The sequence below is a fragment of the Falco cherrug genome, assembly GCF_023634085.1.
Source record: "Falco cherrug isolate bFalChe1 chromosome W unlocalized genomic scaffold, bFalChe1.pri SUPER_W_unloc_1, whole genome shotgun sequence".
NCBI classification, from domain to species: Eukaryota; Metazoa; Chordata; class Aves; order Falconiformes; family Falconidae; genus Falco; species Falco cherrug.
This window is the reverse complement of record NW_026599288.1, coordinates 12,735,204-12,803,728: the sequence shown is the minus strand read 5'-3', so window position 1 is coordinate 12,803,728 and position 68,525 is coordinate 12,735,204. Positions and strand designations below refer to the sequence as shown.

At 41.1% G+C, this 68,525-nt stretch overlaps 2 protein-coding genes and 1 pseudogene across 2 annotated transcripts; 2 read left to right on the top strand and 1 right to left on the bottom strand.

Moving 5' to 3' along the window:
• Positions 1–11,671: 11,671 nt before the first annotated feature.
• On the bottom strand, positions 11,672–22,486 carry LOC129734898 (cytoskeleton-associated protein 2-like). The gene is given in 10 exon segments (XM_055700267.1): positions 11,672–11,913; positions 12,777–13,108; positions 13,689–13,750; positions 14,472–14,544; positions 15,056–15,223; positions 15,747–15,933; positions 16,984–17,801; positions 19,264–19,342; positions 21,740–21,828; positions 22,424–22,486. Coding segments are annotated over 10 exon segments (2,040 nt in total). The 3' UTR covers positions 11,672–11,744.
• Positions 22,487–23,121: 635 nt separating this feature from the next.
• On the top strand, positions 23,122–46,248 carry LOC102057264 (vacuolar protein-sorting-associated protein 36). The gene is given in 17 exon segments (XM_055700266.1): positions 23,122–23,139; positions 24,281–24,418; positions 25,651–25,719; positions 29,138–29,208; positions 31,104–31,218; positions 32,684–32,719; positions 32,722–32,775; positions 35,250–35,336; positions 38,625–38,657; positions 38,768–38,845; positions 39,251–39,385; positions 40,239–40,304; positions 40,862–40,926; positions 41,388–41,472; positions 43,962–44,009; positions 44,011–44,039; positions 44,123–46,248. Coding segments are annotated over 17 exon segments (1,221 nt in total). The 3' UTR covers positions 44,217–46,248.
• An 11,126-nt stretch (positions 46,249–57,374) lies between these two features.
• The window catches only part of LOC129734897 (thrombospondin type-1 domain-containing protein 1-like), a 17,217-nt pseudogene continuing 6,066 nt past the window's right edge, over positions 57,375–68,525 (top strand).

The window sequence follows — 68,525 nt, the reverse complement described above, 5'->3', positions numbered from 1 at the left end:
CCTTAGACAGTCTTGAACCTGATCATCTCCTACAGTGGGCAGTTCTTCGTTCTCCCAGTTCCTGCCTTTACCTTCTGCGATTTGGGCAGTATGGCTGGAGCACTTGCCAGTGAAGACTGAGGCAAAAACGTAATTGAGTACCCCAGCCTTCTCCATGTCCTGGGTAACCAGGTCTCCTGTTTCCTTCCAGAAAGGGCCCATGTTTTCCCTAGTTTTCCTTTTATTACTAATGTATCTACAGAAGCTTTTCTTGTTGCCCCTGATGTCCCCGGCCAGTTGTAATTCTATTAGGGCTTTAGTCTTCCTAACCACTGCTACTGTGATTTTGCTGAAAATGAGGCCTTCAGAAAGTTCAACTTGAAGTATCATACAGCGTATCTCTGCATTTTTAAATTTTGAATGCTAATGTTATCGATTTGTTAATAAGTTAAGATTGATTGACTTTGATTGATTAATTGATTTTATAAAATCATTTTATAAAATTGAAATATAGAAGGATAAGAAATATTTTAATGAAACTTATAGTTGCACAGTAAAAGCTGCTATGAGATCTTCTGTACACCCTGTACCAAGGCCAGAAGAAGGGGCTAGAACCATTGTTAAAACTTAGGTAATAAATTTAGGGTTTGAAAGGTTTCTTTGTATCTGACCAGTCTTCTGTATGTAGAAAGTGTATTGAGATGTCAGAATATGAGATTAATGGAAACTGGGGAGAGTCGACTGGAACAGCTTGTAGTTACCTGCCAAGAAACCGTGAACTTTAGTAAAAGGTAATTCCGGCAGGGGGAGATCGCGACCACCGACTCATATACCACCTACCCAAATCGTACCCCAGACCCATTTCTGGACCTTTCTAACCTTTACTGCGCAGAATCGGATATGGGAGGAGAATATGTTAATGATTTACGGGAAATATTATGATTACACATGAATATTTAATGAATATGTATGAATAAGTTTTATATATGGTGTCTGATTTTGAGACCTGGTGTGCGTTGATCGTGAGAGGACTCGCTCACGCACCCGGCCGTTAATAAAGAAGTGTCTGCTTATCTACATCACATTGGTGTCGATAAGTTCTTCATTCCGAGATTCCAGTAACACTAAAGCTCTACGAAAATTTAAATTCTAGACCTACAACTCAGCATCTTCTTTTTGCTACCTTCACTTCTGCAAGTGGTTTCATAATGCTAAACAAAACTCACAGGCAAATAATATAAACAATAAGCTTCAAGCTTCCAGTGACAATTCTCACCTAAAACAGCACAAGAAGGATCAAACCGGAAAAAGTTACCAGTGTTTATGTGCAAAAACCTCAAGGACTGGCTGAAAGAATAGGGATACAGGCAGGAATAGGAATATAATATTTCAGTTGGAAGGGACCTGCAACTGATAGAAAGCTTAGAAATAACTAGATTAATAGGATATGGAAAACTTAGAATAATTAAAATTCTCATTATATGTATAAAGAGGAGCTTCACAGTGTGACTTTGCAAATTAGGCAAGGAGCTTCAGAGTACAACTTTGCAAATTAGGCCCGGTCCTGGGGCCCTTTGTACTAATAAGGTGGACCTGGGATGCTCTGTGTGCCAAAAAGAAGACACCGGTATGCGAACATCTGTGCCTTTAGATAGGAAAACTGGATCTATCCTGTTTTATGGTTTGGAAGAAACTCAAGACACGACTGAGTCTGCGTGAAAAGTGAAGGTGAAAAGTTCACAGCAAGGGAGACTGCTAAGCCTTCATCCCCAACGACCCCCACAACCACCAGCAAGGAGATAGAGCGCAAGCGCAAATGGGAGGAAACTTATGTTAATGACTTCTTGGTAGACTAATTATCCTAACCCAACCTATTCTCGGGCATCTGTTGAATATGTATGAATGTATACTTTAAATCACACATGCACAAAGAAGTCAGGGCAGCAGGTGCTTTTTGAATTATCCACCCTGATGCCCGCCAGTGAATTAAACATACCTGCTTTATAATCTATCCTGAGTTACAAAGTTTAATTCCACACGTCAATTTGGCAATCCAGATGGGACGCCTCTTTGCCTGATTGCATAGTTGGTTGAGGGGGACGGTCCTAGGCGTGCCCTGGGGGATTCTTGGAGGAACTTCCCTGCTCCTCCGGCTGCTGCAGGGGTAGACAAGGACCATCAGCAAGCAGCAAGCAGCGGATAAGGTATGTGAATTTAAAATACCTGCAGGGGGGCAGGGGAAGAACCTGTAAGCCTTGTGGAGATGTCCCACGTGAGGTGAGGAGTAATAACGCTCACCAAGACCCTGTAAGACGTGAGGAGGTATCCCACGCAGGGTGAGGAAGCAACATTGCTCGCCCCTTGGTTTTGTTGGGCCCAACAGAAAAAGAACCACGCGGGGTGAGGGAGCACCCAAGATCCTGTAAGTTGTGGTGGAATAGTAACTTGTGCACTCCTTGCTGGGATAGCTGGAGTGCTGTGTGGGATAGCTCTAAGTGTTCGGTACTGTGTGTATTTTAACATCAGTGAGAATGTGTCTTAATATCATAAATCCAAAACCAAACTGAACAGTGAAAGCGCTTTTGTGTGAGAGTGTGTGATAGCGTGATTGAGATGTGCAATTAAGCACAAAGTGATTGTGGAGTTCTGATCCGTGATTCTGTTCTCCTGCGAGGGAAACAGCCAGAGACGAACGAAGCGAGAGGTCGTTGTCTAGTGTTATAAATGCAATCTGTCTTTCTTGTTGTTTAATGTATGGTAGGGAATCAAACAGGAATTTAAGACTTAAATACCAGACACAGAACATGGACTTAGATGCTTAGGGTGTGGAAAGGTTTTATATAGCTGCTCCTATGCTTGTTATCTGCCTGTTGTCACACTCCCCCTTAACCCCATCGGGATCAGACTGATATTATAACTTTACTCTGTGGGTGAGAATCACTGTTACCTGATTTATGGGACATTCCCAAGGATTAGTGAAATAAGCAAGTGTTAGGGACTGTTTTTGTGGAAATTATAAGAAGGAAGTCTAGAATATAAGTCTAATAATGGGTGCCAAATCAAGTAAAGAGTGTCCGGAAGCCAGCCCTTTGGGTTGCATATTAAAACACTGGAAAAAGACAGGGGTAGAGCATGGAGGCTCAATGAGTAAAAGGATATTGATAAAATACTGTAATCAGTGGTGGCCCCTCTATAAATTAGAGGATGAAGTGGCTGATAAATGGTACTTTAAACTATAATACCCTTTTTGCAATTAGCATTATTTTTAAGGAGGGAGTGAAAATGCGAAGGGTATTCATATGCCAACCTATTCTTTACTCTCCGTAATCACCCAGAGTACCAGAAAGTTTGTGGCATGAAACCCCACAGGACCCCATGGTGTTAGCATTAGAAAAGGAAAACCTAAAAGGAAGAAAAGGTAAATTGAAGAGGCGTTGTTCCTCATGTAGTATCGGACAGAGATGTACGAACCCAGACAAGACTCAAAAGGCACAGAATAAAAGTTTACCTGAATATGAGAGGCCACCCCCTGTAACAGCACGGGAAAGCCAGGAAACCTCCGGGGAGTCAGACTCTGATAGTGCCCCTGAAATGCCTGTGGCTTCCCGTACTCGGGCCAGGAAAGAGTTAAAACCTGAATCTAAACCCATCCAGGCACTGGAAGTGGTTGGGAGGTGGTTGGGAGGTGCTGTAATAAGGGTACCCTTTACCTCGCTGGATTTAGAGTCCTGGGAAAAAAAGGCAAGGGGCTATAGAACGGATCCTGTAGGGGTGGCAAAACATTTCCAGTACTTAGTCAGACAACATAACCCTGATTGGAAGGATATTCAATTAATGTTACATCATGTAACTGAAACCGAGAAACAATTGATACTGAAGAAGGCCCACGAGCTGGCTGAGGAACAACTTAAAGGGTCAGGGGAAGATACAAAAGATCATTTTCCCCTACAAGACCCCAGCTGGGATCCCAATAGAGCTGCACAGACGCAACTATTGGAACAATATCGAGATTGGGTAGCACAAGGAATATAGAGAGCTATCCCCAAAATAATAAAATGGTCAACATTATACATAACTAGACAGGGGCCAAACAAATCTCCATCAGAGTTCTTGGAAAAACTTCGGGACACGATGAGGCGAAAAATTCTTTTAGATCCTGAATCAGAGGTGGTAATTCAGCAGTTAAGTCTTGCTTTTTATAGGCCAATTGGCCAGAGACATATGGAAAAAACTACAGAAACTGGGCATGCCCGAGGGGCAAAACTTAGAAAAACTTCTCAACGAGGCTTGGAAAGTATTTAATAATAGGGAAAAGGAAGAAAAGAAAAAAAAGACTGTAAAGCCATGGAGAAGGAAGGAAGAAGGGAGAGGAGAACTTTGATAGCAGCCTTACAAGGGGGGTCCTGACAAGAGAGAAAACAGTGATGACCCTGGAAGGTGGAGACTCTTGGAGACCCCCGTTGGGGATGAATCAGTGTGCATGGTGTAAACAAACAGGACACTGGAAGAGGGATTGTCCTCAAAGGAGACAAGGAGGCAGGAAAATCATGAACACCCCTAGAACCCAGGCCCCTGTGGCAGGAGACTGTGATGATTGACGGAAACCTGAGGAATCTACCCTGGCGGATCCACTGGTTATATTAAAGCTAGGGAAACAACAATGGGGGTTAGAATTTTTAGTGGATACTGGGGCGACGTTTTCGGTCTTAAACCAGGCTTTAACACCTATTGATAATGGTTTTGTGATGGTAAAGGGAGCTACCGGTCAAAATGAAAAGGCATATTTCCTCCAGCCCCTGAAATTCAAATTAGGTAAACAATTAGGAATACACAAATTCCTCTATATGCCAAATTCACCAAAGCCCTTATTGGGATGAGATTTATTGGAAAAACTGGGAGCAGAAATAAAATTTGTAAAGGAAGGAATAGAATTTAAGGTAGGGAATGACCAGCTAACTGAGCTTTTAAGTTTAGCTTTGATAAGTCCCTCTGAAAAGAGAGAATTACCAAAGGAGATTCAGGACCAAGTATTTCCAGGGGTATGGGCCACTGAAATACCTGGCAAAGCAAGAACAGTTTTACCAATAACAGTCAAAATGAAACCAGGAACCAGACTGGTAAGGGTGAAACAATATCCCTTGAGGATGGAAGGCAGAAAAGGAATTTGCCCGATCATAGAACAATTTTTAAGGTATGGACTGCTGGCGGAGTGTGAATCTGAATATAGCACTCCTATATTACCAGTGAAAAAGACAGATGGAAAATACAGGATAGTCCAGGATCTTAGGGCCATTAACAAAATAACTGAGGATTTATACCCTGTGGTGGCCAACTTGTATACTTTGTTAACCAAATTAAAACACGAATTGGCCTGGTTTACCAGCTTGGACTTAAAGGATGCTTTTTTCTGCCTACCCTTGAGCCCAGAAAGCCAGTTGTTATTTGCCTTGGAGTGGGAAAATCCAGATTCTGGGAGGAAAACGCAGCTAATGGACTGTACTTCCACAAGGTTTGAAGAATAGCCCCACTCTTTTTGGCAACCAGCTAGCAAAGGATCTAGAGCAATGGGAATCACCATCTGGAAATGAAACTGTGTTGCAATATGTGGATGACCTTCTCATAGCCACTGAAACAAAAGAACAGAATATAACATGGACAGTGAGTTTACTGAACTTTCTTGGACTAAGCGGTTATTGAGTCTCTCCGCAGAAAGCTCAAATAGCCTAACAGAAGGTGACTTATCTAGGATATGAAATCACAGCTGGTGAATGGACCATGGGAAAAGCAAGGAAAGAAGCCATCTGCCAGACTCACAAGCCACAAACGGTTAAGGAACTTAGAACCTTCTTGGGAATGACAGGTTGGTGTCATTTGTGGATCTACAGCTGTTGCAGATTATTTTAAGATTTTACTGAATCTTTCTATATTTTGTGTTTATGCAACAGTTAGTTATAAGAGCCTTTTGATTTTAAGGAGTTAACCTCCATGTTAGACTTATGTTAGCACTTATTAACCAATGACGTATGAATCACTGTGCTGCTTGTTATTCGAGACTGTTACTTGAAGTCCCTATGCTATAGATCATCATACCCTTATAAGGTCCTTATTCTCTAGACCATAACCAGAGCACCCTGGTTCTATTGTGTATAGGATGAGTTATTGGACAGCTTGGCAAGGCCGATATCCAGCCGTCCAACTTGGCAACAAAACTTACTTTTAAGGTGTCCTGAAGTGAACTACCTTCATTATAATACTAAAAATCACGCCCACAGGTCAAGAAGACCCTTGCCCAGGTGAAGACCCTTCCCCTGCACAAGCGTAGTAACAGAAAAGGATGACACAGCAAATATTACAATTATATGCAAATTGCTAACCAATTATTTTAACTGGGAGTGTACGACCTTGTAATTTTGTGTATAAATGTAACAGTAAAATCTACACAGGTGTGCTTGATTTGTGGAGATGTCACCGAGCACCCAGCGCTGCAATAAAGGAGTGCCTGCTGCTTAACACTGCATTGGTGTTAAGAGGTTTGATTCCCGATTTCGGTGACACAACTACAGACTCTTGATAAGACCGCTTTATGAACTTATTAAAACAAACTCAAGGGATCTCACTTGGAATGGAGAAGCCGAGCAGGCTTTCCACAATTTAAAACGAGAACTCATGCAGGCACCTGCCTTAGGGTTACCAGACCCTACAAAACCCTTTTGGCTGTTCTCCCATGAAAAGCAGGGCATTGCATTGGGAATTTTAACCCAGAACCTCGGGCCAGATCGAAGAGCAGTGGCATAATTCTCTAAACAATTGGATGAAGTAAGCAAAGGCTGGCCTAGCTGCCTAAGAGCAGTAGCTGTAGTAGTGACCAACATCCAAGAGGCCCATAAATTCACCATGGGCCAGAAGATGACTGTACTAGTGTCACATACTGTTTCTGCCGTATTAGAGGCAAAAGGGGACATTGGCTATCCCCACAAAGATTCCTCAAATACCAAGCCATTATGGTGGAACAAGATGACATTCAAATAATGGTTGCTAATATCGTTAATCCAGCATTTTTCCTCAGTGGAGCAATAGGGGAGTCTGTGACCCATGATTGCCTGGAGACCATCGAAGCAGTGTATTCCAGTTGGCCAGATCTAAAAGAGCAAGCGTTGGAGGATGCCGAAGATACGTAGTATACAGATGGCAGTAGCTTTGTCCACCAAGGTCAACGTAAGGCCAGGTATGCTGTAACCACTACTGACCAGGTAATAGAAGCCAAGGCTCTCCCTCCTAACACTTCAGCTCAAAAGGCAGAAGTCATAGCTCTAACTTGAGCTTTGCAGTTAGCAAAAGGGAAGATCAACATTTGGACTGATTCTAAGTATGCATTTGGGGTGGTCCATGTTCATGGAGCGGTATGGAAGGAAAGAGGACTTTCATCCACCCAAGGAAAACATATAAAACATGCTGAAGAGATCCTTAAATTGTTAGATGCAATCCAACTACTGGAAAAGGTAGTAATTTCACACTGCAGGGCTCATCAGAAGGGGACTACAGATCAGGAAGTAGGTAATTCCATGGCAGACCGCGAAGCCAGAAAAGTGGCTGAAGAAGGCCTAGTGGAATTGCAGTCTTTAATCCCAGATGGTAAAATTCAAACTGATCAAACCCCTAAATATTCAAAAGAAGATCAAAAACTGATTAGAGACTTAAGGGGAATAGCAGAGAAAAATGGTTGGGTTAAAACACCACAAGGGAAAGTAATAGTGCCTAGCACATTACTCTGGGCTATAATAATGGCTGAGCATAGAAAGACTCACTGGGGAGCTGAAGCCTTGTATAAACACCTGAGAAAATACATTGTTGCCCATAATGTGTATACAACAATCAGACAAGTGACACAACAGTGTGACATTTGTTTGCAAAATAACCCTCAAATAACCCAAAAGGTTGAAGTAGGGCAAATAGGGAAAGGTAATCTCCCTGGGCAGTGGTGGCAGATTGATTTTTTGGAACTCCCAAGGAAAAGGGGATTTTGATATCTGTTGGTATGAACTGATACCTTTTCAGGACAGCCAGAAGCATTCCTTGCTGAACAAACAAAGCCAGGGAAGTGACTAAGACCTTATTACATGAAATTATACCAAGATTTGGGATTCCAGCAATAATATCCTCAGACAGAGGCCCTCATTTTGTAGCCAAAGTCACACAAGTTAGTAGACTTCTGGGAATAGATTGGCAATTACACACTCCTTTTAGGCCACAGGCGAGCAGTCAAGTGGAAAAAATGAACCACCTTCTTAAATTACAAATTTTAAAATTGGGTCAGGAAGCTGGATTAACCTGGCCTCAGTCACTATCCCTAGCCTTGTGGCGAGTCAGGACAAAACTAAGAACTAAAGAGGAATTGAGCCCCTTTGAAATGCTATGTGGAAGACCTTATATTAGGTGTCCTCAAACTATGGCCCGCGGGCCGGATACGGCCCCCCAGGGTCCTCAATCCGGCCCCCCATATTTACAGAACCCCCCCGCCCCCCCCCCCACCGGGGGTTGGGGGGGGAAACCAAGCAGCCGCAGATGACTGCCTTCCACTTAATCCACGCACCGGCCCCCTGTTTAAAAATTTGAGGACCCCTGCCTTATATGGTCCAAGCAGGAATATCAACACAAGTAGGTACTGAAGTATTAACTGATTATGTGCTAAGTTTACAGAAACAACCTAGGAAAATAGAGAAACTGGTCTTGGGAACTTGTGCTCGGGGTCTGGATAGACCAATACATTACATAAAGCCACGTGATTATGTATATGTTAGATCTCTTTCAGACTCACCTTTGGAACCAAAATGGAATGGACCATTCCAGGTCTTACTGACAACACACACAGCTGTTAAAATACAGGAACAGCCGTCATGGATACATTGTTCCAGGGTGAAGAAAGCCTCTAAACAACTGGGAGCTAATGGAAACTGGACCTTTAAAACTCCGACTGAGACAAAGACATTCTTGATCAAGACAGGTTTTACATAACAAGAACCGACAACCGATGGGGTGTGGGGGGGCGGGGATGGGGTCAGGATGACAGGACATCTAGATTCTTAGAATGTTCAATAACAGGTTTGGACCGTTAGTGCTTTTTTGTATCCTCCCTCTTGCCTACAACCAAGAGCCTGATAACTGGCCTTGGAATCATGCTCAAAAAACCCACACTGGAATAATGGGAAGTATAGATCCAAAGACAAAACTAGCTATGGTAATTTTTTCTGGAAATGAGGTGTACCAAAGGAATCAGTGGGACCGGAATGATGAGGACAGAGTTGCCCGATTGTGGGGAAAATTAGGTGATAAAAGTAGGGTGTCAAATATATAATAAAAGGGATAACACCAAAATTTCAGGAGACACTCTGATTAATATCAGAAAGGTAGATAAAGAATTTACCCTTCTAAATACGGCCACATGCTTTAATTCACGGGAATGTTGGCATACTTTTACCTTCATGCTTTAATTCACGGGAATGTTGGCATACTTTTACCTTAACCGAGCCCGTCTTTATAGTATGCCTAGGACAGGAATCACCAAGAACGGCTCTGACTTATAAGATTAAAATAACAATCATGCCAACCACCGTTTCTCCCACCACCACAATTCCATCGACCCCATTAATGCTTAATCCTAAAAATTTTTGAAATTGGACCCTATGTGATCAGAAAAACAGGACAACAGATGTTCAACCCAGAATGGTCTCTCAGACATGTTGAATTGTTAATACAAACCAATGTCTCTGAAATTCAACCAGCTTGTTCTCCTTTCCTGAAAACATCCTTCGAGGGATGGACAACCTGGCTGAGAAAACAGGTGCCCTTTAAAAGGTGAACACAAAGAGACCCAACTGGTGTGTTAGGAACAGGATTAGGTATTTTAAATGGAATTGACTCAGAAATATTAATAAGATGGTTGCTGCAACTAATGATTTGGAAAAACTACAACAACCTTTACAGCCTTCTCTACTAGCTTTAGGAACCAGTCAATAGTTATCAGAAGTGTTACCCAAGTGGAAGAAGGTGAATGAACAGGATCATGAATTGATAATAGATGCACTTGGTAAAGTCCAAGATAACATTTCTTTAGCCCTTAGGTGCATATAGGCCCAATTATGGATGCAATCAGTGGCTGCCTCAATTATAAGAGAAGGTGAAGAAGGCACTTTTCCTACCAAAATTTGGAAAATTGTTTGGGATAGTGCCACTGACTTTGAAAAAGAACTCCAGTATTGGTGGACTCTAACGAATTTTACATATGGCCCCATCACTGATAGACACGACTTTTGTGCTGAGCATTCGTAACACTTCAATACAGGAAGTCCACCCCATCACTGCATTAGGATTGAACCTCAATGGAACTGTACTCTATCCTTTTGAACACAGAACACTGGCACGGATAGTAGATGAGAAATGGCAAACTGTAAATTTAGAATCCTGCATTATGAAAGAACAAAAGGGATTTATTTGTGAAAGTAGTACAATTGACACTCAAGACATTTGTCTCGATACTGAACAAAATATCTGTCATCTTGAAATCAATTCAGACGCTGATCAGAAAACAACACATATATACTGGCCAAGGTTATGTGTGTTTGAGAACTGCTTGTAGCTCTAACAATAGACAAGACAGTTGTGAATAATCACAACCATTCTTATTTCTGCATTTGTAATTTTGTTAAGATAGTTGGGTGTGACTTTTCTTATTTAGCACCAATCATATCTCACCAGTTGATACAGTCCAAATATACAATGTTTCACAGATTGACACCTGCACCTATTGGAATGAATCTTATATTGGTAAAACAATTAGTGAAACATCAAGACTTCAAAATTTTGAAGGAAGTCCAAGAAAATGGACAAAACCCCCTGATAACTGTCCACCATGACATAAAGGAAATTCACAGGATCCTGAAAAGTATAAAGAAAGATGCAGAACATAACTGGTGGGATGCACTTTTTGGATAGTCACCTACTACTACTGGTATCCCAAATAAGTTATGTCACCCCATTGTTGTTCTTTCGATATTAGTTCTAGTCGGTTTTGTTTTATCTACAATATTGTATGTTTGGAATTGGAAAATGTTAAAACGATTGACATATTTGACATCTATACTTGGTGCACGTGAGAACGCATTAAGAGGTAATCAGAGCGAGGGAGACTGCTAAGCCTTCATCCCCAACGACCCCCACAACCACCAGCAAGGAGATAGTGTGCAAGTGCAAATGGGAGGAAACTTATGTTAATGACTTCTCGGTAGACTAATTATCCTAACCCAACCTATTCTCGGGCATCTATTCAATATGTATGAATGTATACTTTAAATCACACATGCACAAAGAAGTCAGGGCAGCAGGTGCTTTTTGAATTATCCACCCTGATGCCCGCCAGTGAATTAAACATACCTGCTTTATAATTTATCCTGAGTTACAAAGTTTAATTCTGCACGTCACAACGACCATCTAGTCCAACTGCCTGACCATTTTAGGGCTGACCAAAAGTTAAAACATTAAGGGTACTGTCCAAATGCCTCTTAGATGCTGACAGGCTTGGTGCACCAAGAAAGCCTGTTCTAGTGTTTGAACGCCCTCTCAGCAAAGAAATGCTTCCTAACGCCCAGCCTAAACCTCCCCTGTCACAGCTTTGAACTATTCCCATGTAATGTAATGCTACATTTTACTTTTCTACTTCAGCACTTATTTCTTTGAGTGCATTACTGTCTGTGGATAAATGCAGTGCCTTCTTATTCCAATTCTCCTAGCTGTTCAAATGAAGACACACATGGATCTTGATCCTTAACAGTATCCAACAGCTTGTGCATCTTCTCCCGAATGTGTTTAGAACATCGCAAAGGGGTTACAATTTTCAGGTCTTTAGCACTGGAGTCATGTGCCTTATGGTGCATCTTCACCCTTAGTATATAAAAAAAATATATATATAAAAAAAATAATCACTAAACATAGGCACACCATCATACAAGTTACCTCTGTAGCATCTAGCAGAAACAGTAAGTCGTGATTCCCGTTCAACTCTCCCCCATCCTCATAGCCAAAGGAAACTGAAAACAGGTCCTTTCATACAGTTAAAACTAGATATACATTTCTTCTTGGACAAAATACTTCAATTTGAAGAATGTATTAAAAAGAGGAAGATTTCCCCCCATTCCACCTGGGGAGTGTTCTTCCTGCTATGAGGCATAGCAGACAGCTGCCAAGAGTCCAGCTTCATCAGATGCCAAAGCTAAGCACAACTTTAAATCTGCTATCTTAAAAGACACTTCGTGGCAAAAAAAGAATTTAAGTGTTATCTGTTTTGTCCCGAGATTACTAACCAGAATTTTGCCTCAGGAAACAATTAAGATAATCTTTACAGGACAGTTACATCTTGTTTGCTTCTGTGTTGTAGGACATACAACCACATCTACATTTGAAAAGGGGATGGCTGGAGACACCTACTTTGTCTAGCTCAGTGTAGCACTGCTACTGCCACATGGGCTGTGGGAAGGGATCCTAAATCTGGAATCTATGTCTCTGCCTCAAAGAGATTAGATTACTCTGGAGTAAGGCATTCAAAAAGCAAAACAGTTTGAGTAAATAGAGGACTTTATTTAAAAAGACTTCCTTCTGAAGGAACAGGAAGCAATACTAAAAAGTTAAGTTCTTGAGAGCTTTTAACAAGGTTTTCACAAATGCAGTGCCTCCTTGTTTCAACAGGACACAAACATTAGTGTTGCCCCTGACACTGCAAACTTTCCAGTTACCTGAAGTGATCTTACCTTCCCAAGCATGGTGTGGTAGATTGATTGTACCTCATGAAATAAGATGTGCCATTCTCTTTCTCAGGAGAATTAACTGATGGGGTAAAAGATGTAGCCCAATCTTCATTCTGCTCTTCTGTTCCACATTTTCCTTTCTTTTTTGTACTTTCTTTAGTCATCTGCTTTTTATTCTTTTTTGGCAAAATGTCTCCTCTTGGTTTCAAGTCTGAATCCATTTCTTTGTTTTTGATCACTTCACTGCTAGCCTCTGCCTTAGTGTCATCACTCTCTGCTTTTTGGTCATCAGAGCAGAGGATCCTTAGAGGCCTCCTGAACCTGCTCTGATGCTCCTGATGATATGGAGAAATAGTGTGAAATGGGGACAATGGACACCGACTGTGATTGTATATGTCTACTCAGGAATGTGGGTATGGTGACTAGTCATGGGTGCGGTGTCTGGTCACATAGGCACACAGCTCTGAGGAGACAACTACAGTTTTGAGGAGATGCCTGCCCCTCTTCCTCTAACAAAGGGGAGACGCCTGCCCTTCTTCCTCTAACAAAGGGGCTATTTAAAAGAGAATGAGAAAAGGATGAGAGACATTCAAATGCTATCTAGAGGGAGGGAGTGCTAAGTCTCCTTGCTGGAGAAGATTGGATGGTCACAAGGACATGAATCACCCACAAACCTGCAAGACCACCACATTCCAGGAAACGGACTGATAAGCTAATTAACATACGAAGCGGGGTTTAGGTAACGAATATGTATAGGCGTTAATTGAATATTCATTTGTTTTATTGTATAAATGTGAGATGGATCGTCACTTCGGGCATGCACACTTGTGGAGGAGCGATCCCCCGTGCATCTGCGTGCAATAAACATACCTACTTTATAACTTTTGAGTTATAGAGTCTAATTCCGCACGTCACTGAACCTAAACTTCCACTGACTTCCACTACCTCACGTAAACCAGATTCTACCACAGCTCCCCCTAAAATTGAAATATTAAAAAAAGTACAGCTGTGATTAGTTACAGCAAAATATAAATTAATGTTTGAGAGATCTGAAATCTTAAAACTTTACATGAGAAAGTTAAGCATGTACTGAGTCTGAGCCACAGCAATTTAAGTTACTAATAATTTTAGTGGCCTTCAAGAACCTGAAACCTGAGAACTCAGGGTAAGTACATCCCAAGAAGTCATTCTCTTCATTCCCATGCACAGCAGCTCTGAGCAAGTATTTCATTCAGTTGGGATTAAATACTTGGCAGATTATGTTATATTGAACAGGAGTGTATATGGCTACTTTGCTTCCAAAATTGGAAGATTTACCACCTTTAATTGACACTATGCCATAACACAACCATGCATCTTCTGGTAAAGGAGTTTATGTGTCAAAGAGGCAACTGATTTTTAGCTAGCAAGAATGCTTATTTACTCTTTGACTGTCAGGCTAAAATAGCTGGACAACATTGCTTTGATAGAGCTGAAGTAGAAAGTCCGAACACGCAAGCATCTCCAGTACTCATTTTAACATGCCCACAGTTGAAATAGATTGAAGACAACCTTGTAAACCAAAGACAACCGAGTAAAAAATGATCACAGAGAAGTTTCCATGAAACAGAATTTTACAGGCATAAATGGTTTAAACAGTCAGCTTGCATTGCCTGTCAAATCAGATATTTAGCTAGAATAGAGTATGCTTGGACTTACCATCCTCAGGCTCAAAGAGGCTTCCAGTAATTTTTATAATATTTATTAGTGTGTGTCGTAGTTCATCTTTAGGCTGGAAAAAAGGTTGCATTGTTTTAGAAAAACAATTCCAAAATTAATCATCATTTCAGCTTATTTGGTATAACATTTACAGGGAAAGTGGTACAGAACACATGATGCTTATTTAATGCTGTTCAGACACAAGTCAGGACACAAGTGAATCCTGTATTTGATGCGCTAAGGCTGTATTTATTTGATGTCCTGAAACCTTGCTGATATCAAAGTACAGGAATTAATTTTACATTTATTGATGAACTTAAGTTCTGTTTTGGGTTTCTAGTGACACTAGAATTCTCAGTCCTTAATTTCCTCTAGGCAGAGCATCATATGCTATTTTGATGATCCTAAATCTTTCTTCTTGAAAGTAGTTTCTACAGTGGTTACAGAGCAAACCAAATCCAACTTTTTAATGTTCACATAGGTTACATGGCTCTCCTACTATAAAAGTATTTATTAAAATCAGATATACCATACTTTCATGCCTTTATATTTATTAATCTTAAACTTCAAGACAAGCTGCTTACCACTGCCCCTGCCAAAATGGCCTCCTCATAGACAGCAATGACCTTTTCAAGAGGGCCCATCTGTTCAAGACGTATACAGCAGATCCAATATTTCACAAGCTTTTTAGCCCCAGGAGTGCTCTGTGCCATATCTTCCAACATGGCATGTACTTCATCACTTTGACATCCCTAAAGTCAACACAAGTGCAGAGATTTAAATGCAGTGAACAGTGAGGTGCTATATTTTAGCTGGTTTTGAACTAAAAAGCAAGTATTTTTTCTTTCTTTAGTAGAATTGTCATTCACCTATTCTTCCAAATGGAAATTATTTCTACAGTCTTGTAAGTAGAAGGGATAGTAGAATGCATAGACATCTTCAAAACTACTTAAACCAGACTTTGTCAGAACTCTAGGCAAGTTTCCGCAAATGCAAACTTATTTTAGATTAATTATTTCATACTACCCTCATTACATTAGAACTTTTCTACTTTATTATGTTACCATTATTGCCTAATCTTATTGGGTAGTTCAGTAAATTGGCGACTCTTCAGTGAGAACTAATTCCTTCAGGTGTCAGCAAAAAGCTACAATATTGCCTAACTTGGGGAGCAATTAGTGCCCTGCATCTGGTTCACAAGTCCAGCATGCCTATAGGACTTGCATGTTGTAGGGATCTATATCATTAGAACTTGCTAGGCAAGGGACTGAATACTTGTTCAGTTAATTTCAGACATTCTGCAAGAGTCCTGTTGACCTTTTCATTATGGAATACGTTCTCTAAAGATTCACCAGAAGAGAACCCTTGTTCTTTACTTTTAGACTTGGGTCCCAGCTGCATATGTATAGGAGGTCTCTTCAACACTTTTCCTCTAGATGCCCTCCATTCATCCAGACAAGCTCTGCATTTAAAAATATTAGCTGACATGACAGATATTTTTTACATTGACTGACACTAACTAGGGTAAGTCATACAAATACTTTCCAGATTGTCCTTGAGTCCTATCCCTTTAATTCTAAAAAGGATACAGCTGCCATTTAGACCTGCATGGATATTTCAGAACCATGCATATCACTTATGCTGTAGGTATCTATCAGGTCAGAATGCTTTCATAGAAACATAGAATCATTTAGGTTGGAAAAGACCTTTGAGATCATGCAGTCCAACCATTAACCCAGGACTGCCAAGTTCACCACTAAACCACGTCACCAAGCACCGCATCTATGTGGGTTTTTTTAAACACTTCTAGGGTTGGTGATTCTACCACCTCCCTGGGCAGCCTGTTCCAATGCTTGACCACCCTTTCACTTTAATCTCTCCCTTTTCAGCAGCACCAAGAGACTTCAGCTACAGACTTTTTTTTTTCCAAGAAGGGGTAGAAAATGCTTCTGATTTATTCATATGTACCACCTCTTCCCTAATCCCACTTCAAACCAGAAAACTAAAAGCTATCTCTAAAGACACAAAGCATGGAGAGCAGGCCAGAACCACCATATAATGTCATTGACAAGTGCTCTCCTTCAGTCCATAAACACGGTCAATTCTATATACATTCTGTATCAGTTTTGTTTTGTGGTGGGGTTTTTTTTGGTTTTTTTTTTTTTTTTTAGCAGTGGCATGCATGTGCAATTCACTTCAAGAATTATCTGTCATGCTTAAGGCTGTCACAACACTTAGCCTAATAATCAGAAAATATATATTGCTTGTGGTCCCTATTTATAACTGCACAGGACAAGCCGTAAACCTGAGGAGCTGCTGTAATTAATACTGAGAAATCATGATTCAGACTAAGTCTACAGTTTCAGTCTACTGCCCTTGGGCATCAAGTTAAAACACTCAGATGTCATTTTTCAGCACATCTACAGCAAGAAATAGATCAAAATAGACATTATTGGAAAAAAGGTCTAAATACCTCCCAAGATCAAGCTACAATAGTCAGTAATTCAGTTACCTTCTCTCTTCTCCTGAGATTTTTGGTAGAAGAGATATTCTATTGCCATTAGTTTTCAAATTCTGTCCTGACTTTGTACCAAGAACAACAGAAACTGGTTTTGCTGGAGCTTCTGGTCTTGCATCTTCACAAGAACTTGTGCATTTCTTCACTCTTAGTATCCTGTGGTCAGAATTGTTAGAAGCAGCCTTCAGTGGCTGTGCAACCCTTCCACGAATCATATTTTCTGTTACTTTCTTGGGTGCTACAACAGATGTCAGTTGCCATTCCTTCAGAGTGGACTGGGAGTTAATAGCAGCTTTGTTAGATGGTTTGCTCTGAAATGGGAGGACATAACCTGCTTTTACAGAATTAGGGTTGTTTGTGACTTCGATGGTCTTCAAGACTACGTTACGGCTGCTGATCAGCAAAGATGTTGCTGCTGGTTTGGTGGCAGGAGGAAGAAACTTCTTGTCTGGCAAAGAGCTCTTTTCCCCCTCACTTTTTGGTGTTTTTTGGAAGGAGTTTACCTTGGATTGGATAACTTTGCCATGATACACACCAAGCACTGGTTTCTTTGGTAGGCCGATACCTGAATTTGGGTTTTCTTCAACTGACTGCTTCTCTTTTATGCTTTTCATTTGCAAGACAGGCTTGTTAAGTGACACGTGCTGAGATTTTATTTCAGTAACTTCATCCTTAGAAGCATGATCTTCATTATAGTTTGCTCCCGAGATGGAATTTGTCAGTGTGGTTGTGGAAGAGTTTAAAATAACACTTTTTTCACTCAGACCACTTGATTGGTCCCATGACAGTTTATTAGCATTCCCTTTGCTTTCCTGAAGTCAAAAGCATATCCACAAACATATTAGAAGGACATTCATGCTGCATGTTACTTTTTCCACAAAGAAGGTTTCACTTATTTACAGGACTGAAGTGATTAACAGTAAATGGCACTTAAAGGTAACTACAAAACACAAAAGGGGTGTGTGTGTGTGTGTATACACAGAGTATTTGTCAGCTCTCATTAAACAATCCTTACTTGATTTTTTTGATGTGAATTCTGTAAACTGTACCTTGGAAGTGAGGCAGCCTAACCCGAGGCCTACACTCTTCTTATAGAAAGAAAACTCTCAAAGTAATTGCTGACTTTTAACTGCCAAAATCAATTTCTAAGAAGAGTCATAAGGTAGAAACTTGCTTTAGGCTATATATAGACAAAAGCAGTATCTCAGTTTGTATACCCCATCACTTAATGGCAACACCATTCCTCTGCTTAGTTTGGATACCCTGCTAATGCAAGGTAGTGAGTAAATCCTTTAATTAGGGCATTAGGACATGGTACCAGAAGGAGAATTTTCTTACTAATGAGCTCTAGAATGCTGTAGTTAAGAATAGACACATGGGTTTTAGGTAGCCTTACTACTCCCTGAAAACTCTCAGCCATATGTTCTCAGCATAACCCTAGCCTAGAGGCTACAAGGAGCGAGCCCTAGTCTTTTCCTCCAAAGAAGATACTCTACAGCAACTAAGGCAGCATTTTCCAAGCAGCAGCTCATGGAATAGTGAAAGATCCAAACGCAGGAAAAAGACATGCAAATGACACATGAAAGTCTGCAGAAATTGACACTTCTCCTTCAAGAAAGATACCCTTGAACAGTAAGAAAATTATACCACATCTCATTTCCTGGTTTGTCATTCAGGCTTAGAAGTTAAGATTTGACCAAGCCAATAACTAGAGCTTGAGTACAAGGGCTGTTATTTCAGGAAGCTATGTAGTTTAACTTTAAAAATCACATGAGATATTAACACAGACCAAAATATCTCCTTTCAGGAAATTTCTAAATAAAGTTTGTTCTCCCTTTTGGAATTTTCCCCCTCCACTACTGTTTTCCAAGTAACAGAGCACAATACAAGAATTCTCTACTCTGACAGAAGACCTTGCTCAGATTATAAATAAATTCCCCAAAGACTGAAAATATATCCAAAAAGTTCTGAGAGTCTCAAGAAAAGTTGTTAAAAATTAATCATTGTTTCAGCAATAACGGTATCCTCTTTAATGCCCTCTCCAGTCAGGTACAAACTTAATATCAATATGGTCCATTACACATAGTAATGTGACAGCTCTCCAAAAAGCATATAATAAGCAGTCACTGAACAGTTTGTTAAAACTGCACCTCTGCACTTGCAAACTTCTCATGCTTTGGAAGTTGTAGAACTTAAATACGCTTTAAGTGAGTGGAATGTTGTAGCCACAGAAACAGAGTGCCATCAGTATGTGATTATCAGTCAAAAACTTACCATTTCCGGCTTTGGAGAACTTTAGAGCTGTATTTTGTCTTGCAGTTTATTGCTAGTTGCGCTCCTAGTTCTGCTACTGCTAAAAAAAAAACAACAAACAAACCACAACATCTTAAGTCATCCTACAATGTAACAAATGAATTATTTTTAGAATAAGTTCACATGGTCCAGGTGGTAGTCTGCAGGCTAAACTCATGCTGAAGCACTTCATCTCAGTTTGTACTCTTCCTCCAGAAAAAATAAATGGCTAAGCAACCACTGAGCAGGGCTCAGGCTGCAAAACATCCCTTCTTACACCATAATGAGCTGTCTAACAGAGGGAGAAAAGAGAATAGACCTTATATACTGCAGGTACCATTCTCATGTTTAAGGATGAGCACCAGCCTGTCTGGCCTGATGCATCTGCCACAAGGTCAAGTTTCTAAATGCTGCAGTTGAGGGAGAAGGGGGAGCAGCACAACAAGCTGAAGCTCGGCTACTGCAATCATCAGGGGCCAGGCTGTTTGAGGCAAGTCTGAACAAGGATACGTAGCTCCTAGCACACTGACAGGTTCCAAAACCTGCAGTCAGGCACCACAGCTGGCATCAGACTACCCAACGAGTAACAAAACCACCAAGACCAGTATTGTCTCCTAGAAGCTAGGAAAATATGTTGACAGCTAAGAAGAAAAATATCCTCAGCTTGAAGTTACAAATCCAAATCCTTCCTCAGGCGCTTTACAATGCATAATATGAAACATGTGGCACTACTGCATGTGACTGAAAATTAACGTTTCAGTTAGCAACTGATAACTTTCCATCAGATGACATTCTGGAAGCCAGCCAAGCTGAAAATGAGGGTACATGAATGAAAATAAAGAAAAAGATAATTAGTGACTTTGAAGTGCTGCAGAACGCATGCATCTTGCTGTCACTTCTGCGCCACCCGATAGAGAACACACGTTAAGGGAACTGATCAGAAGTTATAGAATCACAGAATAATTTTGGTTGTAACAGACCTTTAATACAGAGTTCAACTATAAACCCAACACTAAACCATGTTCCTAAGCATCATATCTACATGTCTTTTAAATACCTCCAGGGATGGTCACTCAACTACTTCCCCATGCAGCCTGTTCCAATGCTTGACCACTCTTTCAGTGAAGAAAATTTTTCTAATACACAATCTAAACCTCCCCTGGCGGAACTTGAGGCTGTTTCCTATCATCTTATCGCTTGTTACTTAGGAAAAGAGACTGACACCCAGCTTGCTACAGCCCCCTTTCAGGTAGTCAGTGTGGAACAGTAATGGCTTCATAAAAGTAAAAGCTTCACAAAAAGCTATTACAACAGTAACAGCTTCACAATATCTGCAAAATAAAAGTATTAGTCATACCCACATACATGATGTCTCTAAATAATGAGTTAACTGAAGACTATGAAAAGTCCTGGAATATAATTGCCAGAGAAGAAACTGAAAGCAAGGAAAATAAAGTAAAACAAATGCTAAATTAAGAGTATTGCTGTAATGAAAATAGTTGGCATTGATTTTTCTAACACAAGATAGCTTTCTAAAACATGAAAGCACTTGCCTTTTCCTACTACAGAGTAAGTCTTTTGGCAGATTATATTCATCCTTTTAATTTATGTGTATTTTATATTCAAAGGTCATTGTTCAGTTAGATTTGTGCTACCAAGTAGTTTTGTGCTACTGAACATGGGACCATGCCACCTCAAGTATACAGAATAGCAAACAAGACTTCCTATTTAGATTGGAATAAATTTCAGACTGAAATTTACAATTTGCAAAGACATTGCTACACCATGAACTAACGGTAGAGCTAGAACCTTCTGTGCTCCTTTACACCACTGTCTTCTCTAGAGATATTTCTGCTGCTTATTAGAAGGTCTTACAGTATATGTCCAGACTTTAGACAACAGCAGGAAGATTTAAATACAATAAAAAGAAGCACCAGCCGATGATAGGTGCCCACCTTCTGTTTACAGAACATCATGCCGACGTGCTGGCCACCACACAGGTTGTGTTTTATTAGTTTGCTTTTAGCACAAAATAGTGAATTACTAACTATGAAAGCACAATGAAGCTAGATCAAGTGGATTGTGAACAAACACATGCAGCATAGCCCGAGTAGAAAGAGGGGGAAAACATATTTGTGGAAAGAAGGTCATAGAGGCAAACAGCAGAGTGTCATCTCAAACAAGAGCTCTGTCATGAAGGTATTATGTTCCGTCTCAGTCTCTAGAGGAGCAGATAATATACTTCATTAATTGCATCTATTATGCATGTGGTTAACAAAAGCTTTTAGTATTTGTTGACAATAAAAGGGCTTCAGGAAATCTGTGTGGTCACTAGCCTCACTGTGTGGTATCACCTTTTGGATGGTGTTTTCGACCAGAACTGCTATTGTCTTTCCCACCAGCCACCCAACCACAGACAAAGCTTTCTAAAGAATGTAAGCCATAGCAGAAATACTACCTGATTGATGCCTGCTTTTTTCGAATGGGCACACCAGAAAAGGTCTTTTTTTCTTGATAAAAAGTTGAAGAATACCTATAGTCTTTGTTCTGGTGGGTTTAATAAAAAAAAAATAATATTACATTTTCAGCTAAAATAATCATGCCAAACTTTGTTTCTTAGAAAAAAGTAAATGACATTAGAAAAGCATCAGGACATCATGAAACATAGACATTGTGGGTTAAAAAAATCTTTAATTTTCACATCTTATGTCGTCTTACACATTCTCTTATTTCTTGAGAAAGACTAGATTCAAGGGGCAGTTGAATGTAAACTCACAGCTGTACAAGATAGCCGTTTTGCTGCGTTAAGCTAGAAGAAACATGATTTTGCAACGGGAAGAAGTCAGGCTCACCCCTCTACCTTCTGAATGCCTGTCCACCATTTCACATACTTGCTGTTGGTTCAGCAAGCACAGTTTTCACTTATAACGGTAGCAAGGTAAGGTTAGCACACATGGAAAATGCCATGCACGCGAACCCAGCTGACCATCTGCTAAATCATTTGCTTCTCTTCTGCTGTCATCTGGGCATTTGCATAAACGCTGAATCAATGGGAGTGTTAATAACAGCACAAAGTGATCATGGAAAGGTCTTAAGCCAGCTGTCACTTCTTAATATAGAAAGTAATTGCAGAACAGGATACTAGTTTGCATGTTTTCGCTGACCGACTGCACACCAGAGGCTTATATCCTTCATAAGGCAGCATTGTTGATCTTTTCAGAGACCTTTCTTTATTCCTGTTGGGAGGCAGTGATCTTGGATTGCTGGAAGCAGCTGGGTAAGATGGTCCTGCCACCCAAAGCAAGTTCAAGCATCCACGCAGCCAGTCTAGACAGTTAAGACTCCAAGTCTTAAACTGTTTAACATGCAGTGGGGATATGGCAGCATAAAGTTAAAGCCTTATCTTCGACTCAGAACAACAATTCCTTTATCATATTCAGGAACTCATGGCATTGCACCATCCTCCATCACAGACAAGCTCATTCAGCTGTGGAAGCCTTCAATGAACTCGCATAAAACCTGACTTTGGCCTCCTCCTAAGCAGGCTTGAGTCCCCTTTTTAATTTCTTTGCATGTGCTCTTTATCTTTCATATTTTGTCTTGCCCCTTGTTCTTTATTCACACTTCAGAAATCCCCACAAGGCTCATCAACATGGTCCCTCAACACTGAGGTATTTCTATATTACTGAAGTTCACACTGTACAAATTGCTAAAACATGATTGCTTTTGAGGACCTGAACATTAATCCTGAAAGAATTAAGCACTTGATTGCACACTCTATGTGGTAAAAAGTTGTCAACCCACAAAACGGGGTAATTGTCCTCAGAACCTCCTCCTAGCATGGGAGAGCTGAAAAAGGCAAGTTCTTCCTCAACACTGACACGCCAAAGCCTGAAACAGCCAGCCAGCAGAATGGATCGAGACTTAGGCTTGCTGCAGCGCTGTTTCGTTCAGGATATAGTGCTTTTTTAGCACAGCTGTCCAAATCCCACGCCGAAGGAAGCTCAAGAGGCAGTGTGTGTCACCTGCTCTGCAGAGGCATGCACCAGCTGGCCCACCCGCGAGTGTACTTGCAAAGAGGTGCTGCGTCCTGGAGCCCCCCAAGCACCCTCTGCTCTAGAAACTCAGGTCTTGCCAGCTCCAAACGGCAAAGCCCCATCAAAGCAATTCAGTTCGTTTAGCTTGCACGAACCAAACCGGTCAGAAAGTAACAAACAGAAGAGTCCAGATCTAGATCAAAGCATTTCCTTGTTTCAATAGGATGCTCTTAAGCAACTCGTTATCACGAAGGGCGCCCTTCCCGCCAGAAGCCCTGCCCAGGGGCGGGGGGAGAGCCCCAGCCCTGCCAAGGGAAGGTGGAGTCTCATAGGCCCGCTCGCACCGGTCAAGCCCACGACAGCGGGCGCCGCTACCGAGACCTGCTCAGCCTCCCACCCCACCGGAGGCGCTTGCCCTCGCCTCCCGCTTCCCGACGGGCGCGGCCAGCTCACCTCGTCCACCGGCCCCTCCCTCACCCGCCGCGGCCTTGCTCGGGACTACGCGGGGCGGCTAACGACAGACAGCTCCGGCAGCCAGCGCCTCGCTTCCACGGCCCCTCGGGGCTCCGTGCGCCGGTGCCCGTCCCGCCGCCTTACCTCGGAAGGCCAGCTCAGACCTGCGACTGGCTGAGAGCTAGGGAGCGGAGCTCGCCGCCATAGGAGAGGCTGCGAGGGCCCCTTGAATCACCCGCCGCGCAGCGCCTCCCTGATTGGGCCGGGCGCGGGACTTGAACTGGCCAATGGCGGGCGGGAGGACGGGGCCGACCGCGCCCGGTGCGGCGGCGGGGCCGGAAGGGGGTGCATGCTGGGGCGTGCGCCCCCGGCCGTGGCGGGAAGATGGCGGCCGTTCCTCCGCCCGCCGCTAGAGGGTGATGCGCGGTGTGGGCGGGGATGGTGTCTGCTCGCCCGGCGGCTGCGGGCTGGGAGTGGCGGCCGCGGCCTGGTCTGCCGGCGGCAGCTAGGGAGGGAGGGAGGGAGGGAGGGGAGGGAGCTGCGCGCCCGCCACGGACAGGTTCGTGTGGACCAGCGGGTTGCTGGAGCTGGGGGAGACGCTGGTGGTCCAGCAGCGCGGCGTGCGCCTCTGCGACGGGGAGGAGAAGGTGGCGGGCGCGGCCTGCGCGGGGCCTGGCGGCGCAGTGGGGCCCGGTGGGCCGGTGCAGGGCAGGGGGGGAAGAGGCGCGGCCGTGGGCCTCAGCCGAGGGGGACGGCGGGGGACGGGTGGTACCGGGCGAGGTGGGGCGACGCGGGTTGTGAAGGGGCCTGGGCTGCAGGCGGAGCATCGGTCACGGCAGAGGGGGGCGGAGTACGCTTCGCCCCGGGGTCGGGCAGGGTTTGGCCCAGTGAGAAGCTTGTTGGGGAGGAGATCCGGGCCTTGCGGGACCGAGGAAAGTCTGGGACGGTGTGTGCCACATGGTGGAAGGTTGGGCTGCCCGTAGGGCGCGTGTAGCCGGTGTCACTGTGGTGAAACCTGATGTCCATGGCCTGGGCTGTCCCTGCCCGTCCCGGAGGCTCAGCGCACCCCTGTCGCTCGGTGCCGCAAGCAGTGCTTCTCGCCTTGGGTGTCACACACAGGCCGTGTCATACAACTCACACCTGAGTCTTTCTGGTAGTTGTAAAATACTCTGGCTCTGGTCGTGAAGGCTGCCCCCTTGCCCTCTGCTCGGATCTGAGCCTGCACACTTACCGCTTCGCCTTGCTGCTGGGCTGACTCTTGAGCTCTTCATTTTTCCATGCCGCAGTAGTTGCATACCCTCATAAAAAGCTGTGAAAAAAACGTGCCTCAAGTTTTGCAAGTAGGAAGCAATTTGCTAACACAGGTTTTCCACATGCTGATTGCTGTCTGATAAGTGAAGAAGTTTTCAACAGTAAAATGGATAGAAGCAATGCTTCCGTGTGATAGGCCAGAAGATTTCAGACTGTGCACAGTATATTCTTATCAGGGTGCTTTGCTTTTTTTGCATAACTTTTACTTTCCTTGTCAGCAAATAGTGTTCCAAAGCCAATAGCCATGTTTAAAATAGGATATTAAGAATGTTTGTGTATCTTGCACAGCATATGGAGGGAGGATCCTTCAGGATTTCCTGGGGGAAAGTTTATACAGTTGAAAAAGGAACTTTGTGTATATCCATCTAATCCTTTTATACTAATTTTCTCCATTGTTTCCTAAACTTCATTTATTGTGTTTTTAGGGGGAGTGGGAGAAGTTTTCTTAAAATACTGGCTTGTTGAATTTGATTGCTATGTTGTGGTAACATGTAATGTGTCCAAGATCAGTATTTATGCAACTTACTGGTCAAATTTGTTGTTGATCTCTTTTATTTTTCCTGTCTAGGTTAAATTTGATAGTGGAGTATTACTGCTTAGCACGCACAGACTAATCCGGAGGGATCAGAAGAATCATGTAAGTCCCACTTTTGTATCTTTTATGTTGTTCAATTGTAAATTCCATAACGGGTAGCTTGCAATGAAAAGACTGCACATGGAGAGGAGATGGGTGTTTTCCTTTGTGTGTTTTGTTTTACAAATATAGTCCATTTTTTGCCTCATAGTGGAGAGAAAATAACGGACAGAAATGTTCTTTTACCTGTTTCTGCTTTAATAAAATAATTATGCAGAGATAAGCAGGGATGGGCATTAATCATATAAATTTTCCTTTTCTACAGCACAAACACAAAGGAGAAAAGAGTCTGGTATCATGCACTAAAAAACACTGGGTTTGAGACTGAAGTTGAATGTGTCAGGCAGATCAAAATGTGAACTTCTCACCCATGCTCCTTGTCTAGAAAGGCCTTTTCTTCTTCATTATTTTCAAGTCCAAGTTCCCCTGTCTTCTGCTCCCACCATATAGTTCCAGACCATGATTTGATAACAGAATGTGTTTGGTGGCAGTGTTATTTTGTACTGGTCTTACCCTCCCAACTGCCTATTCCTGTGCTCAACAATCTCTTCAATAAGCCAGAACATTTGTCTGTACTGCTATGGAGAATTGACTCAGAGGTTAAGTGGCAATGTCAGAACTACACTGTAGTGAGACTGCTGCTGAATGCTTTGTACCATTAAGCCACAGCCAGAGACTGCAGGCTAGAAGTGAGCGAGAAAGACTACAAACACATACGAAGCTCTAGGTATAGAGTGTGACAGCATGCACCAATGTACAGCTGCAACTGAAGAAGTCCTCCTCAGAACCAATTTGGATTAATGCTTGTTTTGGACACAGTCTTTTAGAAACTTACCCCTGGAAACCAAAGTTTAGACAGAGCATGTTCAGGTGACAACTTCTCAAAGGTGAATTATATTCCACTGGACTAATTTTGTGCAAGGATAGCTGAAGCACCTCTCGTACCGAAAGGCTGTTCCCTACCAAATACCACATCCTTGCTCCAAAGCAGGGAGCTACTAAGAGCCTTCTGAAGAAGGTAAGGTCACCAAGGATGTTCTTAGTTTGGAAAAGCAATGTATTTTTTCTTCAGGGATTGTTTGCAGGAACAGCAGAACTATTTTTAATACACATTTTTAAAAATGTTTTGAGAGCTGGTCCCCAGGGTGGGGTTACTGTTAAACAAGTCAGGGGTTGATTGTCCAGACCATGAACTATTCTGTATAAATTAGCTTTTTATGCGCACAGGCAGTGTGAGATAATTTAACTGCTAAACTGACAGTGTTAATCCTTTTTTCTTCATCAGCATCTCTTTTTGAGAGATGGGCATGTACTGCAACAGGCATTGCTTCTGATCTGACTTGGCCTTTTTGCTTGCTTGGAGTGACATTAAGCATTATGACTTCAGCAAGTCTTACAACTGTCCACATCCGTATTCTCTCCTTCCCAACAAAAGGATGACACATGTCTCTTTTCCTTGACTTCCCCCTGTGCTCCTGGGCCACATGGCTTTTTGTACTCTTCCAAGATCATTTGATTTGCTAAATCAGCAGAGGAGAACCTTGGAGAATAATAAAAATAGTTTTAGTTTAGCAAATTAATTGAACTCGGCAAAGATTCTGACAAGTTCCAGGCTTGATTAACAGAAGGGACAGGTACATGTGGCTAGGAAATTGGCAAAAATTAGCCAGTTCTGATTAGGGGGGATGTAAATATAAGTAACTTTGTTCGTGTGGTAAATAAAGCTGATTATTTTTCAAGCTCTGAGGACTGAAACATGGGGAGCACAGTGCCCTTTTATTTTCATGGTGAGTTGTTGACTAAGCTCAGCTGTGATATAACATCAGCCTTAGAAACCTTAGCTAGTTTACTAGAATAAACTTGTAGAGAAAATCCCCTTTATTGTGTCAGCAAACTTTAATAATAAATTGGGCAGTTATCGTTAGGTTAACATAGCAAACCTTTTTACAAAACCAGACAGCTGTATTTTATAGCTGCTGTTGTTACGTACCATCTGTAGTTGAACAGTTTAGAAAATACAGTGATTATCAAAGGAAAAAATATTGATTCTTTTAAGTTGGTTAGATAGCTAGATTTGTACATTTTAAATCACAAAATCGTGCATAATGTGAGCATGAGATGTTAGGAAAAAAGTATCCAAATAAACTCACAGCATTTTTAACACATCTGTCTTTTTGTATCCCTTCCTCTTGCTTCTCTCACCAGGAAGGAGTGATTCTAACTCCTTGTGCTTACAATAAGTCCATAACTTTCTAGCTGTGAACTAAATCAGTTAATCATCTTGGAAGTGTACATATTATATATAGTTGGACTCTTGTAATTTTCAAAAACATTTTTTAACAGAAGTATCATTTTGCCTGTCTTTAAAGCGTTCAGAGCTATGTGGGTGTTTTACAGTATGTAATGGCTGTAGAATCTGGAGCCACAGAAGAATCTAGATAGCTTGTATAAAGAGTTTTTAGAACAGGAAATGCAGTCCATGCTTTTTCCCAGTGAGAGGTTTACTGATCAGTCAAGAGTTCCTGCATGTATACTTTCCTAATCTCCAATTTAATGAGTATTTAATTATTCCATGCAAAGAGGAACAATTTTGGTAGTAGGGATTGAGAGGGCCCCCTAACAGTGTTCACTGTAACCTGGTGCTAGGCACACCCTCATGGCAGATGGAAGAGAGAGGTTCCAAGAGGGAATGTAACCTGTGTTTCCTGTATTCTGGGTGACTATGTCAATCACCAAGCTATTGTGCAAAAGACTTCACCGAAGGATATTCACCAAAACAAGACCAGCACCTAATTAGATACGTTGAATCACTCACTCCCTTGAGCAATTTATGTCTCAAATACATAGACTAAGAGTTTATCTTGGGTAGGTTAGTCTCCCACAGATGGCTATAGTCTTGTTTCTTGCTCCACTTTGTTTTGTCTAAAGCACAGTCCAATAAATGTGTGTTGAGATGCAGCCATCAACTTCTGGATTAAGTCCGTGGGTATGGGATAGATGGAGAAATTAATATTCCACTCAGGGATATTCTAATTTTGTAGATGTTCAACACTTAAAAGACTGATGCCTTTGGATATTGTTTTAGCTCCCAAAGTAACATCAATTCAAAAATGTTAAGAATCTATGAGTATTGTGCACCTACAGGGATACGCTGCAGTAGTGTGGAAATTTTAGTGACACATTTGTGGTTTTTTTTTTTATTAACTAGAGCTCAGTTGCAACTTTCTATTAGTTTTCTACTTACATTTCTCTTTAATAGATTGTTTTGATTGTTACTGTTGTATTTCATATGGAGTGCCTCAGGCAGCACCTGTAGAGATCCATACTGTTTGTGAAATAAGGAAAGAGAACACTTGGTTTTAGAGAATGAATAGTCAGTATATGGCTTCAATTTCACTTGTGCTTGCATTGATTATTCCAGGAGTGCTGCATTGCTATACCTCTGTCTCAGATCGTCTTTACTGAAGAGCAGGCAGCTGGGATAGGAAAAAGGTAAGGTGATAGTCTTTTTTCAGATGGATAGTTTGCACATGCATGTTATATGAGGTACCCAAGTTTATATATTAATTCATGGTAGATTCCATTTGTAATCTAAGATTGACAGCCACAAGGACCTGCTTTCCTCACTTGAGGTCAAGTGTGTAAGAGAGTCATGACAAAGCAGCGTTTGATATGATTTGTTAAATCTTGTAATCACTAAACAAGTATGCATTGTAACTTGCCATTTTAATTTCATTAGTCATAAATGACAACAGTGATTTTGCTGAATCTAAATTTGAAAGCTACTTTTAGTCTTTTGTGCCACAGAACTGGTTAGGGATAGAAACTCTGCCAAATCCTTTATTATATATATTTTTTATGACCAAATATGATTGATTTTGAGCATGGAAATGCTAGCAGTGATTAGAAGGAACTCAAGTGTTTCCCTCACTTGAATAACTAATTCAGTATGGTTTGTGTATGAAGAAGTGTATAAGCGTATAAAGCCATCAGTGTGTCCAGGTGGCCAAGAAGGCCAATGGCATCCTGGCTTGTATCAGAAACCATGTGGCCAGCAGGGCAAGGGCAGCGATTGTCTCCCTGTACTCGGCACTAGTGAGACCACATCTACTCAGTTTTGGGCCCCTCGCTACAAGAAAGACACTGAGGTGCTGGAGCTGGTGAAGGGTCTGGAGCACAAGTCTGGTGAGGAGCAGCTGAGGGAACTGGGGCTGTTCAACCTGGGGAAAAGGAGGCTCAGGGGAGACCTTATCACTCTCTAGAACTGCCTGAGAGGAGGTTGTAAGCAGGTGGAGGTCGGTCTCTTCTCCCAAGTAAGAAGTGAAAGGATGAGAGGAAATGGCCTCAAGTTGCACCAGGGGAGGTTTAGGTTGGATATTAGGAAAAATTTCTTCATTGAAAAGGTTTGTCAGGTATTTGAACAGGCGGCTCAGGGACGTGGTGGAATCACCATCCCTGGAGTTATTTAAAAGACATGTAGATGTGGCACATATGGACATAGTTTAGTGGTGGACTTGGAAGACCTGATGATCTTAAAGGTCTTTTCCAACCTAAATGAGCCTATGATTCTGTGATTCAAAGTTTCATAATAAGAAGAGAAAAATATTAACTGGAGAAATATATATATATATAGTTGACATCTGCTTGCAGCCTGTAGTCAGATGGGTAAGGTAATGTGCTGAGGTGTCCAGAATAAATCAGGTAAGTCACTAATGCTTGAGAAGTCACCTATATAAAGACCCATGAAAAAAGTATCAGTAAAGTGAAATTATAATGGTGGACTTGCAGTTATAATGTGATTGCAGTTTGTTATGTTCCTAAAATAATGCTATCTCAGAGTTTGCTTTGGTGGTAGGTGTCATTTTAGATTTTAATTTCCATGTGTGCTAACTTTGAATGTTGGTTTTGGACAAATTCACATACAGTGTTCACAAGTGACATATACAAGTGGGACAGATTAAACATAATACTGAGACCTTTTGTTTTCCTGTTACAAAGATAGTGTATTTTGGCAGTAGTTATTGCAAGTCAAAAGCCAAATCAAATGACTATTTGATGATTAATCTTAACTAAAAGATTTTTTTAGAAATTATTGCTTGAAATGTTAAAATTTGTTATGTTTATTTCTTAAGAATTGGCAGTGGGTACATTTTAAATTTGTGAGATGTTGGTGTTTTAGCGTTTCTAGTACTTTTTATGCAAGATCTACTATAATACTGAGTCAAAATACTTAAATATTTATATACAAACATAAAACATTATTTGATGTATTTAAGCTCTTATGTGAGATAAATTTAATAGAGGTTTTGATTAGATGATAAACTTTGTAGAAACAATTTTTTTTAGCTATTACAGAAAGCTACCTCTTTTCTATAACTTTTTCTTAGTGCCAAAATAGTAGTTCATCTTCATCCTGCTTCTTCAAACAAAGAGCCTGGTCCATTCCAAAGCAGCAAATATTCCTACATCAAACTTTCTTTCAAAGAACATGGGCAGATTGAGGTGAGTTTTGTACCATGCAAGCCCAGTACATCAGATCTTTGGACATGCTTTTCCCCTCTTGCTGCATTAGTGATAATTTTCCATGATCTTTCCATGTTACTTTTGAGGTGGAGCTTTTTCAATACATCCTTTTTGAAGACAAACACTGTGAGCCTTCAGGGTTCTGTACTTTGGTTAAATAATACAAATGGAGTTTCAAAAATCCAAGAGGCATTATTAAGCTTTGTCCTTATTTTAGTAGTTTTAATATAATCTTATACTTCCTTTTTTAGTATTTTAAATTGAACATAGGGTTTTCTGAAATCATATGTCTGAAATCTGTTAAATGCTTAACAGAGTAAAATATGTTTCTTTGTAGCTAGCCTTCTACTGAACCTGAATCAAGCAACTTACTCCTTCCTAATCATCTCTTTTAGTTTTATTGCTGACTTTTTGACGCCTTGGAGCTTTGTTTCATTTTATTTTTTGTAAATCTTTTTTTTTTTTTTACCTACACCAAATCTCAAAGGCTTTGAACATTCTAAAAAACCATAATATATTTTTAAAAGAAGGCTTATCCTAAAAACCAAAGAAATTGCACTCTGTAAAGAAATTTCACAGTATAAGATTCTCATTTGAAGAAACTGAGAACTTTAACTTTGAACAATGAAAAAAGCTGTATCTGTTCACTGCAGAAAATCTGGTTTTCAACTTGACTTATTTATAACTGGCTTATAAATGCATTGCTTGATCAGACTCACTTTCATTTCTTTGTGAGCTGTTTCCAGCTTAGAACGAGTGTAGATTTATGCCTAGTTATAATTGTATAGCTGTTTTGCCTAATTATAACATTATTTATTTTAATGTTAACGTTAGTGTCTGAAAATCAAACTTACTATATTTACTGTTTACCTAGCATATCAATTACACTCCAGATTTTTTTCTTTATGACTTCAGAATGCCTTCCTGCAAACTCTGCGCTCTAACAATGGAATAGGTTTTCTTTCTGGATTTTGGTCAGTGGGATACACTTAGTGTTAACTACTGTTAACTAATTAACTAATGCAAGCTTCTGGTATTAGCAATAAACAAATAAGTGTAATTGATCTGTGTGGTCATCTTTATATTGTTCAATTAACAGTTCAATAGTAATTGGATTGTTCAACTTTCCCTCCTTTAAAAGCAAACCTTGACATTTTTAACTTTAGCATGTTTTGGAACCTTTTGAATATCTGAAAAAAATATTTTACAATAAAAGTAATCATGCAGGTTTAATTAGTAACTACATGGCTCCTTCTCTAATGTATATATTTTTGAAAATTGGACATTAAGAAATTCAGGTAATGTTGTACTGTGGATGTGTAGGTGTTCCTGTGCTTTGTCCTTACATTGAAGCTTCTTTCGTCTACCACCAAGATGCTAAAAATACCCAGAGGTACTCTGCACGGTTTATGAAACCTCTCTTGTCACTCTTTAATGTTTGCAGTTCTATAGATGGCTATCAGAAGAAATCACACATAGGAGAGATGGGAGAACATGCCCACTGGTCAGACCATTCAGGTTAACAAGGATCCACAGGTACGTGCAGAGCTTCTGAGCGGAATCTGTATGTAATAATCTCTTGTTTCCATTTCTTGCTGTTCCAATCTACTGCATCTGGCATGCCTCTCTAACCAACACCATGGGCACATGTGGGAATTCAGCTTTACTTTGCCTATTTCTTCACTGGCATAAATTAGTTTCTCCTTTACAGTTTTCACCTGATACAGAACACTATGGCCTCTCTTTCTTGAGTGTGTTTAGACTGGAATAGTTGATAATTAGCTCCGTTTTTTTTATATAGTCAGACACACACACATGCGCACATACACAATTATGCAAATATTAATTCAGCATGAGAGATCTAATGAAGCTGAAAGATTTTTGGTCTGAATTGTGCTTTCTTTCCTGTTTTACTTTTGTGGCTGGAAGTCAAATATATAACATGTAATTTATATAACTCTTTGGAACCTTTATATGTTTGATTTAAATGTGTATGCTAAATGGACAGCTGTTATGGAGAATCTCTTTGTCATATGTTAGATTACCTTCTTTATCTGTCTGCATACTTCTGGGTTATAAACTGATAACACTGTCTCCCATAACATCCTTATAGTTAAGCTCAGGCAGTGTGGGTTAGGTGAGCGGACAGTGAGGTGGGCTGAGGTCTGGCTGAATGCAGAGCTCGGGGTTGTGATCGTCGGTGCAGAGTCCAGCAGGAGGCCTGTAGCCAGCGGTGCTCCCCAGGGGTCAGTGCTGGGTCCAGTCCTGTTTGACTTATCCACCAATGACCTGGATGAAGGGACAGAGTGTACCATCAGCAAGTTGCTGATGATACAAAACTGGATGGAGTGGCTGATGCACCAGAAGTCTGTGCTGCCATTCAGCAAGACCTGGACAGGCTGAAGAGCTGGGCAGAGAGGAACCTCATGAAGTTCAACAAAGGCAAGTGTAAGGTCCTGCACCTGGGGAGGAACAACCCCGTGCACCAGTACAGGCTGAGGCTGACCTGCTGGAAGGCAGCTCTGCGGAGAAGGACCTGGGAGTGCTCGTGGACAGCGAGTTGCCTGTGAGCCAGCAGCGTGCCCTGGTGGTCAGGAAGGCCAGTGGGACCCTGGGGTGCATTAGGAGAAGCGTGGCCAGCAGGTGGAGGGAGGTTCTCCTGCCCCTCTGCTTCTGCCCTGGTGAGGCCGCATCTGGAGTGCTGTGTCCAGTGCTGGGCTCCCCAGTTCAAGCAAGACAGGGAAATACTGGAGAGGGTCCAGCAAAGGGCTACAAAGGTGATTCGGGGGATGGAGCATCTCTCTGATGAGGAAAGTCTGAGAAAGCTGGACCTGTTTAGCCTAGAGAAGACTGAGAGGGGACCTTATCAATGTCTACAAACATCTTAAGGGCAGGTGTCAGGAGGATGGGGCCAGGCTCTTTTTAGTGGTGCCCAGCAACAGGACAAGGGGGCAACAGGCACAAACTGCAACATAAGAAGTTCCATCTGAATATGAGGAAAAAAATACTTTGAGGGTGACAGAGCACTGGAAGAGGTTGCCCAAGAGTGGTTGTGGAGTCTCCATCTCTGGAGACATTCAAAGCCCACCTGGATGTGATTCTGTGCAACTTGCACTAGTGAACCTGCTTTAGCAAGGAGTTGGACTAGATGATCTCCAGAGGTCTGTTCCAACCCAGACCATTCTGTGATAAATATGTAGATATTGTTTCTGCATATGAATGTGTTGAATATATGAATATATTGAACATATAGTACTATATGAATGAAATAGGATGATTTAAAGATTGTTCCGTGTCAGATCACATGTCTTCCTTTGTAAATGTAGTACCTATAAACATTGCTGCATTTGGATTAATGGCAAAGCCTGTACCCTGCATCAAGAATCAATGAAAATGTCTTACCTCCTGTTCTTAATTCTGAGTCATAGCAAATTGTTAACACCAGTGCTAAGCTTTGCAGTCAGAGATTTGAGGGCTGGCACCACTGCCGCTTAGGTACCAGTCTTTTGAAAACACATTTGGTATCAAATGAAAGGTTCACCATCACCTCCCTTCTGATACTTCTCAGCAAGGTAAATTAGACTGCACTTCGCATTGTGTTTCTGTGGCTATGTTTCTTCAGGGTAGATTTCTTGAGGTAATCCTGTTCAGATACACTCACGCATTTGCACAGCTCTAGTATAGATGTTCACATGGACTCAGAGGCTCTAATTGAGATGAGCTGGCATGCACAGTCTGGATCAGGCTATTAAGCATCTTCATAATTAATAGCTTCAATATAGTAATCTTATCTGTCTACTACAGCAAATTCATACGTGCTTCATGCTTACTTTTTATTTTATTACACTGGTTTAAAAAATACTTTCAAGAAATACATGAAATATTGTATGTGTGATTCCAGCTCTTTGGGGGAATGTTTCCTGTCATCTAATGTAAAGTTTTTCACAGTGAGGCGGATGAGAAAATTTAGCATTTCCTATTTTGATTCCTTTCATTATTTTCTTTTGCAGGCAGGAAGAATAAGGGCTGTAGGAATTGTAGGGATCGAAAGGAAATTAGAGGAAAAAAGAAAAGAGACTGACAAAAACATTTCCGAGGTAAATACTACTGATGTTTCAAGGTCAACCACCTGAGCCATTTACATTCATTCACACGTTCTTTTAGGGGCAGCTGAGACTATTTATTGTTTTTGTTGTGAAGTCTGAATTCATTTACGAGTGTATAATTTACGGTTATTTACTGTGTTTAACTGGCTTTTCAATATATGTAAAGGTACTTAATTTAAACAGTTCCTTTCAAGAAGACTGTTCTTTGAAACTAACGGTGTGTATTTATGAAATTAACTTTAGTAGAATTAGAAATTAGAGTTCAGTGACTTCTGATCAGGGGAAGCAGAACACAAAGGCATCTGTAGAAGTAGACTATTACAATTTTGGGCGTGGGGGGAGGTCCTTCATTTTTTTACAGCTAATTTTAATTTCAGTTGAAAATGTAATATATATTAAGGATAATATGCTGATCTAAGTGTCTGCATGTAACTGGTAAAGTTAGATTTTAATCTTACTCAGTTTTTAAATGTTAAGATTTAGGCTTATAATTACAGTAGAATGTTCTGCAGTCCAAGCATCAGCAAGATTTTACAAGTATCTTTGCAAAATACCTGGGCTAGATGGAGACCATCCTTTTCCCCAGAAACAGCACAATAGTTGAATTTCAGATCTCAATACTGATGGACAACAGAGGCAATTAATTTCTTCATATATACCTGGGAACAGTAGCCTCAAAAATAGTTTGGTTCTGTCTTGGTAGTAGAGATTAATACAGAAGTACTTATAAACTACATGCAACAGATTTCATTTTTGTGACAAAGCTCTGTGGAATTCAGTGTGGCACAATAAAAAAAGACATTCACTGCTCTAGTACCTAAGAAAATTATAGTACCTTTGCAGGCTGCCTACTGTTTCAGATACTGGTAGCATTAAAATTTTTCCTTTCTATTTATAAGGAATGTAATGAATGAAGTTCTGTGTGTAGTTCAAAAGGTATTGTGGTTACATGCTTGTGTATATAGTTCAAAAGGTATTGTCTGGTTATTTTTTCCTTCAGCAGCTTTGTCAGAGAGTAAAATGAATCTGTTTATACGTGTTGTATGAACAAAGGAAACCCATGGCTTGTAAAATCCTGCCTTCCTCTAGCTGTAAATGTTATAAATGACTTAATTTAAAAAATGGTGCCCTGGCTTCCAGGAAAAGGCTTCCTGCATCTGCTGTTCACTGCTGATAAGAATCCAGTTCTTTAGCCTTTTGTTTATCTGAGGAAGTTCCTGTTAGGTGTGTGCACATTCCCCTTTGTTTCCAGGCCTGCCCTTGGTGAGTCAGGCAGAGGAGTTAGACACAGCATGCTGTTTATTTAGCTAAATCAAGGGTTCTTTTGATGAATGATGTTTTCATGCAGGCTATAGAGATTAGAAATAAGCTGGGAAAAGCCTTGTTAGAAAACTTTTTGTTGATATCATACAAATACAGTAGGAGGTCTTTGATTTACACTATAGATTAGGAAATCTATTTTAAATTATTGAATTTGGCAGAATAAGAAGTAAGAAGAAATATTCCAAAGAGAAGCTTTTGTTCTGATAGCGGTAGATTATTGTTATACACTAGTATATTATCTTTTCTCACCTTGGACCTAGCTTTGTCCCACTTAATTTTGGATACCTAACCTAGGTACCAAGTGTTAAGAAGCTAGACTTCTCCAGTCAGTGGACAAACACTGGCACCATTAGGAAGGGTTCTGATGAAAAGCAAACCCTGTCCCTTCCTGGAGGCATCTCTGTCTCTGCACATTGAATCTCAGACCAATAAGCTTCTAAGTAAGGCACCTAAGTGTAGGTGGGAACAGTTAGGTCTTCCTATGCAAATTCTTTTAAGGTGTCTTTCTAGTGGGGGATTAGGCAGGACAAGCTAGGAAGCAGACAGAAGCAATGGCTAGAAGCCTAGGCGAGACATATCTAGAGGGTCATTTGACATACTCTTAACTGAACAACCTTCTTTATTTGTGGCTGGAGGGGTTGGGTGCTGCTGTCAGACAAGCTTTAGCTGCAAAGTTTCAGGAATTTTTCTCACACCAGTTGTTCAAAAAAGGTTGTTTGAAAAGGTTGACCACCTGGGCATGTTGTCATGTATTTGAGAGATGTGGGCGAGAAGGCTGAATATGTGTTGCTGAGGGTGGGAGAAATGGTAGTTGCTTTTTAATATAGTTGTGTTAATATGGTTGCTAACTTTTTTTGTACATGATTTTTTTTAATGCTAGTTGGTTATCGTTACTAAAACTTTTGCATTTCAGTATATGCTCAGCATTTTTTGAAGTATGTTTTATTTAAGCCTAAAAATGCCCTTTGTAAGTTGTTGTAGAGTTGTTGTATTTGAGACTTTAGCAGTTTACTGAGCTTAATAGGCTTGATATAATTATGGTCCTGTGGTGGATGCCCAGTATATTACTTCTTTGGGTTTTTTTGAAACAAAATTAACAGTTTCTTAGACAAGAAAATAAATGTTTTGTAAAAATAATTTTTTCCCTTTATCTAGTATTTATTTTGGGTTTTAGGTCCAACAACTAGAGTTTTCAGAGGATGCTTTCTGTCTAGTTTTTATCTTAACTTATTGAAATCTGATCACTTATCTTGTGGATCTTATTTCATTCGTTTTCTTAACTGGTTTTTGTTTATTATGCTAGCACCACTGGTCCTATGTATGCAATACTTAAATGAAGAGAAATTGCCACACATTTTCAGAGGTTTTGTCTTGTCAGTTAAACATACATGTGAAAAACATACTTTCTTCCTTGCTTATTTGAAATGGCTGTTGCTTAGAACTTCATAACATCTACTGATTAAAGTAAAATTGTCTTGTCAGGAGGAGTACTTCTGTAGGTTTAAAGTAGTCTTGCTGCTGGCCAGATACAATAGATCTCCTTGAGTGAGGGTTAACTGTTGGAAAAAAACTACCATCACCACCAAGAAACCTTTCCCCAGCTTTTAGGAGAGCATAATAAACTAGGACAGTTTAATCTTTTGTGGGCCTTGGTGTCTTGTTGTTCCTTCCTATTGTATGGACTTCATATTGAACTAGTGTTCACATACTAGTAAAGTGTGCGATTGATTGATTCTTTTCTTCATTCTTGTTTATGGATTGCGTAATTTTGATTTTTAAGACCTGGTATAAAACAGATATATCAACCAATTATATATAATGTGTGACATTGTAACATACTGATCTAAAGGGATAGCAGCTCTTAGAAAAGCTTGGGTAGGTGGACAAAGGCAGCTCACTGTACCCATGAAGCTTGATGCTGTAATTGTACCGATCTGCGGTGTCTTTTTGTTTCAGGCTTTTGAGGATCTTAGCAAACTAATGGAGAAGGTATGGCATGTGTCACTTATCCAAGTTGACTTACACTTGTATTCTCAGTTTTAAGCATGCTTTTCTCTGTGGAGCTGAAAGTTGACTTATCTGTGTGTCTTTCTTGATAGGCTAAGGAAATGGTGGAGTTATCCAAGTCAATAGCCAATAAGATTAAAGAAAAACAAGGTGACATCACTGAGGATGAGGTAAATGAATTTTGTTTTTAAAGTCAACAGAAATGTTCCTATGCAAAGCAAAAAGCTATCCATTTAATACATGTAATTTAATAAGGAACACTTCATGGTTGGGTGTTTTTGTGTTTTAGTGCCTACATAAAGTAAAAGTGACTTACTTGTTTAGCATTAGCTTTTCTTTTGACCCTTTCTTAAAAGCAGATTTTACTGCCTTCGTGTGAATTTTTGTATTTTTGACCTCTGCTAGTCAAAATTGAATTGTATTAAGTCTTGCCTTCTCTTTGATAGTAATTGACTTTTATCGGTAGTAAACTGAATGGATTTATTCACCAAAACTGTCGCATAGTAATAAAATAAAAGTTTTTTCAAAACCAGAATCATTCACTAGCTGATGTACTTCTAAATTTATTTGTTTAGACTATTAGGTTCAAGTCCTGTCTGCTGAGTATGGGTATAGCTAATCCAGTTACCAGGGAAACACATGGATCTGGTACACATTACCACATGCAGCTGGCGAAGCAACTAGCTGGAATACTCCAGACACCATTAGAGGTAAAGCACCTAATTTTGCACCAAGATTTTCCATGCGTTGCTGAATTTTGACGTAAATGTGTTTGGCTGTAGCACTGTGCCTGTTTTTAAAGTCTCAGATTTGGCAGCATAGCTTCACATTCAGTGTTTATGGAAAGAAAATATATATATATATATATATATATATTCTTCCTGAATTAAGAAAGTTTAAAAGAAGTAAGAATTTTTCTTTGGAGTAATAGCATCTCAACTTCTAATCCGCAAAATATCAGCGATACTTAGAAAATCATACGAGCAGTCTTCCTTCCATTTGAACAGCCCTGTATTCATCCCTTGCTGCAGAATATTATTTTTTTAAAGAAAGAGTGAAACAACACATGACTTTAAAAATATAAGTAGTCTTTAAACTGCCTTAAAATTATGCATTTTGCAAATACAACACAGAGTTATTACACAGACTATCCCTCCTTGGTAATATATTCTAGTGTGTCTGAAGCTGTTAGAGAATTCAAGATTCTCACCAAAAAGATTTCATGTTGCAACTTATAAGGGCTATGTGTCTACTAAAACAAGTTGATGTGGTAGATTTAATATATTGAAATTTCTTGTTCCTGTGACTTATTCTCTGCTTTAAAATCAAAGTAATTCAGTCTTTGGATGTAGTATCAGTGGTTTGCATTTTAAAATGATTGGTGAAAGATGTTACAACTTGCCTCTCGTGCTAGAAATATATGGTATTGCCTGGGTAGTTTCTTTCATTAAGGCCCATCATTTAGCTCCTCTGTTTTACCTGTTTAATCACTCAAATGCAAGTAAAGATACCGTGTTTACTAGATAAATGCTATTTCTCTTACCAGTCTTGTGCTTAACACAGGAGCGAGGAGGGATCATGTCACTTACAGAAGTATACTGTCTGGTAAATCGTGTATGAGGATTAGAGGTGAGAAATTGGTTTAATTAAATATTTTATAAAGTGTACTTCAGTGATAAGGTAATTAAAGAAAAAGTGTAAAAAGTTCCCTCCCAATTGCTCACTCTACTTGTCTTAACAGCATGAACTGATCAGCCCTTTATTAAAATGTGGGGCTTACCTATATTCTTTCTCCTTCTTCCATGCAATGTTTATGTATGCTCTACAAGTTGTTTTAATGTATGCTTCTTTTTGTAATACCATATAAAAGGGAAAATTCATCCTTATCTGGAAAGAAAACTGAAAGGACAGAGAATACTAAAGAATGGTGAATTTGGGTTTTTTTAAACAAATTACATCAATTTTTTCTGTAAACAGGGCAAGAAGGGTTATTACAGAACACATAGTAAGGAAACAGAAAGGAGCATAGAAGCCAATGAAAGTAGGCTGCAAAATAGAAAGAAATTAACAATATTGTATAGCCTGGTGTGTTTTATAGCTGTAGTTATTAAAACTGTTTGTTTTGGTGTTATGTTGTATACTTAAAATGCAAGCTGTGAAATAAATCTATTTTACTATTTTAGTAGTTGCTGTCACCGGAAGATTTAGTAAATGCTTGTAAGATGCTGGAGTCACTGAAATTACCAATAAGGTAAGAGTTTTACAGATGTATTTATTAAACCTGGCACTCGCAAGTCAGACCATGGTGTTTGGAAGACTTAATATTTTTACCTGCAGTAGATTTTCTCGCTTTTTAAGCAAAGTCATCCTTTGCTTAAAGGATGCTGCTGTAAGCACCAATATCCACTCTACATTAAAATATGAATTTTTAACAATGGTTCACTTTGCTAGGAAGACAGCATTGTTTTCACTTCCAATACAGGTTGGTTTTTTTTCATACTGGGAAAAGTTTAACTAAACTCAGACATATGCCCCATTCTTTTCAGTCTTCAGATTTTGAAGATGCTTTTAATATTCATTTTACAGAGCTTTTGTTTGGGGTTTGTTTTTTTTTCCTTTTGTAATGTGGTTTTAGGTGTGAATGCATCAGAAATGTGACCATAGGTGACGTGTACAGAGTTTTCAGTTACTTAGACTCTCTTTTGATTGTAGGCTTCGGATATTTGACAGTGGTGTGATGGTGATTGAACTCCAGTCTCATAATGAAGAGGAAATGGTAGCTTCTGCTTTGGAGACAGTAAGTGTACTTCATTTCCTTCAGTGTTCTGACCATGCTAGGGGAATTTAAACACATTAGGTATAAAAACTTGAGGTACAGGATTTCCTTTTGAGGTTTTGAAATACAAAATACTCCACTTCCAGTCTTCTAACAGTAATACTTAAATAGCACTTTTCATCTTCAAAGTGCTACGCAGGCACATCTTAGTCATTGCATTCTCCTTAAGGAATAAATCACTTCCTCTCTTTTCAAACTTCATTAACCTTCAACCTTCCTCCAAATCTTTTGCTCTGCAGAATGAAATTCATGGCATGTATTAAGCACTTAATTTAACAGAAGTGGACTTCAGACACTGTACACAACGTGCTTGAAGGCGGTGAAAGTAGCTCTGAAATATTGATATAGGCAGTTGTTTAGTTTGGGTTTATTTCATAAAATAGCACATTGTATGTGTAACATCTACTGAGTTTGCCACTGTAAAGAGCATTCAGTTGGAGACTAGTGCACATAGGCTAGCTTCATCAGGGAAAAAAATAGTATAAATTGCTCAGTGTGGTAAACCTTCATGGTCTTACTACCTCTGGGTCTTTAAAGTCCTGCTATCCTATTGCTTGATGCATATTCCTGTGTCTCTTTCAGCGGGATGTGATTTTTTTGTTGTTCATAAAGTTGAATAAAGGCTGATTCAGTGTACCCAAAGTTAAACATCAAAGAGGACTGTGACTTGGGCAGTCAGGAAGAAGTAGAGCTATCACAGGCACCTTCTCCCTTGATAAATGAGGTAGGCTCTTCAGTGCGTTTTGCGTGATTGTTACCGTATAGCTTTCTCTCATCAAAAAGATTTTTAGATAAGAGAAATGTATGTAGCCATCTAAAAGATTCCATCCTAAATCATCAAAACTAAAATGCTTAAATTTTTCAATATATGTTAATCCTTTCAGTTTATTTTCTCATATTTACAGAAAAATACCTAGTTTGTTTTAGGGGTTTTTTTCTGATTATTTTTGGTTTCTAATTAATTTGTTGCCTTCAGTAAAGGGCTTATCTCTTTGAAAGGAAAGGAAAAACATTTTCTTGATAACAAATGAGGTCAACTGCAAAAAGCAACAGATGGTGGATTTATTATTGAAACGCCTTTTTTTTTTATTATTATTATTTTCATAATATGAGACACTGACTCCATAGAAATACGTAAAGGAAAGGCTTTGAATGATGAAGGCTAACCTGTACGGGAGAGGGAAGATGAGATCAGAATTGTGGCCAAAAGCACCCTGTACTTAATGTGTAATGTACGGTAACATGAAACCTCTGAGAAGTGGTGAAAGGAAGTCACCAGTCTTTCAAACAGGAGAGAGATGTTTTGAAAGGCTGGTGAAGACAGGAAATGAGATGGAAGTCAAAGCATCCCAAAGTCACCCCTGATGAGAGTAGTGGTTTGGGAAGGAAAGATAATTAATCACCCATATGCATATTAGATTCTATAGCTGACTTCCATTACTCAGATTTGATCACTTAGCTTTATAGAATCTCAAGTTAGGACTAGCTTAATCTGAGTTTCCATAAAAATACTACAGCTGAGAATGATGCAGAATAGACCCCTCCCTACCCAGTTACGTGGGAAGCAGGAAATGGGAACCATGTCTGGATTTACAAGTTTGCTTGAATCTGAAGCAATGGAGAAATGGAAGAATTAATAATTTTTAGGGCAATAAAACATGTTTATCTGGGAAATTCAAGGCAATAATAAGTCTAGACTGCATATCTAATATTTTAAGCATCCGCATGTCCAGCCTGTGAGGTTTCATTTTAGCATGTATTAACTAGCGTGGGTGAGACAATGGGGCCAAAGTTTTGAGTCCCAAGACTGAACCTATCTTTTGTGTCAGCTGAATGTGATGGTGGCTTTTACTGATCCCTCTAGTATGCCATAATATAGGGTAGAGTACTAAGGTGTGGGGATTTTTCTATAGACAGTGGGGATATTTTAAATCTCATTAAACTCAAATTCTCTACTTCCATCTGAGACAACTTAAATCTCTAAATCGATGACCTGCCCTTAACAGGTCTTTTATTTCCTCATTTAGGCTTCACTTGAATCACTTGAAGTTTGCCGAATCACTTAGTATAGCTGAGCTGTGTAAATACTGATTGTGACAGTATACTGTACCTGAGCTATTCTGATTTTTCTGTTCTCTTTGTCCCAAGGCATCTTTTAAAAAAAATCCAAAGGAGAGGGTACCATGTGATTATTTTTTTTGCAATTTGAGTCTTTTCTACATTCCTTTTTTATATTTGGCAGTTTTCCCAGGACAGAGAAGAGGTATTTTTAAGGGCAAATACCCATAATTATTTGTACTTTTTAAAAATGCAAACAAACTAGTTGTTTTCACAAGGGATTTGCTACCAATTTATCACTTCACAAGGCTAACCCTGATTCACTAGCTAAGAGAATGTCATTTTTCTTTTAATGCTGTAGTTTGTTTATTTGTGTATTTGTTTTTTGATAGGTGTCTGAAAAGGGTTCCCTCACAGCTGACGAGTTTGCTAAGCTGGTGGGGGATGTCTGTTCTCTTAGCCAAAGAAAGGTAAGTAATAATTGTTGTGTTTAGTACCTCTGTTACCATGTTGTCCTCAAGTAATACAGCACGTCTTCTTTTGCTTTCTCTAGGCTGCTTCTTGCTGAAAAGATGGGCCATCTTTGCAGAGATGATTCAGTGGAGGGCTTGAGATTCTACCCAAATTTATTTCTGACGCAAAGCTAATGTCATTTGTGTACAATTTACTATGTAACAGTTGAACAAGGGAGCAGAACCCTTCCAACAAATGACTTTAAAATTTTAATTTTGTTAGTCAACTGCAACAGTGATGAACATCGCAATGCTTTACAGTTCTCGGGTATTTCAAGTGCTGAACCCTCTTACATGGAACTGAATGGAAGTAGGAATCACTAAGAAGTTTGCTAATTGTCTCAAGCTGGCTAGCTCATGTTTCAGGTTTTATTTGGCGTGTTCTGTCATTTTTAATTTCAAGAGAAGTCAGATGAAGATTCCACACAAGTGAAAGTGGAGAGACTATCTCTGTAGTCTGCCATGGGGGTCAGCACCCAGAAGACAGATTACTGCATACTCCAATTTCAATTTGCTTATGTCTAGAGCAACAAAGCAGACAGATGTATCCATAGTGATAAGAAAAGTGACTTTGGTGTGTACTGAAGTATAAGGAACAAACCCAGGGTAGAGTAACCCCTTCTCCCTGAAGCAAGGAGCAGTTTCCTAAGAGAGAATCTTGGAGTTCTTGTACTTTGAGACAGAAAGAACCTGCTGCAGAAGAGAAAAATGTATGTCATGTGAATCTAGAAATCACAGTGTTTGTTTTGTTATGTCTTATGCTAATATCTCAGATAGAAGCATTGTTAGCGCAGACTTCCTCTCTTCTCTTTCCTTGCCATCTTCCTTCCTGTCTCATTATGTTGTACTTCAGGTGCCCTTTCTCTGTCCTCTCTTCATGTAGCAGAGTGGAATACCCTCTTATCACTCTACCAAACTCTGTGCTTTAATGTGCTTGTGTTTTATCCTGTACTTCTAATGAAAGATCATTTGTTTGTAACAGCCTGTTACCTGTTTTGGAGAGACTGTTTGTTAGCTTATATCTCGTGTGTGAAAATTAATCTGCTTTCAGTATTGAAGGGAAGAAGACTATCACCCTGTGTTTAATAGTCACAAGGTATCATATTGTTTGGTATTCCTCACCCTGTGTTCACACTGAATACAATTTGATAGTCTCAGTTTTCATAACTCCAGTGGAGTAGTTACGTTACTTGAAGATCTGTTGTCATGGTAATAACAGTAAGTGGATGTTTATGATCCACATCACTTAAAATTTTTGGCGTTTTGAAGTCACCAGTTTTAATAAATAACAAAATTCAGTCAAGATATGGACAAGGATAACACATAGATTATGGCATTGTGGTTGTAATGGCCAAATCGACACTACAAAAAAGGAGAAAAAGCTTTTAAGAGCTTGAAAATACTTTCAGAACTGTTTAGGTGTTACCATAGCTTAGACAAATTTAATAAGGAGTTCAGTGCAGAGAACCCTACAGTGATGATGCTTATGGTTTGTAAGATGCTCGTTTAGGTCCAAGGAATTGTGTCCTCTTATCCTTGTCAAGAGCGGTGCTTTCTTTAGGGCAGCTTTCCTCTGTTTCATGAAGGTGCTAAGCCTAATGTATTTGGCACAGCTGAAGGAACTGGTTCACACTATTCTTACTGTGTTAACCATCTAGTGTCATCTCGTCAGGAGTCATATGGCTTGCAGCTTTTCTTCATCCTTCCCACAACCCACAGAAGAGATCTATGCGAGGTATGCTAAGCATCACACATCTAAGGAGGGACTGAAAAGTGAGAAATTCAGAAGCAAAAAGCTGGTTTGTGACAACTCTTTCTTCTACCTGATGTCAAGGGAGACCAGTGGTTTATGGGCCAGAACCTCTCTCCACAAGGGGGCATGTCTTCTGCAGAAAGAATAAAATGAGAAAGGAAATGCCAAGTGTCAATTCCCAACCTCGGTTGCTCCAACCCTGAGCTTTTCATTTTAAGAAATAATGATACAACCTGTTTAGAATGATGGTACCTTCTTGAGCTTTTCTTTTCCAAGATTTTTGTTTGACTTTTTTTTTTTTTTCTACAGGGAAGAAATCTATAGGGTAAATTGTATAGCTGGTTTAGAATTTAAACATAACATGGGAAAATGACTACTAGAAAGTAATAAAAATTAAAAGATTTTCTTAAATAGGCTGTTCTCTGGTTTTTTTCTTCCTAAATGTTTTGGCCGGCTTTAAAATCTTTACACATCAAAATCTTGTGGTTCTGTGGGGCAGGTTTTTAAAGTGCATCATATTTTTGCTTTCTCCTTTTGTAGCTAAAAGGGTGCCAAGGTAGTTTTGATTAAAGGGAAAAATTAAATGTAATTAGAATGCCGTGGTTCCGTTGAGTAGCCTGTGACCCACCCCAGCCAGAATCGCAGAACTGTAGATACCTACACAAGCACCAGTTTGATGAGGAAACTAGTTCGAGTCTGAGCCAAGCACATACCCTGTGCTAGCGCTGGCAAGGTCTTTGACACGTTGAAATGTATTTTCCAACCTGAAAGACAACAGAAGTCATGTATCTGGTGCCACACTTGGAGCCAGCTGTTGGGCGAACAGAGGGAGTGACATGTTTACAGGTCTGTGGTGTCATGGTAGTACATCACACTGTCCTAAAGTGCCATTGCCCAGCCCCGTTTCCATTGATACTACCCGAAAAAAAATCTATTGAAGCAGGATTCTAGGAGAGGAAAACCTCACAGATCATTCTAGTTTAATACAGTAGATGCCTATACGAACCTTTCATGTTTTGATTGTTCCTAGAATATTTGTATCATGATACAAAAAAATCACTATCTCATTTTGCCAGGGCTGCCCAATTGTACAGTCCTTCAAACAGAAGTTTGTATCAGAGGTCAGTTCAAAAAATGCTTGGGTTTTTTTATGGAGTGGTCTTAAATAATGATTCTGTTTTTCATTTGAAAACACAGGCTTTTTTATACCTCTGACAGGAAAAGAGTGCTGCTCAGGAATCTGTACCTCTTGTCCATTTCTCCTTTGCCTTTGTTTTCAGGAAAATTCTATTCAGCCTATGGAAATATGGATCTAATATGAACCACATTTCTGAAGTGCAAACTTTTTTTTTCCCTCGGACAGTTATTTATGTATGTATGTGTATTTGGAAGTCTTCAGAAGTGTATCTTTAATAATCACTATTGGCTGTGTATTGATAAGCTAAACTCTTCAATGCTCAGTTCTTCTAACAGGACTTTTACAGTTTGTCCAAAGGACCTGACTGTCCTGCTTGTAAAATTAGTGGAAGTATTTTTACCGAATGCGTGAGGGCAGTAGTGGGAGACAGCAGGAGCCTGCTGCCAAGAGGAGAAGTTCTTGCTTCCTCAAGCCCAGGAGGCTCTTGTTTGCAACTGGACAGTTCTCTAAAATACACACTGAAAAGGCAGGAATGGCTGATTCAAAATTATTTGTGAATTTGATGTGAAATCATTGTTTTCTTTGGGAGGAACCCCCTCTCCGATGCTTTTTTTTTCCTGAGCTAGATTCATGAATCTGACACATTGCTTCTCCTATTCTAGCAGTTCCCATTTCATCCTAATTCACAGTGCTCCAGGCATCCACGTGAAATGCCAGACCTTGTAGTTACAGGTCATCTGCTGGGAAGACTTCATTTGTCATTTTATTCTCCCAAGAATGAGCAGCAAGTACTCATGCTAAGAGGATATTCTGGGCATGTATGTTGGCAACATTTGTCTTTATTTTAAGGAAATACTTAAATACCTTTTAGAGCAGAGGCCCAAGTGTCATACCTCCCAGGTAGTTGTCTAGGCCAGCAGGTAAAGAGGTAAAGTTACTTTCCAAAGTAAATCTCATCCATCTATTCAGTCTGCTGTAGCCCTTAGGTTTCAAAGGACAGATGTTGCCGGCCAGCTAACTCTTGAATTACTGAGTCGATATCAGAAGGAGCTGAGAAATCCCAGCATTTTGTGAGATATGACCCCAAATGTTGATGAAAATAGGCTTTACCATCTAATTATTGGGGTTTTTTTCTTGCACACAGAGAGTCTGGTGCTGTCAGTTTCAGCCCAGTGAATTTAGATGCATAATTTTAATAAAGCCATTATCTGATAACAGTGTAAAATTGTCTGATGTATAAATAAGAATGAAAGATACCTTTGAGGATGTCAGCTCTAGCCCCCTGCTGTGGCAGACATCATACCTATACTTTCTTTGCTAAACTCTGTGTCTTCTGAGAAGTGGTGTATTTTTGGCCCCGACCACTCAGACTGGTCAGCAGTGTTTAGATTTTGATAAAATGTGATGCACACCTAAGGTGCTCCCTCTTTAATGTCGAAGGAGGAGGATTATATGGGAAGTTCTGAAATTCCCAGCAGGTGGTAACACTTCAATAGCTGCCTAATCCCATTGCAATAAGCAAATACTGGTTGAAAATAATTAATCTCTTTCCTGCCATACAGATAAAATACCTTAAATTTGTTGAAATGTTGCAGATACGTGTTTCTTTTTTCTTTTTGCTGTTTGTGCTGCTTGGTGTCCCTCAAGTGGAATGTAGGGAGGGTTTGGGGGCTTTCAGGCTTTTCCGTCTCTAGCCTATTTTACTGTCAGCCTCTCATGCATAACGAGAATTGTGCAAATTTCAGTTTGCAAATACAACTGAAAAATGTTTACTAATGGGCAGCTATTAAGGAAACTGGTTTTCATCTGGGATTTTTTTTCCCCTTTACATTCTGGCAACATTTTGCTTGCTTTAAATTCCAATAAATAACTTTATTTTCCAGACAGCATCACTCCAGACCTCAGCTACTTGCTGGATCCATCGGGGTAGCTGGGGTAGGGTGCTGCTGCTTGGGGCAGTGCTTGGGGTGGGGGGGGAAGGCTGCTTCTGAGAAGGGCAGTCCTCAGCCTGACCCCCAGCTTACTCCTTTTCCAAGCCCTTCTCCTGCCTTGAGCTCATGTGTGCCCCAAGTCATGGGGGACCTGTGCCACAGCTGGATCCACCTTCACCTGGAGCTGGGGGGCCTGGGGGGAGAGGAGGGAGCAGGGCTGCGCTCAGAGGAGAGGTGAGCAAGGACAGGCCTCTTCCCGATTCCTGAAGGAGGCTGGAGCAGGGGAGGGGGATTTGCAAAGGGACTGAGGGTACCCGTGGCTGGGGTGAAATACAGGATCCATGCATGGCACTCTTCATGAGAATGAGGCTCCAGAGTGCAGAGGTTTCAAGTGCTGTGAATCTGCGTTCTCATTAAGCTCAGTGCTTGGTCATGGAATAGCTGATTAATTCCTGATGGCCCTTTCTTAACTGCAGGGATCATTTGCCTCTCATCCTCCTACATGAAGGGGGAGTAGCTGCTGAGCGCTATACTGTTGCAGCTGATGAAGCTGGTAACTGGTTAGCTGTGCTAAATTAGCAAGTGACAGCACTCGGAAGAGATGGCTGGTTTGTGAAATGTTTGTTCTGTGACCCTGGATATTGCCGCAAAAAGTAATGGGAGTTGTAAATCCAGTTGGCTTGTGGTTTGTTGTTGTTTTGGGGTTTTTGTCGTTGTTGTTTGTAAAACCAAAATGATCACAAAATACTTTATGATTTTAATGATGTAGAGAAATAGGGACATCATATGAATAGGTTAACGTATGTGACTCTAGTAGTCAGTATATATAACCTGTTCTTTTATTCTTTATTTGCAAAAAAACCCTATTGTAAATAAAATTGTAAATTTTATGTTTGGTTCTTACATGGGTCCTGACACTGTGGTGCCTGTAAGTCTTGAAGTTCATGGTAGATTTATTCTTGTAATTCCTGTACCAGATAGTGAGGTACTATTTCCAGTGGAGAGCTGTGGCACAGGAAAACTAAGTGATGTGACCAAGATCACACAGGAGATCTGTTGCAGAGCAGGGACTTGAAGTGTTCCAGTATCATTTGTGTTACACACAAACCTATTGGTTTTCATCTCCGAGGTGCTTTATGGCTTATCCCCTCCTCAACCGTCATTTCTAATTCCCTTTGGAGAGGAAGTCTTCCACTTCCAGTCGGCCCATTACGCTGTCTCTTGGAAGAAGAAATCATCTTTTTATGTTGCTGTGCTTCTGCGGCATGTCACACAATAGAGCCTTAGTCCATGCTTGTCCACGAGAGCAATAAATTAAAAAAGCAAATTATTCAAAGTCTGATAGCCTTCTCTGTTCGATCATTTTTCATCTCATTAAGTTGATGAACTTGAGGTAGAAGATCTAAATAGTGTTGAAACCACTTAAGATGTACTGTCTGCCTTGAAAAGTATTAATTTTATGTAAGTATGAAAAGTTGAAAAAATAATAGAGTGGGGGCAGGGGGAAAAGATGTGAAGAGTTTTGAAGAAGACCTAAAAATGAGAAGAAATCTAGACAGAAGTTGGCTTAGGGAAGGCTGAGAGGAGAGGGGAGAAGTCTGAACCAAGCGTAGAGGTCAGCGTAAGGGCTGTCCAAAACTGGGGCGAGGCAAACGGATGGAAAACGGAAGGAAAGGGGAGGAAGAAACCCGTGGGGAAGGAGGAGAAGGAGAGGGGCAACACCACACCAGAACGGGATCAGCAGTTCTCTCATTCAAAGCTGCTATTAGAATTGAGCTAGCAAAGGTGCAAACACTCCGGGAGGCTTCATGGAGGCCCTTTAACAGGAGCTCCAACAGAGGCTTGTGGAGGGTGAAGTAGCCGCAGGCTAGGCTTCCAGAGGTACCTGATCTCACCGGCTGGAAGTTAGTTTTGGTCCCGTTTCAAGTACTCCAGTTCCATCCAGCCTGGGTGTTGCCTGCGCTGCACGCCCGAGCCTTTTCCCAAGCGAGCCAAGATAACGCGGAGGGACGGGTGAGAGGGCAGGAGGGTTTGGTCTGACAAACGATCGGTGTTACTGAAACAGCCGAGGGCTCTGGTGCTGCGCTCCGTCCGCAGGCTGGGTTAGAAGGAGTCCCTGTCCTGACAAATCTGTGCTATAAATACAGAGCAGGAGAGATGGAATGGGGAAGAGGGGAGCAGATTAATGCTGCGGTTTGATATCGCGTGTCTGGTGATGGCAGGGATAGGGACAGAAATTCCGTCTCCTCTACCTCCTGCCAGTGCCCTGTCTCATGAACCATGTCGCTTTTCCCTCAGTCGGGCTGATGTGCAAATGAAGATGTAAGGCCACCGTCTCAAAAGTACTCTCCCACACAGGCTTTTTTTTTTTCTTTCTTCTCGAGGATTTATTCTCCCTTCCATACCTTTGTTTCCTTTCTGCAGTGTGTCACTCATTAGACTGAGATTAGGATTATTTGAATTTCACCTGTTAGTGTGTGACTGTCTCTCTGAAAGAAGTATTTGTAAAAGCCATTTGAAAAATACACAGCTAGGAAAGCTCGAAATGGAAAGGAACTGTTAGATCATCCAGCACAGTCATGGCTGTGCCTCACAGAGCATTTTCCCCCTCCTTTTTGGAGCAGTTTACAGCAACACCGTGTAACTTCTGCTTTATTCCTTGAGCAGTTAACGCTAGAGGCCAAGGCATCTATCACAATTTTTTTTATTTTTTTTTGTAACCAAAACCTGCTTTTTCTTCTTTGGACCACTTTGATTCTTTGTTTCGATTAACTGATTCATGATCAGTAACAGCACAGGGAAGAAGCGACGTCCCTGGCGCGATGCTGCTGTGTCGCTGCCGGTAGGCGGGGCAGTTACAGAGCGCCCCCCAGGGGGCAGGCTGGGCTCTGCACCGCCCTCTCTCAGCAGCCCGCCCTGTCTTGAGCTGTAAGGTTTGTCTTGCTGTAATTTACGGCATATCAAGTGAAATCATGAGGGGTGGTGGTATCACTGTCCCTGTCTAATTCTGTCTGGAGCCTTGTCAAGTTTGTGGGCCAGGTGGTGATTATTCCTGTCAGACGTGTACAGCTATCGGTGTAATGGGCTTTTACTGAGCAAAGCCGTGCTGTTAGTCTTTTCTTAGAAATCATTCTCTCCAGCCACTTGGCACAGAGACCAGTTTAAAAAGCTTTCAAATAACATGTCTGCTGTATCTTCGTTCAACAAGCCTAGCAATATAATTGTTGAAATACCTCATTTGTGATTCCTAAAGACGTACCTGATCTTTGCCGTACCTGGTCCCTGTGTTTCACCTTTGTGCTCTGCAGTTCTGTTTGCTTCTAACTTCTGCCTGCTCCAGTGCCAGATTTCTCACGTAAAATTAGGTTGTAAACTTTATGGAACAAGAAGTTTCTTGCATGTTTGTGTGATGGTGAGCACAGTAAGACTGACTTGCTGGCACTCCATGCAATACGAAAGAGCACTCCTTATATTTTGAGAATGGTTCCCTTGAGCTAGATTGTATCTTTTTAGAGATTCTCCCCTATTTCTGTGTCTGAAGCAAACTTGGTTTTGCTGCTATCGTTGTGCTTCCAACCTGTTTTATGTGATTGTTACAAGCCTCATAAAGACTAGTTTAAAACACATGGACATAAAATTGTGAAAGTTGCCAAAAGGAGCTCTATTTTTTGTTGGCTTAACTGAGGCTGCAGAGTACGTAAACTTAAAAAATGATGGAGAAAGTGCTAACTTCCACTTTTTCCTTGATCTGAGCAGTTGGAATGACAAAAAAGGCAGTTATAGATCTTTTATAAATCTAGTAAGGTAACTGAATATATTACTAGACCTGAATAACAGGGCAGTTTGAGAACCAAAATGGTAGTTTTCTGCTGAGTCAGTTTCATGCTTGAAAGTAGTTGACAGTAAGTGATGTGAATTTTGCAGCAGCAATACATCTCCACTATCAGTATGTGCTGGATCAGAGTTACATTTTGTATAAAATACTTGTTATTTTGCTATCACGAGTCTTTATCTTAATATAAGATGTGCACAGCAGCAGTTGCTGTGGTGCAAAGGTAAATTGTTGTGGCCTGTCTTCTTTGTTCTGGTTCAGGAGCTGACATTTCAGGAGGGAAAATTTATTGTCCAGTGAATTGTAGTTGTGCTTATTCAGGTCCATTGATACAGTATTAGTAATTTTTAAATAAAGTGGAGAAAAGTGTTGATTAATAGTGTTTGGGGTGGGATTTTTTTTACTTATTAGTGAGATGTCTTCCTTCTCATATTTTATGAAGCAAAGTCAACACAGCTGTAACTTTTTAATTTTCAGGCATTCTTGGGAAAACGTGCCTGCACTTTGGAGCTGAAGAAGGACGTGAGGAGTAAAAGAACCTGGGATCTCACTGGTCAGAATGAAACAGATGTTGAAAGTTTTTTCAAATCTATTGCTGGTAGTGCTCTGTGACTACGGTGAGTATTAGAGCTATCAAGGGAAAACTGTGAAATGTGTATTCACAAGGCGATTTTGGATGGTGCCGTTTCCAGGTGATCTGTTGAAATCAGGTGCCGCAGAAGACACCACTGATAAACACAGAAGACAGTTCAGATCTTGTGCAATATTTAGGTGGAAAATACAGTTTGCATAAACTGTCCCTTTAGATCAGAGTGCCAGGATCCTTTCCAGTTGTGTTTGAAGCAGTGACTGGAACTCTGCTGTCTTGTAAGACTCGTATTTCATAATATTTAATGAGCATCTTGGAAGACAGTCCTGTTTTAGGTATCTGTACCAGGATGTATGTGCCGTACAACTACCTGTTTCTTTCCGTTAACTATAAAAGGAACCTATGATGGTTGGCTGTGATGTAAGCATCTACAGTACAGGCAACCTCCTCTCCTCTGACTGAGTGAGCCCCCATCTGATAGACCTAAGCTGCCACTTAGAGAACCTTTAAGAACAGAGGTGTTCTTTTCTCTGAATGTATAAGAAGCCAAAGGATGGTATTCATACTCATTCAATTTTAGTAATGTAAAATTAGGCATCTAGTCAATCAGTCTTGTTTGAGTAGTTCACACACAGATCAGCACATACTGAAAGCAGCTCTAACCCATCTGAAGTCTGAGATGGGTGGAGTGAAAAAGCGCCGCCTTCTCACCATCAGCTGCCAAGGAGGGAGGTTAGACATCTTAAGTTCAAGTGAGACAACTGTAAGATGTTTACAAGCTGAGGGGCATCCTATGCATGTTGTCTTCTCTCTTCCAAGAATGTACTAAGTAGGAAGCAGGTTCACAAAGAGTATTAATTCCTTATTGCACAGTGAATTAGAAATTTTGAAAATGGGACTCCTAATTCCTAAATTGTTTTTGAAAATTACATTCCTAATATAAAAGTAGGTGGTGTTCTGACAGCTGCAGTATATTGTCAAACCACGCTAAAGGATTAAGCCCCACACTGCTGAAATGTCTACAGCATGGAAAAAATGGAAAAAGGATTGTTTAGTCCCCCTTTACAGAATGAGCTGTGGTAGCACGTAGTTCACACACCAAACAGCTGAAGATGTCTTACAAAGGAGAGAAGTGGACCAAAAGTGTATGCAGTTTTCTCTCCTTGTGTAAGTGAGAACAATCTGATCATGGGTAATGACTGAATACTTAAGGACGCTACTCATGCCTCTGTCTCCGCTCTAGAACAAGGGATCACTAGAATGTGTAAAGAACCTAGAATTGCCATCTTTTAGATTAATTTAATTCCAGTAGGGGTAGCAATACTTGGCTATGGCTTTTAGTACTGTTTCTTCTTTTAATAAGACAAAGTTAATTAGCCAAGTTAGGAACACTGCACTGAGTGGAGAACACAGTGAAGGTAAGTATTAAATTTGCTTAACCCACGAAGTGAGGTGAATGATTGCATTGTCCACTGGTTCTTGGTGAGCTAGTCCTGCAGGCATTCACAACTAGTTGACTCAGAGGTAAAAGCTATTATTCCTGAACTTTATAGAGTGTGGCACAATAATTACAAGGTACAGTTAAAGAGCTAAATCCCTACTGCAAACTTTAGGTGCATCATCTTTTGCCTTATTTCTAGTTAAAAGGCAGACCGTAATTCAGAAGATTACTTCCAAGCAATTCTGCGTATACACATCTTTGAGTATCCTATGTGTACCTAGTTTTTAGATGATTATTTTACTCATATACTTCTCTGTTTCAGACCAAGACTAATTTTTTTAATCATCCAGTATGATCTGGAAAATTATTGTAATGCTAAAAAAATGCCCTAACATACAACAAAACATTATTCTTGTTTCTTATTAGTTTTTTCTGATGTGTTTGTTTTTCTTAGCTCTGTGTTACTGGTGGCTGACAAGCCAACAACACAACCCAAGTTGGCTTAAACACAGTAAGAAACAAATAAATATCAGAACAGCAGCCTCAAATAATTCTTCTCACTCTTCATTGAAAACAAGGATTTTTCTTTTGATCTTTCTAAGAGTGAGTTCTTGCAAAGACTCCTCTGGCAGGTTGTTGGTGCCACAGCCAGGCTCCTTTCAATGGGAGACCATTGTAACGGCAACCAAAAATATACGAATGCATTGAAAGCTGCCCTGACTGGCTGTCCAAACAACTTGGGACCAAGTTTTGGTGTATGGACACAGTCATGCACACACAATAGGCTGGAGGGCAGCTGAAGGAGCTTGTGGCAGAAGCTGGCCACTTCTGACTGGAGCATTTTGGAGCATCGTAAAAAGCTGCTGTGTGGGCTGTCCATGAGTGCAAAGTTCTTGTGTTATTAACCAAAGATGGGGGAAAGGATGCTGTGAACTGGGGTGTACCAGCCAGAGCTCTGCAGTGCTATAACAGCATCCTCCAGTAATTCCCACTTTCCTCACTTCCCAAATGATCTGCATTAAGGTTGATGGGAGCTAGATGTCAGTCCCCTGGCCTCTCTCCAGTCCTCCCACACACATACACAGTGGTACTTCTTGTCTGAGCCATTCCAAATAAAAAATAGTGCAAGAGTCAAGACAGAGCAAAGATAGTAGAACAGTAGGTACAAACATCAATGTTTTTCATTACTGTCACTTTAATGTTTTTGCTGTAAGTTCAAAGCTTGAAGCTGAAATTTTTCGTGCTGGACTTTTGCTGTGGTCTGATTCCTTTTTCCCTTATAATGTTTCAGCTAAGTTGAATCTAGCCAATTCCTTTGTAGAGAAATACATCATTTTGCCCATGTTCAAAGAAACAAAAGCTCAGCAACTTGCAACCATTTCCCTGGGAAACTCTTCACACAGCTGTGGGAACTTCATGTTAGAGTGCTCGCGGTGGCCTGGGACATGCTTTCTGCTGTCGTGAAGAATTGCCCAGACTTGGTCCAGATCTAAGTCCTTGCAGATGACGGTAATGAAGTTCTCTGAAGGGTTAAGCATGCCCCAGCTCCTGCTGGTTCTTCTTGCCAGCCCCACGCAATATTGTGCATGCTTCAGCCCAGGGCAGCAGAGTTCCCCCATGTTCCACGTTTGTAATACTGGGCACTAGAGTTCTTGTCCTGTGCTCTCTGCTGTCATGCTAGCAGTGAGTGAGAAAAGTAGGAACTTGCTGGAGTTCATTGCAGGCCCAAGGAGCAGGAGAAGGTACAAGAGCTATAAGGCAAAGAGACAAAGGCAGGAATTTGGAGAACAATGGTAATGGAGTTAGGATAGTACCCAAGAGATATTGGCAGTAGGACTGGAAAATATGGGCAGGCACAGATGACAGAACCAAAACATGAAGAGCAAGGAGAACGTGTTGCTGGACAGTTCATGGAGAGCCATTTTTAACAGGCATGCAGGATCTGTTTCCTGCTCTCTGAGTGTCCGAGTTGAGATCAGGTTTCCTGGAGTGCCATGTGCTCACCACAGCTGGGATCAATGGGATCCTGCTTTGGATGTCTGAAGGACCATTGTATTTAAAATCAGGTCTTGGGTTTCTTAGGGGCACCCGCAGCTAGTTGATACTTGACACTTTTCACCTCTGTGCTTGTGCTTTGTTCCTAAGACAGTAAACACAAATAGTCATCCTCTCATCTTCCAGGGATATTGGGAGGATAAACTTACTAATATTTCTAATGTGCTAATATACTGCGGTAAGAGCACAACAGAAGAGTACATGCGGGAAATGAATATATCTGTGTTATCAGGGTGGATTTTGGATGGTGTGCAGTCAATAATGCATGGGACCACCCATAGAAGAATGAGAGGAAAAGAGCCCTCTGGTAATGAGCACCATCCATCTGCCAAATAAAGCAGTGTCTTATGGAAATGCAAATGAAAGTTATAGTACGTATATGTAAGAGTATATGCATGATTTGTATGTGTAAGGCTGTGCGTGCCACCTTCATTCGGACTGCATGGATGTGGTTGGAGCCGGTTTTTTTGAGGATGTGTTATAGCTGGTGGAGGGTAATAGGCTCTTCTAGTGCACACTGCACCGCACTGATGTAAATGTCTGTAGCTGGTCAGATGAATTTCTTCCTGAAAATTTTCCCTGCTGACAAGAAAGTGAATCCAAGGCGACTAACTCAAATAGAAGCTGAGAGTGGTAGGCGTCTAATATTATGTGAGATGAGTCCTGCTACTCCTGACTGCTGAGTGCTTGCCTTGGCAGTTGCAGTGTTTTTCCAGCAAAGCATTCTTTGAGGTAATCTTAAGACATATGTAACAGATTTAACAAGTCAAAGTATTGTTAGTTGATACTACTTATGAAAGGATTGCTTTAACTGAAGTTTTATGCTTCTGTAGCATCATCCAAGACTCAGAAGCCTTTTCCCAGACAATTAATTACATAAAGACGTCTCACAGTGCATTCTGTATCTGGAATAGATGTATGTAGCTCCCATTTTTTAGATAACCTTTCTATGTTTTAAATTCTTAAGTTTCAAGCAATGCAGAAAAGCTAGCTGAGCTGAGAACGGAAATGTGATCTTCCCAATCCATTGCTTTAGATATCATCTATCCCCGCTAGTTATAACACGTCTCAGGATAATTTGGCAACTTGCACAAACATGGTCATGCAAGAAGTACATTTAAAAAGACTGGGCCATTTGTAATGAAATTATGTCATTTAGACATGTTGCACCACATCTGAGACAAGAAAAGTGCTGCAGTCACCATCACTGTTATTTTCAGCTCTTTCACTCAAGTGTCTCTGTGATGCAAACGAGCAAAATGAAAGATTCATAAGACAGAGCAAGAGAAGAGGCTTCAAAAAGCATCATGCAGACTTCCTATTTTATTTAATTTGGGGGACATTTTTCATGTTTCTCTATTAAGAAACTACTGTGCTTTTTTTACTCAATTATAGCTAAAGTAAGTGGAACATCAGCTGGCCACTGTGAAGTGGATTTAAAGAAACTGTAAGTGAAAGAAGTTGAGAAGTTTGAGATTTTCTGTGAATGTTTTGGGTCATTTGTGTGGGGTTTTTTTTAAACCTTGTTTTTAACCTTCCTGAACATGTTACTGCAGTGGGCTTTTTGCTGCTGCAAACCATGTCCCTGTGCAAAGGGGAGGTTGTGAGCTTTAATTGCTATAGCTAGGACCTATTTTTTGTGAACTGATTCACTTTAAAAAGCTTGAGATCCACTTCTTAAATATCCACTTTATAAATCCTTGGTTTCTTCCATAAGGTAGATAAACAATCAGTTGTCTCTTTGGCTCTTAATACTGTTGTGAAACTGTTTTCCTTGCAGTTCTCGGCGAAGTGGAGTATCTCATGTTGGATCGCCCAGGTCATGTAGCCTTCAGCAATGACACAGTATCTGTGGAATATCAGTACTATAGTGGTGGTAATGTGACAGCAGAGCATCTGTCCGTCCTGTTGCTGGATGCCAGCACCAACGAGATAATTGCAAGAAAACAACTTCCAGCAAATCAGTCCCACGGAAGGGTAGAATTTGAGTGTTTCCATTTTAAGAGTGCCAGGGACTTCTTGTTCAGAATGGTCTCTCCCAGCAACAACAGCAGTGCTGCCCAGTGGAGCAGAAGAAGCATGTCTGCCCTCCATGTGGAATGGCCTGTATTTCACATTGATTTGAACAGGAGTTCAGAGGTGCTTGGGAGCTCCATTCAGGTTGGAATTTTTACAAATGAGCAGTTGTGTGCCATGAACGAGACAGTGGTTTCACTGGATGTGATATTTACTAGCACACTTTATGAATTCAGAAGAGTAAGCTCTGACGACACTCTGGGCATTAGAACTAGCAAAAGAATCCTGCTCTCCAGGTCCCAGTGGATAGAGTTTGATTGCCCGCCTGTTGGTCAAGAAACATATATCACGGTGTTACTGAAATCGTTAGAAACACATTCCATCATTTCCTCCATAGGACCCATAGATCTCCTCCACAAATTTGGATACAGACTGGTTGTGGCACCAGAAACAACATGCAAGACTTTGGTTCAGGTCTTCATAGTCTCTCCACCGTGCACTTCTATCAGTGGAAAAATTGTCGTCTATAAAGAGGCTGTCAAGCATCCCAGCCAACGAACAACTTGGCTGTATGAAAATGCCCTTCACCCAGGAGACAACAGGACAGAATTTAACTGCACTTTGTTTGATGTGGGGAAGAACAAGTACTGCTTTGTCCTCTTTAATTTCTCAAACCAAAGCCATTTCCCAACAAGAGTTACGGAGTGTATGATGATCCAAAGGAATATGGGTTTGTACAGACGTTTGTCCTCTTTCAGCACTCTTTCCAGCCAATGTGGGTAATGATAAATAGGTTTGATTGTGGTGTCCCCTATTGAATAGCTACTTTTTGGGTCTCCTACACCAGACAAAATAGTTGTGATGTCATATGCAGTTGGGAACAAGGTGGAGTAGACTGTTACATAGAGGCATACACAAGGACATTTGGTAACAAATGCCACTTGGTGGCTTAAAACTGCACTAAGTTAACATGAAGTACCAATCAAAACCATCTGGGGCTTTCTGACTGATGTACCTATCTAGTCTGGGTAAAACTGAAACTTGGCCTGCTCAGTGAGGTAAGAAGATACTGCAGTAGATCTGGCCCATTGGAGACACTAAAGGTAGCATTAGTCTTACCTGCATCTAGGTGTCTAAAAGCCAAAAGTCCAACATTAAGTAGTTGTCTGGCTTTTTAGTCAAGAGAGATGGGGATCTTACAAGGGTGATTCATGGGTATAGAAGATATATGGGCTGAATCCTCACTTGCGTGTCTTTTTCTCTAGCCCATTTGCTGTTTAGAGTCCTACCTATTAGATACACAAAATTTTGGTGAGATGAATCAGGGTTTGGCCATACCAAAAGACACCGTGTCACTTGGACAGCTTGCTGTTTTTTTCAGCCAGCCTTTCAAGACATGTCTCTGCTGCCTAAAATAGGCCAGCATGCATTTTCTGACCCATGAGACCACCTGGCAGATCATGGGTCACATTCATATAGCTAAACTTTTCCTTCCAGGAAAGATTAGAATCATACAAACTACCAGTCCATGGTCCATATAGTCTGGGAGAGTGCTAGTTAGCAGAAGCCAAAACCATGTCCAGGAGTATGAATGATCATGGTTAAGGAGTGGTCACAGTTAAGTACGATAACAAGACAGAGCTTGAGCCCATTCCTCAGCCCTGCTTAAGGAGTATTTATACATTCCATTAATATCTATACATCTTATGCAGCTGTAGCTCCAGAGGTGGCAGTCCTTGGTTTGGCAGAGTCTACAAATCACAGTAGCATGGCAGAAGAAGCAGATGAGCCAAATGTCCTCATCCCTCATTTGTGGAAGGCAACCACAGTGCGGGATGGGCAGTATGTGCACGAGGGGATTGGGGTTGGGTTGGGTTAGCCTGTGTTGCCTACACCCTGGAATGGAAAAGTAAATTCTGTCATTTGGAGCAGGCTTGTGTCTATAGGTCATGAATTAGTCTTTCCCATCTGCACACTTCAAAGAGCTTGGGTTGAAAGGTTTGAGATGTGCACTGTTTTCAACACCTCCCCGCCCTGGTCTCCCTGAAAAGGAAGTGCAGGAACTCAAGCTAAAAAACGGTCATTGCGCTTCACGGGCAGCTAAGTGGGATCATCAGGAGACCAGAACTGTAGGACATGCTCCATAGCACACAGTCCAGACACAGCCTACCTTAATTAGGTTCCTAGCTTGGTCTAGCTTTGCACTATTTCATAAATTCTAAAACTGTTAGCTGTTTAATTAATACTCTGTACTAAAAATGACCTTTATTTTCACCACATACCAACCTGGGCACATAGTTCTTCTCTTCATCTTAACTTCCCGTCTGCGTTCTCTGTTGGCACTCTCTTTCTTCCTTTGGCATAAGAAAGTCTATCTAAAAATGAAAGCATATTGTTTTTGTAACGGAGATAATTCTCAAGGAAAAAGGAAGATAGAATTCTAACTCTTTCTCTGTGCTTGGGTGGTATGTTACACTGATATGATCTAGATAATTACCCTGACAGATGAATACCTAGGATATGACATAGATGTTTCAGTGCCCAATGTTTAACTGTTTTAATTGATGAGATCCACCTTAAACGATGAATCCCTGCAATCTGCTTTGTTTCCTTGGGCTCCCCAGTTGCACCACCCTTACAACCACAGTCAAAAGAATCAGGCTATGCCTGCGAAGAACAGAGTTAAGTCAATAGCTGCCAAGTTAGAAGTGTCAAATCTACAAAGCCGATGAAAGCGAAACCACACCGCGTAGCCGTAAATAAAATGTCAGCCTGAAATTAATTAGACTGCAGCACATCTGACTTTGTGCCTGTATCTGCGAGACTTCAAAGCCTGCAGGTAGCGTTTGAAAGGAGCAGGGCGTGCTGGGAGGGGCACATCAGCCTGAAGCCATGACAGGCAGAGAGAGCTGAACCACCTGTGATGGCCATCTGCCTCCTGGCTGCTTGGGAAAGTTCTCCTGAGCCCTCTCACCCTGCTGCAGGGCACTGAGAGATGGCCTGCGTGGACCCAGACCCCGATAGCTGTTAGTGCAAAATGCGCAGCCGCTGCACAACAGACACCTCTCCTCAAGTCACTGATTTTCTGCTTTGGGCTTCCTGAACTCACTCAGTTTAAGGGAAGGAGAGCTGATAAGCCTCTAGCCTGGGCTCCTGTGCAGCATGGGCCATCACTTGTCATCCAGTTACCCTGGTGCTGAGCCCCACAGCTAGTCTTTGCATTTTTCTGCTGCTTATCCTCCAGAGAGTTATCTAGTCTTCTGTTGAAGGCAGCACAAAACAGAGACCTTTCCGATAATTTCTTTTAATACTGCATTCTGACTTATTTTTTTTTAAAAAAGGAAACTGTGTGTTTCATAACTAAAGCTCATCTAGCTTCATCCTCTAGTGACTGGCTCTTACTCTGCTGCTCTCTGCTAGAGGAGACAGCTGTTTCCTATCCAGTCTCCCACCCCCCTCGAAGGCATTTGCACACCCAGATCATCTCAGTCCTTCCAGATTATCTCAGTGTTCTTCCTAATAAACTGAAAAGATTGAGTCTTTAATTGGAAGGCATTTTCTTCAGGATTTGATTAATTTTCTGTCTCTCTTTGGCTCCATTTCCATTATTTTAAACAATCCTTTTTATTTAACAGGAGTACCAGCTTTGGGTGCTGTGTTCAGATGTCCTCCTCACTGATGCTGCTTGAGCAGTAGCACTCTCCTTATCCCTACCTCTGCTTTCATTCCACCGATTGCATTAGCTAATTTTGCCGTAAATTTTACCCTGTAAACTCATCTTGAGCTGTTTTTGTGTATGACCTTTCAGTATGTAATCTACCCTCCTGCAGGTACAATTAGTATTCCTTCTTCTTACATTTTGCATTTTGCCGATTTATGATCTACTTTGCTTGAGTTATTCTAACTTAGCACGTACCCCACATTGCTCCATACAACTGCACTGTCTATTTTTGTCATCACAAGAGTGACATATTTTCTCAGTAATGGTTTTATATTTATTTTGATGTCAACTAGGCGAGCACTGTACAGCACTGAGCCTTATACTAATCCCTTTGGAATGTCTCCAAATGCATTCCCACTCAGTGATGGTTTTCTGTCGACAATTGCGTATCAAATCTGTCACTCAGCCAGTTCTTACTTCATTTAGCGTATGCTCTATTGTTATGAAGCAGAGATATTGTCTTGTAAAAGATCAAAGCTCCTAAATCATTAAAATTATCTTTATCCAAACCACAGAGGATGAGATAAAATATGATTATTTTGTCACACCCATTTTCCATAGGTCAGGCATCAGTTGTATTCCTGACCTTTTGTCAGTCGTGCCCTTTACTCCTCATCCCAGCCAGGTTTAGTACAGCCTGTGGAACAGGAATCTGGCTTGTGTCTAGGGTAGGAAGAAGGCTCCCAGTGGCCTTGAGCAGGCCAGGGCAGCAGCTTTTCCAGCCCAGGGCAGCAGCTTCAAAATGAGTTGCAACAACCTTGTACTACCTAAGACTGTGACTATGTCTCTTAAAGGTGGGGAATACATCTGTGAGCTAGCACTTGTGCAGCTTTCTTTAGACTCCAATTGGAGAACCTGTGAAAAAATAACAGTGAGATGTGAATCATTTCATTCGTCTCGGTGGGATATTGTTTCACACAGGTGACTTAGAGATTCATGTAGCTAATTTTTTCCCTGTTTCACTGGATTATTTGAATGTCTGAGGTAGGAAACTCTGTTAGATCATCTTACCCAGCAACAGACGCATTGCAGGCTCATTCTTTTCAATGCTTTATCCTGTGCTTTGTTCATCTGGAATTTAAGTGTCCCCAGCAGTGAGACTTATGCACTCCTTAGAAGGATGTCCCATGTCCTAGCCTGTATCCCACGTGAAACATTAGGGATGAGACTGATAAAATGAATCAGTAATATGCCCATAGAAATTTTTATTCATATTTCCAGTGTTAATTAACTTTCTTTTACAGTTCTTAGTTACACTCCTGAGACCAGTTTCAACTTCTGTGTGACTCCCAGTAGTTTCTTGCACTTGCCGACAGCAGAGATTAATTTTTTTCATCTGTCTTTTGCTAACTGTCAAAAAAAGCTATTGAGGGGTCAGCAAGATGTAAGAAGTGCAGCTGTTGCCAGCAAAGAGGAAGGCAGGAGAAGACCTTCTGAAGGGAAAAGTGGTCAGTAAGGGAGGAGGAGAGTAAGCGGAGTATCTAGGGGTCAGGCAGAGATACACAGCTTCCATCAAATTCTCACTCCCTGAATAAGATTGTATGAATCAGACCTGCCTATCTGTAGGAAACTCTGGGAACTAATTAGCTCTGTTGCCTGAATCTGTATCTGGTTTGCATTTATTTAGAAACAGGCAGATGCAGGGGATGCGGGTATGCTAGGGCTGGTTTGTACCCCATCAGCTTCTCCTGTGTCAGTGAATACTTCATCTCCACACCCTCAGCGTTTTAGGAATAAATCGAGTGTTATGGACTCACTGGGATAGCTCTTGGCTTCTGAAAAAAATTTTTAGGCTGTGCCGCCATGATTCTTAAAGATGTCTGTAATTTGCCCAGGTGGAATCCAGGTTTTTGTCTTTTAAAGAGATCCTCGTCCTTTCGTTGTCCAAATTAGTAACCTGTGGGAGCATGCCACCGTTTCAGTGCACCCAGGCTTCATTTCCATGGGAAGAGAGAAACACGGAATAGCTGAGAAGAGTGTTTGCCCAGGCCTTATCCAAAGACCAATACAATGTGTGTGCGCCCAGGCTCAGGACCTAAAAACTATCTCAGCTTCCACAAATATCCTGCAATCCCCCAGGCTAGTGTAGGCATTTACATGAGCCTGTAAATAATTAGTGATTTTGTCCTGTATCACTGGTCTTGTTGAAGTGCTTAGGACTATCATGTGCTGTAAGGATGATGCTCTCAGCAACCCTTGCTGGCTGTGCCGTTGGATAGCACTACATGCTCAAAGTCTTATGAACACAGAAATTTGAGGGGAGATATTTATGCAGAGCAACAATTAACACAGTTAATCGCATTTATCTTTCATGCTGGCAGATCTGCCAACTGTCAGCTATTTCAGACTAACTCATCAGTTAGATGTCTTCACGTTGATAATTGAATCCTCAATTGTATGTGAAAAAAATCACACTTATTAGGGCTAGTTTGCAGTGTGTACCTTCTGGGTTTTCCCCTAGCGCTTTGGATCTGTTTTGTCTTAAATGAAGGTTAATCATTTCATTTCCTTGGGGGAGAATAAACTATGCTTCATTTTCTTTTACATTCTGGTAATTGCAGGAGGTTGCAGAACAAGTTGCAGGAGTTTAAATCTCCCGTCGTTCGTGGGAGCTGGAGCATTTCCTGCTCTCCTGCTGCCTAAGGTGCATATTCTTAGCCCCAAAGCTATGGATGCCAAGTGTTTTTGCTAAGGAACTCTGTGCCCTCAGCTGAAGCTGAAGTCAGTGAAAAGTGCCCTGGAGCAATGGGCACATCATACGTTTGACGTCAAAGTTAGAAAATTACTCATCCTAAATGTTCTTGTACGTTGAAGCCCACAGGCATCAATGCAGAGGCTGCTGAGCACCCTTCACTATCACCAGTGTTAATACCGGAGGCAACTGGAACCTTTCAGGATCTGGGTCTATATCTCACTATAGTTAACAGAATTTTAAATGAACAGGGAGTGTGGAGAGAAGGAAACGAGCTAGCTCACACACTGAAAATATGGTAGAGACTCATCAAGCTGCTCACATAAAGTAGTCTGTGAGGAGGTAGGTGCTTCTCCAGCTGGGCTACCTCCTTCTGCCAGTGATGAGGAACACTGCTGGAGTCTTTCATGATACTGATATGAAGAAAAGTGTTGTGAGATCCCCAAATACTGTGATAACCGTGAAGTCATTTTGGAGTAATTTTGGAGGATGGATCAGTGAGTCCTTGACTAAATTATGGCCTTTTTTCCTTCCTGCCCTTGCTAATAGCTCTGCTTGCTAGCTGATGTGATGTTGCAACTGTCCAGGGTCATACCTTTGAGAGATCCTTACCCCAACAAGCTTCCCTTGGCATCCTCTGACTCCTTTTCCTCCTGAGACCACGCACCATCCAATCTTGCTCCATTTTGCGCTTTACTGGGAACTGACACAGCTGCAAACTGGAGGAGGATTGCAAAAGCTCAGCCTGCCTCTGGGCTCCTCACCCCAGCTGTAGCAGCTCTCCAGCTCCAGAAACAGAGGGGCGAAAGCAGAGAGGTGCACGAAGAGCACAAAGTGAAAGACAGCCTGGGATCATGGATGTCACAGTATTGTGGAGTCAGTGGCAAATAGCCGGAGAGGTCACTTGGTGTTGTGTGGGCTTTACAACCACAGCACCACCAGGGCATCTTGCCATGCCCATTTCTACTCTGCATTAGGCAAGGCAGACATACTCAAACGTGCATGCACACAGATGTGCGTGAGTATGTGCCCACACACGCTTTACAGCCTTGGCTGACAGCACAAGTGTAAGCTCAAACCCTCTGGGCCCCATCCTGCAATGCAGTTGAGTACCTGCACGCAGGAGACCAACCCCGCTGGTTCTGTTACGCTGCTTGTGGTAACGTTATTCCTACCGGCGTGCGCACAAAAATTCATAGGACAGGGCCCAAACCAGTTAAAATTTCATGTTCATTGAAACACAGATGTATTTAATTTTTGTTAGACAAAAATTAAAAATTATTTTTTAAAATAGTAACACACTGTGAACAAGTGAACAATACAGCAACCAAGATAACATGAAATCATAAAGCCATTTCCAGTCATGCAACACTGTCTAGTCCTTTGATATGGTAACTTGGTCACTGCCCAGGAGCTCAGGGGCGTGCTAGCAACAAAGCAACTGTATCATAAAATTAAAGATCATGACCTGTGTTGGCAGTGGCAGCACCATAAATTATTTAAAAGAGCAAACTTTAACAAACCTAATCTACTTCTCTTTTTTTTTTTTTTTTAATTAGTTGTTTTTCCACTTTAGCTGTGAGTGGTGAAATTGAGTTAAGTGGTCTATTGTTTTTCTTCCTGGCACATTTCAAAACCAGGCCACCAAGTCAACTGACCCATAGGAGAGTCCCCAGGGTTTTGTCCTTTAAGATTACACCTGGACTCATGCATTAGTTTGGAATTTAAATTTGTGGTCCTGCTTCAGTGGACCAGATATGGGCAGGAATGGTCCCTTTATCCCTCTTGGGTTTTTGCTGCTGTAAAGTTTGAGTGTTGAACACCGGATGAGGATGTTGTCTAAGCAAAAGGGGGATTTCATTAAACATTAAAAAATGATAATGTTTGAGGTAGTATTAGAACTTGAGTCTGCCTCCACTTAAAATAAATAAATGAACCTGCAAAATTTTATCTTGAGTTAATCGTCTAACCATAAGCAATAGGGGCCTGTAAGCTGTCAAATGAGTGATTCAATAACATGTTTGTGTGGCTGAGAAGATAATAAAGAAAAAAACCAGTATTGCCGTTTCATTAGACCTTGTAGGCTCATCCTCCTTTCACAATCATATAAATCAGGAGTAACTACACTTTAGTCAATGAAGTTATCCTGCTGTAAAAGCACTATTTGTCAGGCAGGAATTAGATGAATATATAAATTACTAACCCATTCCAAAGATCTGTGGATTAATTTCCATTTGCTGTTCCAGGCAGAACCTGCCTGCCAGTTGACCGACTGCTGTGTTGCTGGTTGGCACTGGAGTGAAAAAAGGAAAACAGTGGAAGCTTTGCCCCAGACTCTTGATGGGAACAGGAGCAGGTCCCTGGATGCTGCTTGCTCTTTTGGGGTTGCTGTTTGGATTGTTAGGTTATTTATTGCTGGTTTTCTCAAATAAGAGAAGGCAAATGGCTGTGTCTTTAAAGGTAAGGAGGCAGATGCATTCCTTATTGCTGTGAGCTTATGTATTTGCAGAAACGTGGAGCCCATGGCAGCCCTGGAGCCCCTGCAGTGTCACCTGTGGGGACGGTGTCCAGGAGCGCTCCAGAGAGTGCCTCACCTCCTCGCCGGCAAAACCAGGCTGTGCTGGATCACCGAGGGAGACTTCCTTGTGTTCACTGGAGGAGTGTTTGTGTACGTAGCTCTGCTGTCCTCTTCCCTGTGGTTGCATGTCTCCCCTGGAAAAAGCAAAGGGCCTGTTACCAGAAGGGCTTTGTAAAATGGAAGTATCTGATTTCTCCTTCAGTCATATTGATTTTGGGGGGGTGTCACATTCCTGTAGTTGATGGAGTAGGGTGGGAGCCTACATGTGTTTGTAGGACAGCTGGAGATAGGGCTCCAAGGTGTAAGAAGATTTCTGAATCCTGTGGGTGCTATGGAAGGGGTTTAAAATCTCCAGCATGGCCAGGGAGCAGAGAAGGGCTGAAGGAGAGATCCTGGGGCTAGCAGAACATGTTCAGTACTGAAAGCCAAAGACCCCAGGCAGTGGAAACCTATTAAAAGAGGGCTGGTTCCAGCTGAGACCCACAGTGAGGTTCCCATTCTGGGAGTTTTGAGGTGGCAGTGCCAGGTCTCCCCCTGCTCCAGCCTGCCACTACTGTGGGCCAGTGACAGGGCAGACTGGCCAGTGCCGGTGGGTGGCCAGTGGGTACAGATACAAGAGACTTGAGCATCCTGTAAGGCGAGAGGGGGTTACAGTAGCCACATGGCCGTGGTGAGGCTGGATGAGGCTGTGCCAGCCC